A 72,089-nucleotide genomic window follows, 5' to 3' on the forward strand; every position below is an offset into this window, starting at 1 on the left:
CTACAAAACACTTATTGAATTCCAACCTTGTGACTTAAGAATAATAATAGTATTTTTAACAGAACGCTGAAGCTCATTAATTGCCCATTAATTAGTCCACACTCATAAATATAAAAAGATCTAAACAACCATACTAACGATATTTATGCAACGGTAACAGCCATCAAGTCATCATGAAACAATTCACGCACATCCTTACTGCTCCGATACAGATTCGGTAAATGGTAACCGGAAACCCAAACCGGTAAAAAGTCCTAATTGATGGGGATGCGACGTGTCGTTTCGTCAGCTGTCGGCGCGCGATGACACCCGAGATGACGTTTAAACTACTGCGCGTTCTTTTTTTAAACGTCTAAAACAGCGTTCCTACAAAAAAAGTACGAGTATATTTTAATGTTGGTCTTTAGAACCAGTCTTATTTCATTAAAATGCTTTGGGGTAACTTCGAAAGCGGAATAATTTTGAAAATTGCTAATATATTTATACTAAATTGCTAATATATATATATTGCTACAGTTCGTGTAATCCACAATGACATGCAGATTTGTCAAAGCTAAACCTAACCTTTAATATCATGACCAATACGAGTCAAGGCGCGCGTCGTCTTGAATAACACGATCTATCTAGAATAACTTTTAATTGTTGCAACAGTTTAATCAGGACCCGGGTACGTTCTTAAACTACGTCCAAAAGAGAGGTATGGGCATTGTGAATGTCATCACGCTTTGTGTAGTAGGGCACAGGACAGCGGATGTCATTCCAGATCTAGAGCAGAGCTCAACTGGGGAAGTACCTCCACCTTACAGAAAACCGCAGCCAAAAACACTAGACCCTACTCATAGTGTTGTGTTCCTGTTGGTAAGTTAGGTTTCCAGAGCTCAACGGGGGGGGGGGGGGGGGGGCAACGCGCATGTAACTCCTCTGTAGGCGTACATAGGCTACGGAGACTGCTAACCATCAGGCGGGCCGTATGCTTGTTTGCCACCGACGTAGAATATTAAAAAAAAACAGGTCGTTAAATAGGGTGAGGTTTGAAGTCAGTATATAAGTATTTTTGCAAACATCATTATTATTATTATTTTATACCACGTCGGTTGCAAACAAGCATATTATAGCTAATTAACATAAAAAACCCATAAGGTTTTTTTTAAATAGTTTATTTACATGTTTATTCTTAAGATAGGTAATTAAGTAATTGGTGTCACATCATTGTCGCTCTCATCTTTAATAAATATATATTAAATAGGAACTAAACAAAGGCGTATACCTAATTGATTGTTTGTATGATAAAAACATTATAAAAATCTCTCAAAAAAAATTAATAACCATAATTTCTACTCATATTTTCCTTATTATCCAATTTATAATAAATACTCATAATAGGCCAATTACAGTACATATTCATTTTCAACCATATTATAAGCGCAAGTATAACCTATTATAAAAGCAATTAGAAATAAATTAGGTAGGTAAGTACTAGAAGTCATTCAAACTACAGTTAATTGCAAATTGTGTGACCTACAGAGAAATCCTATTATATGAAGGAAATTGCTCAAAAACGCAAATATTGGCCGCTTATAACGTTCTTTTCTATCAATGTCTTTACTAACACACCACCTTAACTACCTTATTCGTAAAAAGCATAAACAGCTTTGAGGGTATCATGTTAAAGTTCATAATAATTTATCAATTATGATCATAATTCTCCTTTTAATATCAGTGTGAAGTAATGACAGTAATAAATCATACGGATCGTTAAGCACGTCCCCTCGGCGGTATTTGGTTCGATTCCCGGCCGAAATGGCATCATCTGTCAATGGGCAGTGACTTGACATGATTCTGTAATGGAGTAGCCGTGTTGCATTGTTACTATTGACAGAAATGATGCTTTCAGGCGTTTATTGATGGTGGTCTGATTTGCTTTTAATGTTGCCGCTGGATTTGTGACATTGTGCCGGTAATTAATAGTGAATAGTTGCATAGTTCACACTTGTTACAGAAAAATTTCACTTGCAACAAATTGTGTCATTTTATATTATATACCGTGGACTGGTAACACCCGAGAGATTTTAAAGATGTATTATGTAAGATATATGTTTGACCGCATTTTGAGACTAAAATGAAGCAAAGTTTTCTGAAATTGGTCTTATTATAAAGTAAAAATAAAATTAGTTTCTGTAATACTTAGTGAAAAACGCCTCATTGGCTGCCACGCTGCCACTATGTGACTTGGTTTAGGCATAGGCAAACTTTTTGTTTTTTTATTTATTTAAACTTTATTGCACAATAAAAATAAGTACAAATGGTGGACTTAATGCCTTTAGGCATTCTCTACCAGTCAACCATAGGGCAAAACAGAAATTCTCGAATGTGGGTGCAGTGAGAAAAAGAATTCAATATTATTTATTTATTAACATATAATATCAATATACAACATATAATATATAATAATAATATATTATAAAAACTAAACTAAACTTTTTATCAGTAAATAAAAAAAAACTGTACTTACTCGTTTGTAATGTTTCTTTTTTTCGCTAAGATGTCAAATGATTGAACGTGTCATGTGCAAGAAACGCAAAAACTTTTTAATAATAAATTTCTTGAACAGAAAAACATTATTGATTCTTATTGGTCAATTAGTGGGGAAATTAAACGATCTTGAACATATAAATTTCGTAAAAAGGACTACTGGTGCCTTTACCCTACTACTATTCAATTCCGGTACCATAAAAAAGCTATCCATATAAATATCAAACTGAAATGTAAACCGCTAATTACGTCAGTAACTCAATACACAATACATCCCTACAATTCATATTATTCAACTTTTCATACAAATCAAAGAGTTATATATTGTAAAAGAGAGATGAAGTCTAAGATAAAAACATGCCCCGTAATGTTTTGTTGTCACTGAATTGTCAAACATCAACTTTTGACAGTCAGAGAGCATAAAGTATGGAGCTGTACAGCGCCATCTTGTTTATCAATTAAATTCAAAGCACGAAATTGTCTTACACATCTTACTCAGTCATGTATCTTTGAAACAAACTATCCATACTATCGGCTTACAAGCCGAGAAGTTACAACTTATATACCACAATAGATAAGGATTGGATTATGAAACGCGAACTATTCGAAGATTGCCGGGGTTGTCGAAGTTTTGCGATTCCACTGTAGCTATGTTAGAATTCCACTGATACTGATTCCATATTTGAAGTTTGAAAGATTGTTTTGAAAGTTCGAATAATTCAAAACCCAAAATATCTATTACAGTCCGTCTAAGCTCACCTAGCTTCGATTTAAACAGAACAAAGTAAGAAAGTTTCATGTCATTACAAACGTCATATTGTCATAGAAATTTGTCATTAATAAAATAAAATAAAAACTATATAAGACTAAACTAAGAATAGCAACTCATAACTTTATGTAATGTAATTATGTGTAAATGTATAATGTATATGGAAATAATTTTCTGGATTAAATTTCATTCATTCATTCATATAACATATTACAAAATACAATTAAAATATAAAAATAAAATGACTAAAAATACATGAAATAACAAACAGCTACTAACATCATTATTATAAAAATTAATTAAATAATTATAAGCGCACTAGGTAGAAATCATTACTTTTTTTGGCCAGTGATGATTAATTCAAACCAGTGTTTTGTCATGGGGCAGTTCAAGCGCTCCGTGATGATGACATTGTGGCAATTGCAAGTTAGCTTGGTTCGATTCTACCGTTTAGGCGCATGGCACACTGCATCCGATTTGCACGTCGCTCCGACGTGTGGGTGGGATGTCGCTATTATACGCGCATAGCGTTGTCTCGCTCAATCAACGGAGTGACTTGCGAATCGGATGCAGAGTGCCATGCGCTTTAGGGGTGCGTGGTCCTGGCCACCCTTGTAGAAAATATAAGTGCGCAAGCCTATCCGTATTTAGCTTGTACTTAAATTCTGCATCTTAAAATAGACATATGATTATAATAATTGTAATAGGCAAGTAGTATGGATATTCTTAAGCCATGTTTATGCATGATTTGCTTATTTCACTATCTCCAATGATTATCATTAAACTATGCAAAATCATGGAAAACGTTTTATTACTGATAAACTATAGAAATCCTGCTTGACGGATAAAAACGTCATAAGGTATTTTAAGTTACATTTTATGGTGAAAGAAAAAATAAATTATAATGTACCTGTACCATCATGTCCGAATGTGCACGGAATTATGATTAGGAGGGTATGCTTTGGTAATAACTTAAAGCTCTTAAAATCTCTGCTCCCTTAAGTATCCCACTTTTCCCTTAATAAATTAATAAAACCAGTCTTATGACTTAGTAGCTAAAAATGCAAAAATATTCCCGCTGCCGAGTTTATTTCTCAACTCTCTCCGGTGTAATTACTCGAAAAATATCGTGGAAATGAACTAACTAACGGCCCCTAATTTAGTCAACTAATTAACTAAAATACTGTAGAATATTCCAAGAATTCCCGCAGAAAAAGTAGTTAAACTAGAGAAGGAAGTACACATGCGTATTCCCTTGGCGTAAATGGAATGCCACGAGAAAAAATGGTCGAATCCCTTATTTCATAGTTTCATAGGAAGAATGTTGTTTGTGGTGAGTACTGAGATAAGCGATTTTTCAATTTCTACCAAAAATAATTACATATTAAACTGATAAAGATATTATTACATACTAAAGAAAAGTGACAAATCCCACCAGCCTTCTCTGAATCGACGTCTAAGCCACCTCGGCGGTATCGGTACCAGTCCCAATTTCTCGAGTATATGCAATCATTCAAATGCAAGGACAATATCTTTGGAAATTTTTAATAAAATAATTAGACATGTTGACATGACATAGTTGTACAGTCGAGGTATTAAATATCCACACGGACAAAGTGCCAAAAACATGTACACACTACTTTAATGCATTGGCAATAAGGTCGTGTATACATATTTTTGGAACTTTGTCCGTGTCGATGTTTAATACCTTGACTGTACCTAAATTAGTTGGCTGTGGCGAATTTTATGTCACGCTTACTACAGAACAGGCCCGTAAGTCCACATGCAAAGTATCGTCACTATACTTACTCAAACTCGTATCTGATATACGTCTCTAATATATATAGATACGAGGTTGAGTAAGTATAGCGACGGTATGCTCAGCAAGCACGTTATAACATAATGAACTGGTGCACTTTGTAACTAGTCCAATAATATCTCTCTCACATTTTGGCGTTCATCCTGGTTGCATCCTTATTTACTGCTTTAGTCAGCTTTGGTCCTCAAGGCCCTATTTACCAAAACTTAACTTTCAAATTAGCTCATTTTAATGTTAGTATACGGAATTTAACGATCTAAACTCCTTTACAAAACGACCTATAAGACTCAGTCGTGTAAAATTAGGTATTAACCCGTTCCACTTGGCACTACGTGACCCTTAGTGCCTCCGCTGTCTTGTACGGGTGCACGGAGCGGATGGGATGCATCGCAGGTAAAATTACTCTCACGCGTCGGCGCCACTTAGCGTTGCTCATACACATTTTCAATTAGGCATTCACCCGCTCCGTGCACCCGCTCAAGACAGCGGAGGCAATTACAATAACGTTGACAGTATAAAGAACCTCACATGGTTGTAAACGTTTTGTATAGTGTCGTGACCTAAAAGTAATTTTATTCGCTGCCCGCTCCACTTATGACTATCACAGCTGCCTTAATAGTAATGTTGACAGTATGAAGAATGTCGGAGGGGCGGTAGGCGTAAGTTATGTTGCCGCTACCTATAAGGCGTTTAGTCAACACGTTGGTAGTGATAAATTATATTTCGCACCACATTTTAGTTTCAAAACGCCTCATTATGGTACATACTGAAAATAGGTTGAAATTCCTTTGCATGTTAAGGTAGTAGAGTTAAAATACTTGTTGCTATTCTTTTATATCAGCCAGATGACAGTAGTATTACAATAAGGATGATAACACATGTTGAATTTTATAACGAAATCTAGTAAAATAGATAGCAAATAAGCAATATATCACATTAATGTGGATATAAAAATAATAATATATGAAAATGATAAAAAAATCCAGGACCTGCAAGTTTCCAAATTTAAGATTTTCTTAATATCTGTTTTGTAGAGGCACCATGTCTCTGCTACATACAAAAGGACAGGAATAATTAGCGCCCTGTAGACGCTAATTTATGGGACCTCTAGACGCGACCTGTGAGTTGTCCGATATTAGCGATTCGGCCTGGCCAGCCACATTAACTTCATATTATATGTTAAGAGGGAAGAGCGAAATAACGGTACTTTTTCTATAAGATTCCATTTCGGAAGAAAACGTTTTCCACATCTTAAAAAATCACTTTAATTTTGAAGTCGATCGCTTCAGCATAATATATTATATTCTAGGTTTATAGGTTTCGCTTTAACCCTTTACCAGGCTGACAGTTCAAAAATGACAATCGAATGTCAGACTGTCAGTCTTACTCATCGAAAATAGAACACATGTTTGAAGAGCCGCATGTGGGAAATATATATCCCTTAGCCTGCTAAAGGGTTAAAAAAACACGTATTTCAAATTTTGAGAAAAACGTACATACCTACCTACTAAAAATCATGAACAATGGAAAATATTTAGAAGTGGAGAAACGTTTTCTCTCTTTTTATCGACGATCACGTGTATGAATTATGCAAATTAGTACACACTACTCGCGTTATTTTTATTTAAAACTCATTAATTAGTTTCATTAAAATAGAATGAAGTAATAATTTACGTATGTGTAGATTGACTAATAATTCTAGGCCCTTGATAAACTAAACAGCTTTTCTAGACGTTGTATTCTGCATAATACATGGATGCATAGTCAATATTTCACCACAAAATTTGCCTTTGGTACAAAAGAAATGACGCCAAAGGCCCATCAATTATGAAAAATTATTCTATAAACAAATCATAACACATTTTGAAAATCCGGTCCATAAAATCCTTTTGATCGGTAATTATAACAAATAAGCATCCGTTTTACCAAAATAACTCCTCCAAACCACTATCACGTTTTAAAGGTACCGATAAACGACTTTTAACACCAGTTTATGCCTTTCATAATGGTTGGCGACGTCTACGATGTATTAAAAAGTTAATTTTAATCTACCAGTGTATCCTGATCTTTGGATCCTACTAGTTTTGGTTTAACAGCGAGTTCTTGTAAAGCATCAATGACCATTTTATAAAAGGACCCTTGTTTTCTGCAGTTTATTTTGGGATCGAGGTCAGACGTGGCTGGTGGGTTATTAGTCTGGTCACCCTTTTTCTGCTCATTAACGACTACTGAATGATTGATGCTGTGATGGGCTTCGTTGAGAAATTTAGGCGTTTGGTTTTAGAACATACATAATATATATCCCTATAATATGTATAAGTATATTAGGTACTAACTACCATAATATAAGATGTCAATTATTTTAGCTCAAACATTCCAGGCCAAAATTATGAAAATAACTTTTTTTCTTTTATATCTCATGTTTCTATTATTATTGCAGCCTACTATTTTGTTTAACCTGTTAAAGTTACTTGTCGTCCTTTTTATTTGCCTAATAAAAAAAAATCGTAAATATAATAATTTATTTATGAAATATTTAAATATTCTATTAGGTATCATTTTTACTAAAAAAAATCTAAGCATCAATGAGTGTTATAAAAATCCATTGAATTAAAATCACAGTTTTTTATTGTCACATGAGCTTGTTTCCATATTTTTGGCATGAGGTGTATACATATGTTACGGGTAATGTTAGAAGGTTAAATAAACACAAGTTTACCCTGGTATAAATAGTACGAGTATTACAAAAGCCTTTTTGGACCCGGGTACATCCTTAAATTACGTCTAAGAGGTATGGGCATTGTGAATGCCATCTCGCTTTGTATGGTAGGGCACTGCCAGCGGATGTCATTCCAGATCTAGAGCAGAGCCCAACTAGGGAAGTACCTCCACCTTACAGAAAACTGCAGCCAAATAACACTAGACCCTACTCATAGTGTTGTGTTCCTGCCGGATGAGTAAGGTTGCCAGACAATGCCGGATTTAGAGGTCTGGAGGCCTCGGGCAATAAAGGAGTGGAGGCCCCCTAGGCCCAAATTATTTTCCAAGTAAAATGGTAAATTTTCCGAAGTCTCTATTGTGGGGGCCCCTCTTTTGTGGAGGCCCCGGGGCTGTAGCCCCAGTTGCCCTCCCCTAAATCAGGCCCTGTTGCTAGAGCTCAACGAGGGGAAGGATGATAGGGTCGGCAACGCGCATGTAACTCCTCTGGAGTTGCAGGCGTACATAGGCTACGGAGACTGCTTACCATCAGGCGGGCCGTATGCTTGTTTGCCACCGATGTAGTATTTAAAAAAAGCCTTTTGGATAAAATCAGAAAACTTATCGGAAGAAGTGAATCTTTAAAATTTCGTACTTTACCCAAAAGACTTGGGTAATACTAGTTATACCTGGGTAAACGTGAGTTTAGTTAACTTTCTAAAATTACCCGTAACATATATATACATATTACTTAGCTTTCAGAGGTTCTGTATACATTTTTACACACTTAAATTACTATATGATTGTATTTTTACCGAGAATATAAATAGATCTGTAATTGCCTTTTACAAAAGAGGCTTGCAAACCAATATTCAAGGGATAAATGTCAACAAGCCAAATCCTACGAAGGAGCTTAATTTTACGGAAGGTTAGGGGGGAAAACAATAAAAAGAGAGTCATTACAAAATATTATCATATAAATTGAAGAGATTTAGCCGACAGGGAAACACGTAAAGCTGACTCGACTTAAACATTTTTTACTTACCCTTTTTTATTGTTTAATTTTTTTTGTAATAAGATGTAATTAATTCATACCTATTTAGCTCCGACTTTTGCTGTTTTAAACCTTATATCAGTAATATCTTCATTAATTATGGCACTTTGAAAATTAACTCAATAATAGTAAAATAGTGTATCATTTACACAAACTTGTTATGTCTGTATTTTTTTGATCAGTATTATTCCTAAATCTACTCTCCTCATTATTTTAAGCACAAGCAGTTGATCAAGTTAATAGGTATAAATATAATCGTAATCATTATCTTTGTATTAATGATCATCAATCGTCTGATTATTTGGGATTATAAATTATGGTAAGCCCATCAATTAGGTATTCCAGATATTCTCGTCACGATCACGTGCCAATGAGAAGTCAAAGTCATTTCTGTCAATAAATAAATAATCAACACAGACATATACTTTTCTATGAGATATCTCGTCCCGTTGGCTCGTTGGGTGGACGACATTCGGAAGATTGCGGTTTACTTCTGGATGAGATTAGCTAAGGACCGGGACAAGTGGCGTACTGGAAGAGAGGCCTATGCTCAGCAGTAGGCTGATATGATGATGAGATTTGTACTCGAAAAACGTGCTCAATTCGTGTGTGCCACTTTTTGCCAGTTGGATACCCATGGCCTATGGGACCATATAAGTAAAAGTCTATTAAAAAAATACATTTGCATCTCCATTCCTTTCTATGTCCGCGGAGCAGCAAACAACACCACATTATGATTTGTGGCCTCGTTGTGACATCTGATTTCAGTCATGCGTCAGATTGTCAGGACAGTCATAATTTATTATTATTTACCTTTGAGAGTTGTGTCATCCGGCGAGGGGTTACTTATTTTTAGAAGTTAGGGGGTTTTATATGTATGTAGAAAGTGCATTGGTTATTATCTATAATACTTTTTAAGGTGTAGTTACCGTATCTGATTGTAAACTACACAGTGGAACTATTTTTTGAGTTTGTCAATTTATGAGTAAAAAATAACAAACCTTTATTTCTTTGAGTTTGATAATTTATAAGTAAAAACAAACAAACCGTTTTTCTTGTTTACGTAAACTGATTTTTTATTATTACACGTCGTTGGCAAACAAACATTTGGCCCGCCTTATCCGCAGTCACCGTAGCCTATGGACCATATTTTTTGATCAAATAATTGGCTTCCGACAGACTTATAAATTTAACTGCATGTCTTGCATTCAACAAGCTGATAATAATATAATAAATCAATTTATGGCATGTTGTAAGTAATGTTGCACTTATTGATTTAGTCACAAAATATTTAAACCATGATAAATTGTTATAGATCTTGTCTGACCTTCAAGGAAAAAAAAAACAAATGAAAACGGGTCATATACAAGTAGTTTAATGAAATAAAACATCATGTTGAGTGTAAACTCGCCTTTTCCTCACCTAAAATGCGTTGAAACTAAACCCGGACGAGAGCAAGCGAGAGCCGTCACGCCATAATTCTGTGTTCTTAACCTTTTTAACGCTAAGTTTTTTCTTATTTTTTAACGCAAAGTGCCAGACAGCGGTGATGCTTTAATTAATGTCTACGAGAGAACTTGATAAGTACATAGTGTTAGAGCTAATTACAACTATTTTTCGTTATTATTTCGGTATTTGCAAATCGGTTTATGTGTAATTATGTGTATTGAATTGGAGCTATATAAAATAACAATTTAGACACAATTTCATACATGCTCTTGATAATTTACCTGGAGGGATTCCGCATAGTCATATCATACCATACTTATCTTAATTATTTTACTTTATAAAGAGTGACTAAACTGAGGACTCTACATACTGACATCTGGCAATTAATATGTAAAACGGCTAATTGGTACTTTGGTATTAAGAAAGACGAATATATGGCTATTATTATAGAATCAATCTTTATTTATAAGGTACTTAGAAATGGTGAGAAGGAACAATTAGAGAATAATTTAGCAATTATATAGAAGATTCATATGCCTCCTAGTATAAGGATCATTTTTCCAATTACGGACCAAACACTATCAATTGACTTCTATTAAACTCACTCACCACGCAACTTCTTTGCCAGTCACTTGGGATCTATAATAATATTGTTTACCGTTCAATTCCAATTTTCATAATAAGTATTATTTTTCGTTCCGATGTTTGACATTTGAAAGAAATATCCTTTGTATTACAAATGTCTGGTAATTAGACACCTCACACAATCCTCAACTCATCTAAGTATTCTAATCCTAATCCTCAAATTCTTTCCCAAGTTAATGAAGAAAATTATCTCAAAACAAACTTTAAAACCGCACTGTACCTGCAAATAGCTATTGCGCGTTCGAGTCCCCGGGGAAGCACAGCATTCTCTTTGTTGTCTTTATGGCTTACACTAATTAGTTAACAAGTCAGGGAAACGAACTACTTGATTTATTACAACTTGTTGAAGACATTGATCGATTTTGTGGTTTTTGAGTTAGTAATTTTACTCGTAAAGCTTTCTTTGCAGCGAAAATTTTAATGGTTATACTAGAATAACGTATAATATATTTTGTGGGGTATACATTTTAATAAAAATGCAAGTTTGATCATAATAATAACCTTGACCTTTTATTAACGTTAGTAGCTCATATTTTTTTGTTCTAGCAGGTATGATGATGAAGATGTTATTAGAAAATGAAATATAACATAATAGATTTAGTAATTATATCTATTATGTTAGATTAATAATACAAGCCAATTTATGAGTTATTAAAAACATAAATTATATTATTAAAAATACAAATTTACGTAACTCAATCTAGAGGAGCAAGCATGCAATTTGTACATTGATTCCATCATATATATCGAGCGGCGAAAGTGTTGACAAATATGTATCTAAACAAAGTCTCTATAATTATCAGGGCATTTAAGTGCATGTTGATATATTATGGAGCACCAGCTTACCAGCTCCGATATATATATATATCGGATATACCTGCTTGCTCTTATAAATCAATATTTACTGAATTATATGTCAACGTATTGCTTGACTATATTATTGGAGCAGTACCAACATGCACGCAGAAATAACCAACGACACGACAGAACTGAAAACAATCCCTGCGCCAGAATAGTATCCCAACTGTCTGGTCACCCTATCCAGTTCTATAAGCGAGTCCATGATTTCCTCATTATTGGGGATAATGTCTTCTGGGGGCAATAGGAACCCGTATAGGCCGACGTCTCTTAATTCGAAGAGGTACACAATCGGCACGCCCACGACTCCCTTTACCCAGTCAAAACTTGAACCAGTCACAGCATCTGAAATAGGTTTAAGATATTATAGTAGACAAAAGGTTCAAAAGAAAAAATATTCACGGTTTGTGATCTTTAACGGCTTCCTAGGTTATGTCTCGGGTTCGAATCCTAATAAGGGCATTTATTTGGGCGTTTATCACACATATTTGTTCCTGAGTTGCTGATGGTTTCTCTGTGTTTAAGTATTTATCTATAGGTATATGTCGTCGTCTAGTACCCACACCACAAACCCTATTGAGCTTACTGTGGGACTAGGTCGATTTGTGTACGATTGTCTCAAATCTTGATACAAAACAGCTATCTGCATAATAAGACGTTCGCAAACTTTTTCGTATTGACCATAAAATATAAGTAAATTTTCAGGTACCTATATTATATGTATTAATTTAAATAAAGCAACTTACATAAAATTTCTTGGGATGTGCCGACTGTATAGCGCGTTCCATGCCTGGCCTCTAACTTCTCCGCAGCGCGGATAGCAACTTCAAACTGAAACATAATAGTAAGTACGTTGATATTTTTGTTGCAATGCAAAAATAGGATTTTCCATACTTGAACAATTTGGAAATATTCGGAAATATAAAACCGGTAAGGTGCGAGTTCGTCTTATTGGCGCACCGGGGGTTCCGTACAAACTTTAAATTATCTCGTGTAACTAAAAAATACTTTTGGCGACATGTAACTAAACTAACTTGTAACTAAAAAGGCGAAATACTTTTGAACAAAAGTACCTATACTAAGTATATTTGTGTACAACGCCATCTATCGGCGAATTGTCTAACTAATTAGCGCGATGTCATGCACGTATGTTGGACGGACAGAGTCGCACCATAAGTGTTCATTTTGTACCCTTTTGATACGGAACCCTAAAAATGAAACGCGGAACATCCCCCGACTTGTGCATAAATATATCCCCATAATACGTGTGACACTATTTACTTATTGCCTAAATCTTTGTAAAGGATTAGAAGGAAAGGGTTCAATTTAAGCTATTTTCCCAGTTGCAAACTCTCTTTCTTGTCTTAAACTTAAAAGATTTGCTCTCTTTTGAATCTCATATGACAATCGACCTTTAAATTAGATAAAAACCTACAAAAAATCTTATTTAAAATGTATCCGGTTAAAATAAATTACATTTTTAAGCCTACTCGCAAGCTAATATTCGACTGAAGTAGTACCTATAGAAAATCTTGTTTAATTACCATATCACCGTAGTTAGGTGCCTGCAGTACGTCGATGCCGCTCACGTGGCTGTACGGTACTAGGATCATTTGCGAGTATGAGTGGAAGTCCAGATAGTAGATGAGCTCGCCAGTCCGCTGCAGTGTGAGGACGTAGTTGGAGATTGCTTGGGTCTCGAGCTCGGAAGCCGCGGAGGGGCCGGCGTAAGTCTGATCACACGGGTTAGCTGAGGCTCCAGTGACTGCAACATGATATGAATGATGCACATAATGTGAGGCGGGAATGTGTAGCACATTGCATTAAGTAAAATAGTGTGAAAAAACCATTTCTTCTTCGTTTTCGATTTTTAATATAAATAATCGTGAAGAGCAGCCAGGTCAAGAGCAGCACCCTAAACCGACGAGCGTGTATGAGGAATATTATGTGTTAGAAATGTAAGATAATTTATATCATTATTATTTGTAAAACACCGTCTGTCATCAAACTATTTCTATTTTGATACTAGTTGTTAATATTTATATTGTCCGGGTTTGTAAGTAACGTGCCCTAACTGACAGCCCAGCTGTCATGGGCGCTGGCTGTCAGGAGAGCTTCCCGCGCCAACGTGAGCGTCGGTCGTCGGACTTAATATTAGCATGTACTTAATTCACAAATAAATCAATTACTCAAGACCTAGTGCGTTTTATATCTTTCATATGAAAGTGAAGGAAGCCAAAGAGGTATGTCAGGATCGTAGCAAGTGGAAATCCGTGGTCTCTGCCTACCCCTCCGGGAAATAGGCGTGATTATATGTATGTGTGTACATACCCACACACACATAAGGGTGTGTGTGTGTTGTGTGTAATGTAATATAAATTAACCATTGAATTCGTTTTTTTTTCTCCTCGACAAAATGGGACAGCAATTACTCACCCATCCATTGGAAGTTAAAGTTCCTGTTCAAGTCAATACCATTACCAGCATCGGCATTAGTTCCACACATGACGTGATTGGCGGTATTTCTGTTTTTCCTCCACATTCGATCCTGTAAATAAGTTTTACATTCCTTTCATTACAGGTATTTGAACTGTCTCGTTTACATTAATTTCTTTTGATGTTCCTGTAGGTATAAATATCATTAAGTTATTTAAAGTTCAGTATAGCAAATATGTGCACGTTGTTGCAGTATCTGCTAGACACTATAATTTATGATATCAAAGTAAACGAATCTGAGATTTATTAAGGAGACGACAGTTCGACCGCAGGCCTCACAGCGGCTACGCGGCAGGTCATAGATTTATCCAATATTTTATTACTTACATTTGTAAAAGTATAAGCATATCCATCAGGGTTAGCAACGGGAATAATATGCCACACGAATGTCTCCGCCATGCTCCTTATTGCAGGGTCATCACTTGTCAGAAATTCTTTGATGATCCATGTAGCGGTGGCGGGTGAGATCCATTCTCTGGCATGAATGCCTGCTTCAATCATCGCTATCAAAGGTCTTTCGTCCCTCTGACCGGGCTTTAAGTCAATCACTATGCCTCTAATCTGACGGCCTTCGAAAGTGTTCCCAATATTGATTGTAGTGACCACATTAGGGTAAAGAGTTTCTAGCTCATCTAACCAGTTGTAGATGTTTTCCAAGCCGTAATATCTATCCCAAGACATGCCACCCAGTGTACTGCTACGGGAATTAGCATTGGGAATTGCGGTCTTCAGTTGAGCGTCTATCAACCTAAAAAGACGAATGATGCTGAGGTTACATATGTTGTTTACTTGTTTCTTTATTAGAAATCAATAAAGACTGTTTTAAGTATCATTAAGATCTTAAAACAGTCGTTCGCTACATTGTTTTGAAGCGCTGGTAGCCTAGTGGTAAGAGCGTGCAACTTTCAATCCGGAGGACGCGGGTTCAAACCCGGCTCGTACCAATGAGTTTTGAGGCAGTTATGTATGAAATAGCATTTGACATTTACCAGTCGCTTTTCGGTGAAGGAAAACATCGTGAGGAAACCGGACTAATCCCAATAAGGCCTCGTTTACCCTCTGGGTTGGAAGGTCAGATGACAGTCGCTTTCGTAAAAACTAGTGTCTACCCCATTTCTGGGAACTAGTTGTCAAGCGGACCCCAGGCTCCCATGAGCTGTGGCAAAAATACAGGGACAACTCGAGGAAGAAGAGTTCGCTACATTGTTCTCTCTAGTTATGACACAAAACATGTCACCAAAACTTATTTTTGTCGTTTAACCGACCGACTAATATTATTATTTAAGTATTATAATTTGTCTTTCGTATTTTAACTCTATCCGCAAGCATTTTAAATCGCTTTGTTTGAGATATGAATAATGTGTACTTACTCTTGAACATTAGCAATGCTGACCTTCGCATCAAGATTTACACTTTTGACGTAATTCAAAAACTCCTCATCTTCAACAGGAGGCACCATAATTCTCACTTCGCTGCCAACTTCAAATATCTCCGTCCAGAATTCATAACCATCTTTCTTCAGATCATTAAGTATTTGCACTTCAGCTTCTGACTTCGGCACAATATTGTAAACTTTGTAGTTTTCATAGCTCACCATGGCATTTGCTACAGCTAAGAGCCCCAAAAGGGCTATTACTTTGAAAACCATTCTATAACTCCTTCAGAATACGTGTGATTTGTTTTAATCAAGCATAAATAAAAAGCATTTAGGTCGTGTTTCTTGATGCCGTTATCGGTTTTATCATTCATTTTATCATAATAGTAATCTAAGGATTAAGTACTATTTAATGTTGATATGATAGATATTGATATTTTATAATCCTTACCCCTACGTCAAAATTCTAATATATTATAATTATATGCAGGACATGTAATACCCACTGCACTCATGATACGATTGCTGCGAATGCGTAATGTTTTAAGTTGATAGAAAGAATAGGTAATATTGGAGCCTTTTAAAATTATACATATACTTAAGTAGGTACCTACTTTTTTTATTGAAAACGTAAATTTGAAGCCCTTATATATTTAAATATATTGAAATGAGTAACTCACGTATTTTAAGGCGAAAATTGCACGACATCTTACGCTCCATAACGAGGAGCTACAACAAGGGCGCGCGTGGGCGGACCGGAGCAAACTACGGGCTCTCTGTGTCAGTTGTTGTGTGCAACCCACCAATTTTCAATAATTCCAACGAGTAGGGACGTTTTCTGAACGTCTGTTTTTTATCTCTTTGTTAACTTAAACAACCTGTAGCTCGTATTGATCGTAGAGTAAAAAGAATTAGACCAATTTTATAGGAAATTTTACGTACAAACTATTTATCGAAATATACTGCTTTTCGTACAGATACTCGAGATACGAGCAAAAATCAGAAAATATAGGAGGTACCTTCAAATATCTCCCCCCCCCCCCCCCTCGCCTACACCCTCAGTACAACCTCCAGCCCCGAGGACTTTTAGTATATTCACCTGGACACCACAAGATATAACTGTACCAATTTACAAAACTACTCGTATTATTTCTCCTGATTTTATTAATTTTCCTGAGCTAAAATGAGTTTTAAAAAGACGGAGTCAAGTCATAGAGATGTAAACTGCAAAGAATCGATTCTTTACTAACAATAGGTAGATAACATTTCAAACGTAAAAAATGTTACAAGAGTCTATAGATAACAATTAAACGATTAAATACATTTTATTGATATCATGATAAGCAAATTGCCACTAAATCATGTTACCTATGCACAATGCCATGGATTTGGTGTCGATTTCACTGCTAACAGCTAAGAAAGGTAATGTATGGCGAACCCGTTAAGAAAAAAAAATACCAAGAAATAATACTATGCAAAATTCTGTTTTTTCTAACTATACGTAGATAACCAATCTAACGAACAAAATTATAGGCAGTTTATAAATTACATATTTAGTCTTACTTGGTTTTATTATAATTTTAGTGTTTGTAAGGTGTACATTTTATTAATTTCGCTAAATTTAAACGTGTCATTTGGTACGTATAAGTACAGATAATGCAATTAAAATGCTAGAATTAACATTGTTGACTAATAAATTGTTAGAGAAACGAAAGCGAAAAGTGGTAGTTACGAGTAGTTAGTTTGTTACATGTAGATAATATCTTTATTGTAAGACCTGGGTACCTTGCAGCTGTTTAATCGGTGAAGGTCAGAGTATCCGATTAGCCAAGAGGTTTCAAATCAATCAATCAAAAAAACGTGCAGCCTACGGTTTACATCAACTACAAAGAATAATTATACTAATTACTTTTGATTAGGGCGCGAAGTATGGTACTTAGTTCAGAAATCACAAATCATGTCTACTAGGTAAATGAAAAGCACTTCATACTTTGGCCTTTACAACCCTTAAGTAAGGCAGCTGGTAAATTTTTAGCAATTTTCAAAACTACCAATATTAAGGTGCCCACTGATTACCAGTTCGCTGGACGATATCAGCCTGTCAGTTATTCGCAAAAGCTGACAGGCCGATATCGTCCGGTGAACTAGTAATCAGTGGGCACCTTTAGAAACTACAAAAAAACACCAAATATCTTTATAATGGTTGAAAAGTAAATAAAAATAAATAAAAAGCATGAAATGATGTTTATTATAAAAGTAACAAGTTTAATATTGAGCATTTTCATAAAAAAATATTATTTTACAAAACAGATTCATATTTCGATATCCTTATTTACAATCGTGCTAATTACGAAGAAAAAATTGTTGTAGGTAATTAGTGCACAAACATAAAGTGGTTATTACAATTACTTTTCACTCTTAAAACATTTTGTACTGGTTGCGGCTATAGGACCACAGACATATTTACACCATGTCTTTCTGTCGCCTAAATAGTGTACAGTTTTAATTTTATAAAATTTATTGTTACGTCTATTTATACTGCATTAATTTATTTACATATACGGGCTTATTAAAAAGGTCAATAAGAAAAGGTCTGAAAGAATGCTCTATTATTAATTTAATAAAGTCATACATTATTACGAATATTAAATATTAACTTTATAGTTTAACTACTCAATCTTAAAATAAACAGACTAGTTACTTTTATGTCATGGAATCACCAACGTATAAACGTAGTGCACCATTTCTGACCTTTGGTTATAAGTATACAGACCAATTTTATACTATTTTGTGTAAAATTCTTATGTGTGAGTACAGCATAGCGGCTATAAATAAATAAAGGTTTTCAATAAGCCACAGTTATGAGTACACCAAATGCTACCAAAAGCATTGACGTCACAACATTCCCCGCAGACGATTCCCGTGTGTAAATATTTAGATCTCTTGTCGCTCTGTCCATCTCAACCAAAGCATCCATAATTTCTAGATTGTTCGGGATGATTTGTTCTGCCGGTAACAGGAAACCATATTCGCCCACGTCTCGAAGTTCGATTAGGTAAGATACTGGAACGCCGGTGCTCTTAACCCAGTCGAAACTCGTACCGCTCATCAAGTCTATGGAGAAAATAAAAGCAGTTATATACAATTAAATGGTTCTAAAGCAATCGGATTTTACGGCACTACTCGTCGTTTTATTACACGAAACGGTAAACAGGAGGTCAACAAATTATTTATATTATCTTTATCAGCTATCCACTCAGCATCATCTTCCTCGCCTTGCCCCGGCATTATGCCACGGCTCACGGGAGCCTGGGGTCCGCATGGCAACTAACCCCAATAATTGGTGTAGACACTATTTTTTACGAAAGCGATTGCCGTCTGACCTTCCAACCCAGAGGGTAAACTAGGGCTTATAAGCTATCTCTTCTTCTTTAGCTGTTACAGACTGATACTTTTGACGCATAGACTGATTATAATGAATAAACTCATACTCCTGAAGAAATACTAAGTACATTTATATATTATACACATGCAATTATATAAAGTCAAGATAGTCAATAGAAAAAGAGTATACCAGTATAGGTCATATTGAAGTTTAAAGCAAACCCTATTGCATTTCCAAACACCACGTTTGCTTAGCTAAAATTTGAACGGGACCAAGTATGAACTTATAGATAGCAAATTTGAACTTTCTTCAACTAAAACAACAGTTTATTGCGGAATTTGATAAAGTTTCAAAAGATAACTTACACATAACGTCCGCTGAAAGACCAACTCTGTATGTAGTGCCGTTCCTGCTTGCTAATGCGTCACCCGCTCTCACAGCTATTTCGAACTAAAATAAAACAAACCTTTAGTAAATATATGTTTGTATTTTTTTAGGGCCCAGACAGATTGGAGATATTATAAATAAATGTTGAAGGAATAAGCACAAGGCAATATTGCCCAAAGTTAGTTTCTTAATCTTTCGCACGCTTTATGTCAGAAACACAAACATCGCTCAAACGCCAAGCTCCAATCACTCAAGGCGCAAGGGAGCTAATGTACACCTTAATTGAAAGTCTGAAAATTACTTTGACAGCATCCGCCAGAATACCTATAGTTGTCCTTGGCGCTGCGGGCACGACGAGCTACGACGCCTTTAGGTATTCTTGGCGTTCAAAAGGTTAAGTAAATATTTTGGAGTAAATAAATATTCAAAATTAAAATTATTTAGCGATTGCGATAAAATCTGAAGATCTACTATAAGCTCAAACTAATAATGGTTAAAAAACAAGGAACATAATAAGAATAGCTTTAAAAGTATACGCCAAAAAAATTGTAAACACGCATACATGGTGTAACAAAAATAGTGGGGATCTGTTTAAGGGCATATTCAATATCGTGTTTAGATTAGGAAAAAGTAGAAGAACATTTTTTTGGTCATTGTATGGCGGCGGTGGTCTTGAACGACCTGCCTCATAGAACAAAAATTTTCGCGTCAAAATCAAATCCTATTTACTTATCTTTATCTACTTTTCCTTATCAGAATACGATACCGTATATGCTGTTAAACTGATCCCCACTATTTTTGATACACTGTGACATTTACTTAACACTTGCATTATCTGGGCCGTCAAAATCGCTGCCAACTTATTTTGGTCTGACTCTAGCAACTCACCATGTCAGCAAAATCTGGAATCTGCAGCACCAAGTTTGAATTCAGATGACTGTACGGAACGATGATCAACTGAGTGTAGGAATGGAATGCAATATAGTAAATTATCTCTCCTTGCTGCCTTAGATTCAGGACATATTGTTGTATGGCTTGAGTCTCAGGCTCTGATGCTGGTGATGGCCCTGGGAAAAGATTGGAACAGGGATCCTCTGATGTTCCCGCCGCTGAAATTAGGATTATAATATTAAAGATAGAGATACTTTAGTTTCCGTACAATAACTGTACTATCAAAGTAGAAGTTACTTGGGTTTATGATACTTATTATAATTCATGTTAAAAAAAGGATAAAGAAAAGATGAAAAATTAGCAAAGAAACTTGATAATCTATCGAATGCATCTATGAACGTTCTCGATCGACTCATAAAAATTCCAATCTAGCTTTCGATAATGTATAAGAAATATCAAAAAGTTGCGTCATTCAAATACCATAATGCTATGTTAAGTGAGTTATTGCAATAAGGACAGTCTTCCTTAGATATATTAAACTAACTGTTCCATTCAAAATCGAAGTTTCTATTGAGATCGACGCCATTGCTCAGGTCATCTTCAACACCGGACGCCACACACGACGTGAAATTAGCCTTACTGCGATTCTTTCTCCACATTCTTCGCTGAAAATAGAACAAATCTTAGCATGAATTACATACATACATTACATACATTTCATGTCACACTTGACTTCACTGATTTTAATTATTGCATCGCAACAAAATAATGCATTCAAACTACTTACGTCTGTGAAGGTATAAGAGTATCCATCAGGATTGACAACAGGGAAGATATGCCATTCAAAACTGGTAGCCAATGCTACAACTTCAGGATCATCGCTCGCCAAAAACTCTTTGATTATCCATGTAACAGTTGCTGGTGATATCCACTCCCTAGCATGAAGCCCACCCTCAAACATACCAATTTTCTTGTCCGTTCTCTCTGGGTGGTAGTCAATGATGATTCCTTTGATCTCTCTGCCTTCTACGCTTTGACCTGGCATGACTACAGTTTTAACAATATTTGGAAAAGCTTCTGCTAACTCATCAAGCCAGGAATATATTGTATCTAATGTGTGATATCTGTCCCATGTGAATGAGAATAAAATATCGGCATTACGTTGATACGTTCTTCTGTTACGACGACGACGACTTGCAGATGTATACGCGTAATAGGTTAAAAAGCCATTGCTGCCGGTGGTTCCTTTACCACTGCTGCTGCTACCGGTAGACCCTGGTCGACTACTTACACTACTACCACCGCTGGGTCTACCACCGCTGCTACCGCTTCCTTTACGCCTGGAGACAGGAGTTACCTGGTCATCGATGGCTCTGTAATTATGAACAAATAGAATTACTAAGAATATCTTTACGAATACTGCCTATCGCCCCATGTTGTTCAATATTCCCTTTATATTCTAGCCCAGCTATACACTTAGACTATCAGTTAAATGGTAGGTCTTAGCTTAGTAAAGATCAATTCATAACTGTCAAAGTGACTTCTTAACTTACAACGACTATAGTTTTATGCTACGTCGGTGGCAAACAAGCATATGGTGCGCCTGATAGTAAGCAGTCTCCGTAGGCTATGGACGCCGGCAACTCCAGAGGAGTAACATGTGCGTTGCCGACCCTAACACTCCGCACCCTGGTTGAGCTCTAGATCGTTGTTAGTTAATTCAATAGTAACTGTCATTATCCTTTTTTTTTATATCAAGTGTAAAAATAGTACAAGAAATCGGTTTGTTTTTCTCGAACTTCATTTTTGAGAAGACAACCCTGAAGTTGGCAGGTGCCTTTACTTTTATTCTGTATCTTTCATATTTACTTTAATTAGGGTGTCAAATAAAATAAATTGTCATTATCTTCTTAAGTCGAGCATAAAATGTATGCTATCTATAATTTATTACAAGCACAATAAACTACTAAAAAAATTGCACAGTTGTATTATTTATGATAACAAAAACTGGTTCAGATATATGTATCACCATTATTCATCTTTAACGTCAATCAAATGATGGTTTAAAACTACAGCGTCCTTAACATTGCTTCACTTACGTAAATGACTAGTAAGTTCAATACGACATATGTATAAAAACACTAAAACACATACCTTTGCACATCATCAATTACTAGCGTCGCTTCAATATTATTTCTTTCTAGAATTTCAATAAACTCCGCTTCATGTGCTGGCGATACCGTTATCTTCACATTTTGGTTTACATCAACACTCTCATCCCAAAACTCGGATACACCACTTATTTTCACTTTGAGCAGACTTTCCACTTCATCAGCTGTTTTGGGAATTACTTTGTAAACTTTATAGCCTTCATAGCTTTTTGGTTCAGCACATGCTGTTGCGGCAATAAGTAAAACAAAGAACAGTAGTTTAAACTCCATGTTTACAATGGAGACTGATCGGTATTGCGCCATGAATGCGCATATGAAGCTATCAGTGTCTGTGAATTATTTTATTTTATCACATCGAAGATAACTAATCATATCTAATCAACAGATTTAAGTCATTTCTGATTGTATCCGTATTTTTAATAAGTACATTAATTAAAATATTTCTGAGATATTATTTGTAATACCTAACTAGTAATTAGATTTTATTTATCAATAATAACTGAGTTGTTATAAACCTATAGATAATGAGATGTTCACTTCATGATTTTAGATTTTAATGAAAAATCAAGAGTATAGAGGTGGTAGTTAGTACCAGAAACAATAAAACACTGGTACTAGTTATTTTTATTGTATTGTATATATTCTATTCATATTAAATAAACATTAACACAAACGTTTTCTAATTTTTTCATAGTTCCTAAATGTTGGGGACAATTTTACTCGAAAATCTTGAAATCGAAGTTTTCGTATGTATGACGATAGATTTCCACTTAAGCGGCATTCTCACGTGCCTGTCGGTCGACATATCGGCCGCACGCTGAATCATGCCGCGTGCGACGCCGGTGCCGGCGATAAATATAATTGTGCTCTGACCCACCCAGGCGGCCGACAAGTGCATAAGGGTCTTTACACACCATGGTGCCAGATAGCTTTGAATTGTTGACTACAAATAGAAGCGAATCTGTTACCTACTTTTGAATAGCGGCAAATAAATAGGTTAGAGGCTTTGAACATTATTTTCAGAAATTACGGATTTTCTACAGTTGTACGTATGTCGGTAGAAATGTTAAAAACTATGTGTCGAAGTGTAAGTATTTACGTATTCGTTATTACTCGTAAGTAGACTTAGTAACTATTGTAAACATAGGGTACCTATAGTATTTTTTGGCATAGCCTACCGTTACGAACCCTTACATTTTAAATAATAAAAAATCGGCCATGTACGAGTCGGACTCGCGCACGAAAGGATTTATACCATTATCTATAAACGGCCAAAAAATCACGTTTGTTGTATGAGAGCCCCCTTAAATATTTATTTTATTCTGTTTTTTAGTATTTGTTATTATAGCGGCTACAGAAATACATCATCTGTGAAAACTTCATTTGTCTAACTATCACGGTCCTCGAGATACAGCCTGGTGACAGACGGACGGACAGCGGAGTCTTAGTAAAAGAGACCTGTTTTACCCTTTGGGTACGGAACCCTAAAAACTAAATAAATAAAAAACTAATGAATTTAGTCTAAACTCGTCCTTATAAGAACACAGTTGTACGAAGAACAGTCTAGGAAGAAGGCTACATCAACTGTACGCGTCCTCGGATATCGCAACATTATGCACAAATCTTTACTCGGCTAATTTATCTCTTAATTCAAAGCAACAAGGTCCTTAATAGATGAACTGATAAAATTGCGGCGCTCAGGCCTTGTTCGACAGCGTATACATATTCCCTGTTGCCATGTAATGGTTTCTTTTGAATTATTACCGCTGTGACAAACGGCTGAGTTATCGGATGTATTAAGTATGTAATTCTATTTATATAATTATAGATACATACTGATAATTTTAGCGATATACGACCGACAGGTTGTTGTGCCATAAAGCTGTCCTTGAGATACTAGTTAGTCGTAGTTTTATGGCAAAGTGAATAAGGCTATCAAACGAAAGTTGGTCAGGTTACAATGTGGCTATATATCAGGGGCTGGCTCGCCTACTGGGCCGTTTTTGGTATGTATGTCAGATGGCCCTTGGTTCATAGAGTCGAATACATAAACATCTTTACAAGCCGTTTTAAAAATATTGTTACTCGCCTCTAAAAACACTTACAATAAGGTCGTGGTTGCCCTGCAAACACACGTCTATTACGTAGAGTGGTCAGTAAACTGTACTTAAAAAATTGCAAAAGACTAATATCTCTCGACTTAAACTAAAGAAAAGATGACAAAGGCTCAGTTTAGATCAGTGCCCTCAGCATTTGCGGCTAAAGACAATGATCCCTAGCTAGGGAGCCTAGCTAGGCTACCTGACAAAAATAGTACTTAAAGTTTTTTTTTTATTATCAATTCACATCATTTTCCGTGTTTTTTCGTTAGCAACATAATATCTCAAAATATTGATTTATCGTCAGTTGTATTGTTTTAGTTTCATTTTAAATTTATTTAAGGTAAGGTGAGGTAAGACGAACATATTTTATTTTGCTAGGGGCAAAATAAACTGTATGAGGTTTCCATACAAGTATTTGTCTTGCCCTGGTGATAGTCTTACTCAACCTTACCTTAGTTATATTTTGGTTTTAGTTTAGAATGAGGTTTATTTTTAGATTCAATAATCATGAATAAATTATTGTACTTAAGGCACACGCCTACTCTGAACATGCAAATGAACAGGTATAATACTACTGTTTCTGGCCTATTTTACATTTTGAAGACGTCCCCCTTGTAAAGCTCATTGCCGCATGTAAGGGGAAAACGTACATGCGGCAATGAGCTTTACAAAAGATAATCTCAATTTTAATAAAATACTTCAACGTCTTCATTACCAAGTCCGCGGGTGCGTTACAAAAGCAGATCTCATTCTATAGTGGTGTGTAGGAACAAAATAATTTACGATCGGTAGGGAACCGCTTAATCAGCGTTCGGCTCATTGTTAACCCGCGCAGCTCGGATAATGGCGCTATTGTCTCTTAGTATCGCGATAAATGTTTGGTGCAAGCTACAAGACGCGGGGCGCAGAACTTGGTTACCACTGGTTTACCTCACCCTTACAAGTTAACTTACAACTGAGTAATACCTTGGCCAAGAGGGCGCAAAAACAAAAACGGGTCAATTAGGCCCAGCGAGAAATGTTTGGTGCAAGTGACAGATGCGGGGTGTCCGTAGAACTTGGAGACCGCAGGGTTACTTCATAGAGATGTCTGAGGACTTTAGAAGGTGCAGAGAAAAAGCAGGACAATTAGGTCTGGCTTGCTTAACGCTCTTAACGGCTATGTTAGATGCTTTGCCACTACAGTTATTTGGGAGATTTCTTGCAAGAGTGCCAAAGCTCGTCCTGCCTACTAGGAGGCGGAATTTTTCATATAGCTTTTAAAAACTATAATTTATTAAAATATGATTTTTTCTACAAAATTACTGAGTTTTTAGTGTTTTTACAAACGTTTTGTGTATTGAAAACACAGTTGACTTCACGACATATGTTGATTAACATGATTGAATATAGATCTAATAATATATTAAACATTTATTATTACACTAATATAACCTTATAAACAATTAATAATGTAAACTAAAACTAAAATATGACTAAATTAAATCTAAAATAAAACTAAAATAAATCTAAAAATGGCCCCTGCGGCATAGTACCGAAGACGCTGGCAGCATTTCCTCGCTGGATCGTTAGACTGATGCGTTGAGCGAGGAAGCTGCCAGCTCTTTGATCTCCTGTGGCGTCTCTGAGTCTCTTCGACAGATCTTTGAAGAGACTCAGAGCGCCAGGGCCCCACGGACCAAGGGTCTCGACACCGAATGGAATAAAATTGTACTCGGCGCCGATACCCCTGTACTTTCCTACCTTGGCGTTCTCCGCCGCCTCTGCCGCTGTCGCTGCCCTCACGGAAGTTCGGTGGAGATGTGACGGGGCTAGTGTGTCTACACACGTTGCATCCCACACCAGCACCCGTCCCATACTCCACGGAATCAGGAACATCCCGTCCGGTCTCTTGCCGTCAGTTCTGGATATGCCGGTCGGCTCTAAAAGAGCCGGCACATTAACTGAGGCTAGAGACCGGCGGATGATGTCATTGAGGGCAGCATGTCTTGAAAAGCGGCCAGCGCTTCGTTGGCAGGAAAGTCCGTGGTGCCCTAGTTGGTCAACTTCACTTCCACAGGGGCAGCGATGGGGGGCGCAGACCGGGACCCCGAGACGAAGGCAAACTGCAATACGAAGTGTGTCGGGATTTAGAAACGTGCGTAAATTTGGGGAGGGGTGCGCATGGAGCCAGTATGCAGCTTCCCGTGTTCCTGCAGCTAGGAGTCTGGCTCGTCCCTCGGTGTCGGAATCATTTAGTTGAATTGTAACGCAAAAGTAGTACTGACCACATTAAAATACCAATTTGCTCATATTCGCAAGAATTTTTTTTTACCTATAACAGACCTTACCAACGTGTCCATACTCCAGGAGCTCGGCATCATCGTTTCCATCGTTTATCGACCGTAGTACAGTCGCGCATATTGCAGTACTTTGGACATGTCTCTGGGCGAGATGACGATTCCATAGAGCGGCTGAACGTACAAGGAAGAATGGAGGGAATCAGATCGCACGGCAGGTCACCTATGCGCTAGACTAACCAAATAAAATCCGCAGTTGGAAACCGCGTATCTGACTGCACCAGTCTGCCAACAGGGAGAGATGGCGGCAGATCGTTCGAAGAGCTGTGTCCGCCTCTATTGCCGATGCTGGCGCCTCAAGATGACCACGACCGCTCTACCAAGAGCGAAACGACAGAGAAGAAGAGCATACCTTAGGCACTCAACTGTTCTTATATAGAGTTTGTTAATTAATAAACATTAGTAAAAGTTAACTTTTGCTATGTAAGCGTTAAAACAGAAAACTCCAAATCCTCCTTCCAACCGACAATGTTTGAAACTTGCATGTATCCAGTAAAGTACGCCCTTGCGCATTGTGTGTGCCACAATGCGCAAGGCCTCCAATCGCGATAACTCCGACATCGCTCTCGCCCCACACCCGCTTGTATTCCCCAATTGATAAGTTGTTGATAACGCCGCGGACTTATAATAAATCCTGCTGCAAGCGGCCTTCTGAGCCTAGTATGAAGCCTAGTTTCTCCTTCGGTTTGTAATGTTAGATAGCAGTCGCGTTTGTAAAAACAAGTACCTTAGGTATTTCATTAGATTAAGCCTGAACTTTATCAGAATACCTATCTATTGAGACCGAAAATTTAGAGATTGCGGTCCTATAATCATTTCACATAAGTATGAAATAAAAGGCAACATATAAAACCACGCTGTTTATGACAAAATAGACAACAACTCATCTGCCTTTATAGGTAAATTGGTTGTAAATGGCTTGAAAATTAAAGTTCGTAACTCTACGTCCCGCATAGCTCTCCTAGCAGAAGAAAAACCCTGCGCAAAGTGTTTCCACGCTGACCCATTACTAGTCGGAAACTTCACGTATGGCGTATACCTACGTATGAAAAAAACTTCTACTAATTAACATACTTCTTCCGGAATATCCACAACGACTGCGTGCACTGAGAATGAGAATGAAAAATCTTTTATTATCAATTAGCAGTTACATCTTTTTATTCCCGTAGGATTGTGTCAGCTAACTTATGTCTAAAAGATCTGTGTTATGTCACGAGTGTTGAGTTAAAGATGTTAGTAAATCGTAGATGTGTATGTATGTATGTAGTATGCACTGCTCTTATCCAACGGTAAAAATAGAAAGAGGTACTAAAATTAATAGTTTGGCAACTAAAACAAACAAATTATATCCAGCTTGGAACGAATCTACTATGATACCTTTGGGTATTGTGTTTTACGCACACTAGCGTCCACTCCATTCCCCCTGACGCAAGCCCCTTTTAGCATAAAATATTTCCCGGTTGACGGTTTATTTTCATTATTGAGAAAAGTATTAGAGTTGGAAAAAAATTAATGTAAGAAAATCATCCCTAATAAATGCTTAACAAATAAGGTTATATTCATTTTTTTGATATGATGCACCATTTTCATGTTATAGTTGATAGTAGAAGTTCATCTAGAACTTCGACAAAATGTAGCCGTTGAACAAGCTGGTGCTCCTTATACGATTTCTTTCTGAACTATGTTATATTCTAGTTCATGTAGCTGAAACATGAAAATGCTGCATCATATTTAAAAAAAAATTACTTTTTTTACTAGGATTATTTCTTTCATTCACACTTATTTCCTAAAATGTATGCTAGCGTGCGTAAAGCACCTTACCCAAAGGTATCATACTCCATTAGTTAAAATTTCGATATAGTTTTTCAAAATACATAATTTCACTGAATCATTACTTCGCCTAATTCCGTAATTAGCTGGTTAGTTTTTTCTGGTCCAAGCAAAAGAAATGTGACACGAATGTTTGGGTAAATAGGGGAAAAGGAATTGCGGCATAACTTTAAGGGAGTGAGTCGTGAGTCCCTTAGGGGGTACGTTGTTGCAATATTTTATTTAACTTGCCCTGTTAGTAATGAATGTCAGCGTGGGTCAAATCTTGGAAGCTAAATTTGACCCACTTCCCGCTTTCCATTTGAGCTGAAATTTTGCATGTATATGTAAATCGGATGACAGCGCAATATTATGATGATATGGAGCTGATTTTATGATGGAGACAATAAGTGGCCATGGGAATTCTGTGATGAAACAACGCAAACTAATTGTATTTGGGGTTGATAGAATTGTCTCGATGAGTATATGCAATCAGTGATACATGAAAATTTGCACAAAAATGTCATTTTTGCCAAAAACTTATTTTTACTTACTTTGTTTCCATCACGTATAATCTTTATACCTTATTTTGCACCATACATCCTCTATCGAGATAACTTTCCATACCGCAGCCACTTGTTTCTCCATTGATAAGTTCGTATCCTTATTAAACTTCGACGCTGCAGCTGACACTGTTGATCAGCTACGCTAATATTGAAGCAACACGGTAACTATATACTCTGAAACATACACTTGGAAAGCTTTTACAGTTGCCCGCATGTTCAACTTGTTGAATTGTTTAAAGCATTCTACGATGGTTGCACATGTTGCGCAATGACAAGTCCCATGCTGTCGAACGTTGTCAAAACTGTCAAAATGGAAGTTTACTGTCAACTTCACGACACATGAAGACATTTTTAATTAATAAAAAAACGTTGTTTTTATAAACCGATTTAGTCATCCATCAGTGACTGTCATCTCGGTCGAACTGAAGTTGCCAATCGAGTAGTTTGTAATCCCCGCCCACCTTAGGGTAGTTTACGTTGGGTTATAATTCAGCGGAGAGAATGCATCCATGTATTATTTCCGTTCACTGATTCATGGACAATCAGCCCGCACTGCACACGCGTGATCATGACTGAACGCCTTTTATTATCGAACGTTGTCAAAAGTTTTCTGAGCCCCTAGTGTAAATTTATTCGATAGTGTAACTTGACGTACGCGTCTGCGTTAAGTCTCATTTTGTATGGGATTTAGAAACAGAGCGCCAAGCGGGAAGTTTTGGAAACTCAAAATTCCATACAAAATGAGACTTGTACGTCACGTTTCGCTATCGAACAAATGTGCACTAGGGGTACTGGAACTTGTCATTATGATGTACCTAGTTAATCCCGACGTAGTAAAAAAAATCGAGGTGCAAAAATCGTATGCAGTTTGCATTTGTACTACGTTTATGGGTTTTTACTGGATAATCTGTACCTATATTCATGAAATCCTAATCGTCTGTAAGTAAAATTGTATCATCATAATACGCAAAAAATAATTTACGTAAACCCAAATGTACAACAGACTCCTTTTCAGCAGTCATTCGCATAAAAAAGTAACTGCTTATTTATTCATTACACTTCTTTATCCTCGTGACTTTTATGTTATTATCCCAAGTCTGAATTTTTAATATCCAGGTTCATAATTAAGGGCCTTATTTGCGAAATAAGCCCGTCCCCAACCATCAAAGTTTATTTAGACATTTATTTATTTTGACCTTACAGATAAATATAGGAGAGTACCTATTAATAATTTTATTTGAATGTATATATATTTTCTAACAGCTTGAAGGCTTTTTTAAAGTGATTGAGGAATCATTGCTAGTTTTGTCTAAGTTGTGGTACATATGGATGTTTTATTTTTTATAAACGAAATGTAGTTTATATTGTCTTCGTCAATAAAATTGCATCAGATTTTAAATTGTATAATGTTATAAATTGATTAAATAATAAAATGATATCTTTTAACATGTTGTTAACGCCATTTGGAATATTTACTTTTCATCATGATTGGTTTATCATTTACAATCACATGTCATTCAAAGTTAAAAGTTTATTATTTGCTAGAATTATGGTCAGGTACAATATGATTGACTTAAAATAACATGGATCAACACAATTCACCATTTTAGTGACATGAAAATTAAAATAAACAATTTAAAATAAACTAATTCATTGTTTTTTTATGCTCCTTATACGCTGCTTTAACCAAATTCCATCAAAATAGCGCCGATAATGCAAAACTCCATTACCTATCAATATCACGTAACCGTAGTGCCAGCGCAGGTGTGACGCGGCCTTTAAAGCTATTACAGACTTGGCTTCGTTTACGGCGTCATTATAGCCGTAAACGTCATTACTGTTCTCATATTCCCATAACTAGCAAGCGCATTGCTAAAGGCAAACCAGTCTAATTAAAACAAAAAATATAACTTTGCGAATCCGCGAAAAGTTAACGTGCTAGTCAATTTGTGCTAACTCTTTATACTCACTTGCGTATTTTTATATACAATTCATTGTTATTTTTGTTTTAATTAGTATGGATTTCTGCAAAGGAACGCCTGAATCTAGTCATTATTTGCAAACCAGTCTTCTTATTTCGTGTCGAAATTCCCTCAACAATGGATGATGAGAAAACAGCGGTGTTGGCATCCCTGACCGATGCGTCTCTTAGTTCAGACTTTTAAATTCATCACAATTTTATTTCTTATTTATTATTTTTATTTTTTATTTCTCATTCTCTGAAAGTGGCCCTATGTTGTTTTACAAGGTGCGCATAAAGTAATACGTTTCTGCACTAGAGCATTTTAAATTCCAAGTACGTTTTAACTTTTTTTGCGATAAGCAATTCAAATTTGGTTTTAATAGATTTGTTGGACAGTTTCCATTCTGATATTTAAACTCACCATTCAATAAATAACGATACTTTTACCTAAATTGTAAATTCAAAGTACCCTTAGAAGTACTATTTAAGTTTATACTTAGTTATGATTTTTTTATACACAAAGTAGGGCCTTTTGGCAAGTTTTAACGTGTGCGGCAAGAGGATTGTTCTGATATAAGTATTAGGTACTTTCGTAGTGCCTGCATTATTCTGCATCGTTTTTAATGTTTTACTGTATTTCTGTGCAAAGATTGCATTATTTTTTAACTAATGAAGTTAAAGATTACCGGGATAATAAAACATCAGTACCAGCGTACCTACTTGGTTAATTTTACCATGGACATAAGTTTTACTAGTTCTAAGTTTATGCGCTCGATATGCGATGACAACAATTTTCTCACCTGACGTGCCCAGGGATCCATTCGGCGTCGATCCCTACGCCAAATTGGGTTCCTGGGCATCCAGTGTCAGTAAGGAAGCGGCAAATTTAGAGGGCGAAAATGAGTCATTAATTTAAGTAAATAGAACGCGGCCGCCATTCAGTGGGAATGTTTTTATACCTAGTTAGTGGCAATGGTATATTCACCACACCAACTGGTCTTCTTGATTGTTCAAAAACTAATAAGAAAGTTGCATTTAACCCACATGTGGGGCAAAGTATCATATATAAATTTAGAGCTATTTCCTTATGTTGGCTGGTAGAATTGACTTTTAAATGATGATTCATTTATTTGACGACCGGTTTGGCCTAGTGAGTAGTGACCCTGCCAACGAAGCTGATGGTCCCGGGTTCAAATCCTGGTAAGGGCATTTATTCGTGTGATGAGCATGGATATTTGTTCCTGAGTCATGGGTGTTTTCTATGTATTTAAGTATTTATAAATATTTATATATTATATATATCGTTGTCTAAGTACCCTCAACACAAGCCTTATTGAGCTTACTGTGGACTAAGTACCACAATTTGTGTAATAATGTCCTATAATATTTATTTATTTATTTTTATTACGTTCGTTTGGATTTGATTTGGTTTGATTTTTGTTGGTATTCCATAGTTAGTATTTTCCTCGCGTGGGTGAGGTGAAAATTTTTGCTTTTCACTCGGAGGCAAAGTTTATTTAACTCTCTTAGGGTCGGCAACGCGCATGTAATTCCTCAGGAGTTGCAGGCGTACATAGGCTACGGAGAATGCTTACCACCAGGCTGGCCGTATGCTTGTTTGCCACCGACGTAGTATAAAAAAAAAACAAAAACAAATAACTATTGTGTGTGTGTTGGGTTCTTTCAGAAGAAAATAAGAAAAACAGTTCATTAAGATTTCGTTGTCAGTTTTACTATCAATTGTAAGGATGTTAACTAGAGTTATACCAAGCTAACGTTTTGCACAGATTTTTTTATGACAAAATATAAAATCTCGATAAAAGCGTCAAATCTCTATGAAAATGCTCTAGTCTCTAGTCGGTGCAGAGTTAGCCTGGACGGACATTAGTAGTGTAGTTATAGTCTATGTATACAGCGCAAATAGCGCCTTGGATTGGATCTGTGGAATAAAATCTTATTCCAATTTTGTATTTAGGTAGGTAGTAGCCTTACCACGCCAGCCTTAGCAGTGTCAAACTGACATAATCGCTAACGTCAGCGTACATTTCTATATATCTCACTCGCACTAATATGCGAGTACGAGCGAGATGCATAGAAAGTAAGTACACACGCGAGCATATATTTTAGTGTCAAACAGGGCCCACGGTTGGAACCAAACCAGCGTCCTCTGTTTAAGCGACAGATGCCTGAACCGCTCGGCCACCTGGGCTCAGTGGCATGGGTCGCCCCCTGGCCACCCCTAAGGTAGAACAGTATCTCCGTCACAGCGGGCGAGGGCTGCTCAGCTCTCCCTCCGCGCCTCCGATTTCGCAATTGCACTCTAGGGGTAGTACAGACAAGACCATGGTCACCAAGCCATGGTCACCCTTAGACAACCATCACGTTTAAGTTGATACTGTTGAGCGCAAGACAAATTGCGTAACGTTTCACATTTGTAAAATGACGATGCCGTTTCTAAAAGGACACATCTTATAACTTGACTGCGACACAGGTATGTATGTATGTATGTTAGTTGCCGGATAATAAATGATATTTAATTTAATGGAAGATCCCGGAAGTATAACAAACTACCGGTCAATCAGACCAAGAGAAGTGGTTTAAATGCACTTAACAGTATTTCAATTAATCCAGAGAAATACGTATAACCCATAAAATCACTACAGGGATAGACTAAGTGAGGCTAAGTACGAATGAAAATATCGCTTTATTTCACGGCACTGACTGTCCTCTTACAAGACAGGTAGGTGTTAAATTTATTGCATATTTTCAAATCTCTGAAAACATCTATTCGAAATATTTAACTTTATGTCTGACCACTCTAACCTCAACTGACCCTAACGGCCTTTGGCCATCCGCTCTAGCAAAAGATATAGCTCTGCGATAAAACAAATGTCACAAGTGACTAGGCGAGGTGTAGGTAATGCAGGTGCACAAAACATGGTTATACTAAGTTCCACAGGTTTACAGACTATATACTGAAGTAGAGGTAGTAAATGGTCGTAATTTGAGTGACATTTATAGAGATGCAATGTTCTTCGAACATCGCATAAGGCTAGTTCGGACTACGTTAGTAATTTAGTTGAGTGGCGAGTATTTGTGATTTTACATGCCTAAAGGGTCCTTATGCTCCATGTGCAGCATAGACCCTTTAGGCATGCAAAGTCGCAAATACTCGCCACTCGAATAAATTACTAATGTAGTCCGAACTAGCCTTTAGTCACGCTCCCGAATCTTACGGTTTAACTGTCACATGATTGTCCCTAAGATTGAAAATTACTCTTGCCTGTTACCTAGTTATACAGAATTTTCTTTTTATTTCTTAGTAATTTTACACGTGAAATGTACATAATGTTCTTGGTGCAATAATGAACATTTACTTACTTACTCATTGTGCCATCATTAATTGGAAAATTCAACTAGTTCAAATATATAAATAATAGTTGTTCAAATAATAGTTCTTTTTGCTCTCGTGATGTCATATTAAGTAGGTATGCAAATACCGCCACGCTTAGTTGTCATATTATCGAGGCAGGGTGATAAAGAAAAAAAAAATTTTTTTCACCTCACAAAGGATCACTATTAAATAGAGTAAAAGCAAATTAGATTTATACTCTTTGTGAGATTGCTGCATCTAGTTTAGTTTATGATCTGTGGTAACACCATATAGTACTAATATTTGAATAGATATTTTGTTGGGCCATGGCAACAACAGTGTAAAGTTGCTGGCGATAAATTTTATTTAAAATATCGATGACAGTTTCCGGGTTTTGCGCAGCAGGGTCGGGTTATCTTTTGAAATATGATAAATACATTAAACGTATTTCGTAAGTTTTTTTTTTCAAATGTGGAATGTGGCAAATAGTGACAGACAATATATTTTACGAAATTTACCGAGCGGTGTTTCTTCTCTTGAAGATTGTTGATTTAAATCTAGGCACATTGTAAAGAAAGTTTATATCTATCCAAATAACTTTTCTCGCTTTTATTTCAACAAAATAGCGAGTATCCCATCTCTCCGCGATAAGACGCGGCGAAACAAAAGCGGTATCGCGGATTCGGCCCGAGCGGAGCGTAAATCACCGGCCATATTGTTCCCAGTGTTCGACTGCTATCGAAAAAATGATGGCTATCGATAAACGCAAGTGTTGATGACACTATAGAATGGTTTGTTGTGTAACTTTGTGAAAGGCTTGATTGAGTAGTTAGTTAAGATATAAATTGTGAGACCATTATTTAAGATATTTTTTTAAAGTCTACACCCGTTTACGGTACATACATATTATTATGTTATTCGCTTTAATGTTTCTTCTTTGTTCTTAGGCCTTAAAAACGAGTGATGTGCTCATTTTGCTTTTTTGGATGGTCGTTCGATGGTCGCTTAAACAAAGAAAAATGTTTGCATAACAATAACAAAATACGATGACCGGTGTGACCTAGTCGGTAGTGACTGCCTATGAGCCGATAGTCCTGGGTTCGAATCCCGGTAAGGGCATTTATTTGTGTGATGAACAGATATTTGTTCGTGAGCCATGGGTGTTTTCTATGTATTTATCTATATGCGTATGTATATCGTCGCCTAGTACCCATAGTTCAAGCCCTGCTTAGTTTGGCGCTAGGTCGATCTGTGTAAGAATGCACTGATTTAAACTTTCACGATTTTTACACATTATTAACTAACACAAACGGGACTTAATCGCGTATTAAGTTTTAAATTTACCTCCGACGTTTCGAGGATGGCGTTGTCCCCGTGGTCTCGGAGATGACTGGCTAAAGTTGACATCAACATCTTCTAGCCGCGCGAGTTTTTCGAACTACCCGCACTTGATCTTGTTTATTGACTTGAACATTCTGCTCGCTAGGGATGTTACTCTGTCGACACACAACACTAACGATATTCGATTTTTCGACTGTCGATATTCGTTCTCGCTTACATATACTAATGACTGGATTCCATGTGGATGAGATCCCCAAATCCTCGTCCCGATTGAAAGTGCAATGTTTTTTTATTTCAATGGCTTCCCGCACTTTTCTGCTGTAGAAATGGCGATCCGTGGAAAGGATTTTAGGGTTATGCAGCTCGATCCAGTGGTTTGGTCCTGACTCCAGTAAATGCTCAGCCACAGCAGACTAAACTTGTTCACCCGACGATTTTTTGACAGCTGTGATATGTTCCTTAACTATTTCTGCTATGGTGCGGTTTGTTTCCCCGATAATAATATAGGAATAATAATAACTACCACAACTGCAATCAATTTTATAAACGCCAGGTGACTGAAAAGGAATAACGTCCTATAGCGATCTTAGGCTTCCTGCGACTTTGGATAAATTGAGGTCGGAGGTAAATTTAAAACTTAATACGCGATTAAGTCCCGTTTCTGTTAGTTAATAATGTGTAAGAATGTCCCCAAATATTTATTTATTACTACTAACACAAAAATTTGAACCTGAGAACTGTGTGTAACATCGGTCTACAGGTCAGTCTGTAAGAATAAAATTAGTGTTAGGATATTGACCAAAAGTTATTTCTTTATAACTTAAGTTCAGTTTTTTTTTTAAATAAATAGCTTCATAATAGTTATTATGAATAATTGAACAGTTTGTTATGTTTTTGTTATACGATTTTTGTATAAAATCTACTACAGAATGGAGTATCGAGACAAACCTGACTAGTTTAACGGTTTATTCGCATAAAGCGGTAGAAATTTTACACGTGTCGGTGAAAGTTGAAGGTCCTATTCGTCCTTTATGTTTTCAATGTATTTAATGAAAGCTACTGCAATTGGTTTCAATGTTATTAACAAATTTTTTTTGCTCCAGTCATGGGATGTATGGCGCCATTAATTTTCAAAGTAACAAATATCAATGAAAAATTAAACTTAAGCAGCTCTTTGGCTCTTGTTTATGGTAAAATGTTGCCAGCATTTAGAAACTGATGGTAATAAATACTTGTTGTACAGGATTTGTGTACACCGTCCCATTACTGGTGTCAGTCCCATCATAGGGGCGTTTACTATAAAAAAAGTTTAGATATAGTTTCTGTAATTGTCTGAATAAATATTTTTTTTAGTACTGAATGAGTTCGGCGGATTATTTTTTTCAGTGTACACATTAATTAGTCACTGTACAATCACAGAAATTTATCAATCAATTACTTAAAAGCAGTCGCTTATTTGATGACAATTTATTAACATATTAAAACGTGTCTGCATCAGTGAGTCATAAATTAATTTCATAGTTACCTGAAAAATATTATCACCGGCTTTCAGACGCAATCATTCCTCATTACGAACCGATGGTAAATTACCGCAAACCCATTAAAACATTAACCGTGTCACATACATTATCCCATACAAACTGTCCAGTTTCGATTTTATGCCGTGTTGTTTGGGTACCTATTTTATTTGCTCATTTATTGAAGCTTATTTTTTGAACGCCCGGTCTGGCCTAGTGGGTAGTGATCCTGCTTATGAAGCTGATGATTCAAATCCTGGCAAGAGCATATATTTGTGTGATGGACACAGTGTTGGTACCTACAACACAAGCCTTAATGAGCTTACTGTGGGACTTAGTCAATTTGTGTAATAATGTCTTATAATATTATTTATTTATTATTATATTCGTGGATATATCGAATTTGTTTCGCACAATTATGAAAAATTCAATGACTTTATTTTGGTATTAGCGACCCACCTTCTTCGCACGGGTTAACAAATTATACATCTAAACCTTCCACAAGAATGATGTAATTGATAAATCTAAATCATATGATAATCCGTTCAGTAGTTTTTGAGTTTATCACGAACATACAGACAGACATAGGCGCCGGGGGACTTAGTTTTATATGGTGTAGTGGTATTCTGTAAATGAAAGTTTCGTTCTGTTCCATTTTACTTACTTAAGAGGCAAGTATAGCATGTACTTGTCCATACTCCATACAAAAATAGAAAATGTTTTTCTACTTCTAAATATTTTTTATTCACAATGATTATTAGTATGTTATTGACAAAATGAAAAACTAGGTTTATAGGTTTCCCTTTTTCAAAATTTGAAAACAAAAAAGTTATTGTTTTTTTTTTTTTCAAAAAATGTTTACCTATAAACCTAGAATAACCTAAAGCGATCGACATCAAAATCAAAGTGATTTGTTAAGATTTAGTTAGTGGAAACCGTTGTCTCCAGAAATGGAATTTAATGGAAAAAGTATTTTATTTCATCAGGATCGCAAAGCTATTCTTCCCGCTTAGTTATTAATTCAAATATAATAAAATGTATTTCAAGAATAAATTTAGCTTTCACTTTTTGGTCATAGAGTCATTACAAGTTTTAAATAAAATTATAATTAGAAAGGTATGGTATGCTGCATACTGTTTTGGCCGATTTAGTCTAATTTCTTTCTCAAGTAAGTGAGTATTATTTTAATAATGCGATATAATTGCGTGTTTATAAAATGATCTGAAAAACAGGAATGTTCAAATTTAATTTATATTTATTTGTAATATAACGAACGAACATTAGGTACGTATTTCAAAACGTTCGTAAGTAGGTATAAACAAATAACAAGACTCTCAATACGCCCCAGTAACCTGTTTACGTGTCAAAATCGCAATTTCCTCAAGTTATAAATACTTCGAATTGAGCAAAACAATGTGCTCATTATTTTGTTCAGTCGAGGATTTCTTTAATAATTTGGTATATGTGTCGTGTGCAAATTAGCTTGCATCAATTATCGAGTCGTAAATATTTACAAACATCAGAGTAATTTATTTTGACATTGGACATGGAGAAGACAGTAAAAGTTGTTATACATATATATGTATTATATATATGGACTGAGGGAGGAATCTTCAGTATAATTTTCAGTATAGTTTTTCTTGCTCCGTCTTCACATTCGAACGCTTTGATATGTCGTCTCGTGCCTCTGACTCATATTGAAACAGCTCTTATTAAGAGGAAAAGGACGGCCGATTTCCATACAAATTTAGTCCCCATTTTTCTCTCTGGGTATTGACGTTATAGAAGATATTTTTAAATATTTTAAGGTAATATTATAACCATAGCTATGCTTCGTTTGACTTTTTTAGATTTTTTTATTATTGTAAAAATTAGGAGCGAACAACGTACAAATTTTTAAATGTTCCTACATTTTATAATAATAAATAATCCAACGTAGGGGCATAGCTGTCGTAGATATACAACAAATTGTGTAAACATATTATCAATAATGTTAATATCCTGAGAGGAAAATGTGGACTACGTTTGTATGAAAAGGCGCTTTCACACGGGTCCTCCACTTTCGTCTTACAAGGAAAGGTACCCAACTGTCCGATTTCGATTTGATTTATATATGTTATAGAGTAGTCTAAAATAACGAACACCTATTTTTTTTTAGCTGCCGAAACTCAACCTATTGGGAGAAATTGTCCTCCAAAGTACTAAAAAGTTACTAAATCTTCTAACTCCTATAGAAAGTGATGCTCGAGCAACTTGCTAGTTAATGACTTGTTTGAGTATATGTTTGAGATCAGGAAAAAATAATGTACACGTGTTTTGTAATATCTGCTTAAACTCAAGTTTTCCTAAAAACCCGTCTTTATGTGTAACTTTAGCGATAAGATATTATAAAACTTCGAATATTGATTTTTTTAAGGAAAAAATGAGTTTAAGCAGATATAACAAAACACGTGCTCATTATTTTTTGCTGCTTTCAAACATATACTCAAACCAGCCATTAACTAGCAAGTTGCTGGAGCATCACTTTCTATAGGAGTTAGAAGATTTAGTAACTTTTTAGTACTTTAGAAGACAATTTCCCCCAATAGGTTGAGTTTGGGCAGCTAAAAAAAAATACGTGTCCGTTATTTTAGACTACTCTATAACATATATAAATATGAATGAAATCGGAACCGGACAGTTGGGTACCTTTCCTTGTTAGTACATCTTGCTTACCTATTTTGAAGAATTAAACAGATTCTAAAGTACAGTCGTCAGCAAATATATTGGAGCGGACGAAGTGTTCAAAAATATCTGAACTAAGCCTCCAGTATAGACGTTACACTTCTGATATATATTTATTTATTTTATTTATTTTTTTCCGGCCACTTTTGATCCGCAATACCTATGTAAGGGCGCCCGCAAGCTGGCGCGGGTGCACGGAGCGGGTGAGCGGGCTAACGAAAAATATCTGAACTGGGACGTCGCGATAATGGTATCAAGACGTTACAGTTAAGATATTTTTGAGCGCCACTGTGATATGTGATGGCGACTGTACCTATATTGAAACGTAAACCGGTAAAGTATTGCAAGCTACACAAACAAGAACAACCATTCGTGTACAGAAAAGAAATCGTCAATAGCATTTTAAAGGACTATGCGTCAAAATGGTTTAAAAATAACGAGTTCAGAGTTACCTTATTTAATGGGTATTTTTGTCTACTATATTTCATTATATTGACACCAAGTTGAATTCCATTGCAGGACTGAAATAATCAAGCATTAATCGAGAAGTGCGCCTGTATGGTTCCTTCGATCGGTCAAATCATTCGCCGCGCGCGCCGTGCGTAACCATCCGCCCTGCAGCAATTCATTTTTACTTGGACTCTAATGCGTAGGTAATAAGAGTGACGACATTTTGACTAAAATATCAATATCTTAGTTATGTTATGAAAATTCCGCTTTGTGTCCATAGAACTAAATGAAGTACATAGAAATATCTGTCTAATGATCTAACTCTCATTTCTATTGGTTTTTGGACCAGACTCCATACAAAACTTGGAATTCATAAATGTTATTTTATTTCATAAGTTGCATTCATCTCTTTAAAAATTCCTAGACTTATAAACTGTGAACAAATTTAATTTGCAATAGGTAAGTTACGAATTAAATAATTCCAAGATACTTACCTGCAATGAAATAAGCAAGGCTCCCTACAGAATTATTGTCAATAATAGGAAAGGCCGGTAGAATGGACAGTAGTTGTATTAAATTTCCTCCCGAAGTCACAATGATGGCGGCAAGGTTGTAATGGGGAACGAAAATGGAAGCTTTGCTTTTGTTTTTTTTTTTAGATTTATTTCGCACTTCAGCTTAGCAAGTTTTTAATAGTAAGTACCTGGTTGATTGTGAGATAACCGTTCTTTACGTACTAACAGATGATTTTTTCAAGTCTTGAGTGAAGCTTAAGCCACAATACTGTTTGAGAAGGCTACCTAATTCAAAATCCAGATTATTAAAAATATCTCGATTTGCATGTATACATTACATATTGTCGTTTTAATCAGAAAAAACATTTCTTTGGACATACAGTATTTTTATTTTCGTATATGTTACTTTATCGTAGGATTTGAATAAGCGCTGGAGGCCTAGAGGTACGAGCGTGCGACTTTCAATCCAAAGATCGCGGATTCAAACCCCGGCTACAAGTATGTGATTTAATATTTACCAGTCGCTTTTTGGTGAAGGAAAACATCGTGAGGAAACCAGACAAATCCCAATAAGGCCTAGTTTACCCTCTGGGTTGAAAGGTCAGATGGGTGTCGCTTTCGTAAAAACTAGGGCATACGCCTATTCTGGGGATTTATTGTCAAGCGGACCCTAGACTCCCATGAGCCGTGGAAAAATGCCAGGACAGCGCGAGGAAGAAGATGTTACTTGAATTTTCATGTCAAATTTCATGTTATTTCAGAATGTTTAAAATGAAAGCGTAACTTCTATTGTATGGTGGCGGCTAGGTTCGTGTAACCCTTAAATTTGAATGCCGATCTTACTATCCACCCTTTTGCCGGCCACTTTTTATCCACAATAACTGTATAAATTCCGTTCCTCCATTATTGTACCGTGTAACCTAAAGTGCACGTCCCCCATGTGAAAGCTTAGCAGACGGTCTCTAATCTAATTTCTTATAAGCTTTGATGCACTTAACGGGGCTACTGTAGGCTTTTTCTCCACTATATGTAGGTAGTTGGTTACGTATGTAGTGGGAGTGCTGTAATTTTATTTCCTGTAGGAAATTTACTTGTTCTTTCCGGTTTGTGTGTAAAGTTTAGGCTTGGCCCTATGAATATCCGTCATAACCTTTATTTTAATTTATTTTTATCATATTTTGTCACATTTATTTGTATCATTCATGTGCATTATTATAAATTCCTTACGTAATTGCAAAGTTTCTATTTAAATGAATTTAAGTTAATTGATGTTATTTTTGTCTTTTGTCTCGTTTTAATGTAATTTAGTTTTAGTAAGTATCTTTGTGGTAATTATATACATATTTTATATATAGGTATATATTCAGATTCCTCAGATCCATCATTCCTATACCTATACCTTTTTTAATTTTTTCATATCACATATTTGACATTGTTCTATAAAAGCAAAATAAATATATACATAGAATAGACTTACCTATTTCGGCATCTTTCCTATTAGGTTCAATCACCATTAAATATTTCGAAGCGACCAAGATGTTCAAAAGTATGTAAACATGCACTTGATAATAGAGTATTTTTTTCAGACAGTATTGGTACTTTCAACATCTTATAAAAAAGGGAAGTAAAATCAATGCGAAACTTTTGTTCACTTGTTACAACACCCTCGAAATTAACTTTCAAATTTGTTTTTGTTTATTTGTTATTAGTCGTTGTTTAATAAATTTTATTAGTCTAAAGCTAAATTTTAGCTTTTGGTTCCATCTGTGTAAAAGTCGCTAAACAAACGCTAAAAAACGGCAGTATCTTAAATAGGCTGTGAACTGTGACAGACGGACATACAGACAGGCGCACGAGTAATCCTATAAGGCTTCAATTTTTTTCCTTTTGAAGTTCTGAACCCTAGAAACCATTATGCATATACTATTAGAAGTATTAGAACAAATTAAATATGCCATTTTTTCTGGAGGCCTTGGTCACTTTTTCTTAGTATACAAAACTGCTTTCGTAAATCCGGATATTCTCTTCTACAGGTCACAATTCAAACGGAAATTTTTATGACTAGTTTCGATGATTAAATAGTTCTTTTGTAAGTTCAGTTTTTTTTTTTATTTCTAAATGGAGCAGTTTTATTTATATAGCATATATGCCATCTGATTTTGAACTTTATCTCAGAGTGATAGGGTTCAATTTTGTATAATTTCTGACACCCTGTCTGCGTGTAGGTCTACATGTAGCTCACATAGCCACTAGTTATATTTTTTATTTACACATATATCATAAACCCTCATTGTGAAACGTCACAACTGATATCATGATATGAAACGAGTCAAATGGGGAGTTTCATAAATTTCATAAATTCATAATAGCAATTTATGAAACTCTCCAGTTGACTAGTTTCATAAACCCACCCATTATGTAACACATAATCTACTATGCAATATTACAGTCACATAAACTACTATTATTGAATGCTTTTCTCGCAACGTATAGCTCAAACTTTTTCCGAATATACCCTAACGCAAAATCAAACAACAAACGCTCTTATCTAATACGGACTAACCAAGACAGTTCACCACATAAACCGACGTACAGTCGGCCACATAAATATGTTCAGCAAAGATTTAACACCCGCTGTTACAGAGATACGTATCGGGGAATCTATTGCCAACCGAAGCATATGTACGGCGAGCCGTGTTTGCCGTTTTGTGTAATTTATCGCTGTTGACTGTACTTTTGCGTGGAATTTTTTAGTGTTAAGCCCATGGGGTTATAATTTTATTCTATTTTGAGTAACTATGTTTTTAGTTTTTATAAGTTAATAGTTACCTATTCATAATCTGGACACGGGTACGTCCTTAAACTACGTCCAACAGAGGGGTATGGGATTTGTGAATGTCATCTCGCTTTGTGTGGTTGGGCACAGGGGAAGTACCTCCACCTTACCGAAAACCGCAGCCAAATAACACTAGACCCTACTCATAGTGTTGTGTTCCTGCCGGTGAGTAAGGTAGCCAGAGTTTGCTACCGACGTATTATTAAAAAAATCATGAGCAATGATTAATCAGCATTCGGCACTTAAATAAACCTTGTTTAATTATTTTAATGTTCTATTACTTAAGACCAGAATTAAACCTTTACAAGATATTTCTACTTCCGTATCGTAACTGTCGAGAAATAAAGCAATGTGTTGTGTATGAATAGTATTTTATACAATCGAGATCGAAATCGAAGCTTGCTGAGTTGCCTAAGTACGAGATTGTAATGCTTGATTATATCACTATTGTATACAATACTTTTTCTACGAGTCGTCTAAAGTAATACTTTTTTTGCTATAAAACCGAAATAATTAATGAAAATTGGTAAGTTTCCCAACAATAACAATGTAGTACAAAAGACATAAATTGTAGCCCATGAAAAGAACGCAATTATAGTTTTTTAGACGAAATCCTAATTCAACCATTACAGTCGACGAGTATTTTTTTTTTCATCCAAGTCTCAAGCAAGTAAGGACAAAATTAAACAATCCTGTGTTAGGCGAAATTCAAAAGCTATCATTCGGTACCAACTAAAAATAATACCTCAACCGACTGGAAAATCTACCATCAAAACTAGTAACACCTATAAAATAAAAGTACAACCACTAGTTATTAAAAAGAAAACTATTTCAAAAATCGAACCTAAACGGGCAGTCGGTGAAAAGCGCGTTCGATCTACTTTCAAATCGAGGAATCTGGGCAATGCTGATATTCTCTTTTCTAGCTAGGCACTACCCAAATATGGACCAGTATAAGCCATTACACATTTATAACGTACCCTGGGATCACGATATACTGAAATTGTTTATGGCCGAGTGAAAGAAGGTCTGTGAATCGAATAGCAGTACCTACTGCCCGATTTGAAATTGGAACCTATAAAGGCGCGAACTGGCCGGAAGTCGGACGCGGGCTCCATCAGATCTGTATCAGGACAGACGCCGCGAGCGGATTCATTTCCGGTCTACACGGTTGCATTTTGAATTTTAGAATTCCATTCGTTTGAATTGGGTTAGATGTGACTTTTTGATGTTAATGGAATTTGTTTTGTTAGTTTTTCAGTTGAAGAGGAAACTGAATATAACAATAGCTAGCTGGAGAAAAAAAAACTTCAAAAAATGTGACAAAAAGAACCTATTGTAGTGCAAGTTAAGGTACCTACCTACTTATTCTACATCATTCACCTGCGATAAAACATTGCAAAACGAGAATCTTGTCAAATATTTAACACAACCTTATAGCGTGTCATATATTATTGAGCGTGTTTCATTGGTAAAATCTTTTGAGGTTAAAACCTAGCCTATTCGCTAGTCCTATGGTGATTACCATTAAAGAAGGACAGGTGAATTGTTATTAGAGTTACAAGCGTCCATTGGTATGAGTCTTGTTTGCACCTAAAGTAAATATTATTATAGGACATTATTACACAAATTGAATAAGTCCCACAGTAAGCTCAATAAGGCTTGTATTGAGGGTACTTAGACAACGATATATATAATATATAAATATTTATATATACTTAAATACATAGAAAACACCCATGACTCAGGAACAAATATCCATGCTCATCACACGAAAAAATGCCCTTACCAGGATTTGAACCCGGAACCATCAGCTTCGTAGGCAGGGTCACTACCCACTAGGCCAAACCGGTCGTCAAAAGTAATATACAAAAGACTGTTTCTTTTTAACAAGGACCACTTTTCTAACATCTTTAGGCTTCTCATGTTTAGACATCAATGGTGTGCTAAGTATGGCAATGAGTAGGAACAAATTTGTTAGGACTTGAGTTTTCGTCAAAATTAGAAGGTAGCCTGCTGGCTCTCTTCGGTCTATTTGCAAGCAAACTGTTATCTAGTACTGTAGTTGGCGTTTTAAATGGCGATTTTTCTTTCAACGTGCTTTTAACAGGGGTTTTGTTAAGTGATTTGTTGGGAGAAATTGCATCGTTTTAGTGAAGCGGAAAATCATTACTAACAATAAGTAAAATACCTTATACACGAGGAAGAAATATAACGAATAATAAGCAAGGAATAATAATCTTAGACCCCTCCCGAACACTAGCAACGGTTTCTCGAAACCTTTCGCACATTTTAAATGACATTACAAATTTTCAGCATCAGAAAACTTAATAATATTTCCACATCCGCACCCTTCATTCGAACCCTTTAAAGCCATATAACAAAAATAAAAGCCCTTTCACGCGTCCTAAACAAAAATACAATTTCCACAAACGACTCCACTTGGAGGACCGTAAACGTAAGCCGTTCGACGGGCTTGATTTTTACGCCGCATTTACGCTTGGTTTATGAGCGTAAACGTATTTACGCCTCAGTATCGATGGGTACGTGTACGATTTTGATAACGTTGGCTTCAGGTACGTTACGTGGGAGAGGGAGATAGGCTTTTATTTTAAATATACACGGTGTTTTTATTGAAATTCGTTAACTTTGGTGTATGGGTAAGTACGTTTAAGGATACTAAATGGCATACCTAGTTAATTATTAAACAATTGTATTTTTTTAAAGTAGGTAATTAAATGTTACATATAGCGTTATTGTAATACGAGCTTTATATTACATTAATTTTTATTTTTTACTTTGTATGTTACTAACACACATGGGTTGTAGCCTGAAATAAATGATTATTTAATTGAATTTAATCTATATTTAACTCAACAAAACAATTGAAAACTGTGACATATCAATGACATTTCGAACATCGATCGTCCGAGAGAGTTCTTACACTAACTCGTACTATACCGAGCCGGCCTTATTAGATAAAAATAAATTATTGATTTTATCCGATGAAGTTAATTAATATATTTTTGAGAAAGGAACTTAATTTAAGCTCAGGAATGCACCCTTGAAATTAACGGACATATAAGAAAACACGGTGCGGTGCAGGCATTCGATTCCGTCTTAGTATTATAACGCATATATTTTTGATACGATCACTTTTCTAAGGGTAGTTAGTATAGGCATATTTTACTGCAAACATAATTCAGGTTATATTTATTAGGGGTATTTTGTACCGAGTACTAATATATAATTACTATTATATATATTACGCAAGGTTTAAGTAATAAATCCCACGTAACTTACGCAGTAACACTTGAGCAAAACAGCATGAAATATACAAAAACTTACATCTCGGGCAGCAGACTTAAAGAGTAAATACAAGAAACAGAGGCAGCTTTAGAAATTTATTTATCATGAAATTACAAATGGCGGACTTAAAGCCAGAAGACATTCTATACCAGTTAATCATGGACTAAACCACTAAGATTGAATTAGTGCACAGTAGCTCTGAGATAACAGGAATTGCCACTCCGCCATTAATATTGCATAACAGGTAAAAATAGCATTAGGTAACAGGTAAAAGCCTATTGTCAAGTTTTCTACACGTGCAGTAGCGCGCCTTTGGACTGGTTTTACGCATCAAACCATCAGTCAGTGGTTTCAGGATGTGTTGGGGCTGCCCCTTTTCTGCAGCGCATCAGGCATGTTTCCACAAGCTCGCACGGATGACTATTAAGCCATAATACTCTGCAGAATACGGGCCAGCTCCAACCCCATCTTGGCTACTGTAGCAAGGTGATACGACTCGCCCATTGTGCGACATTTTGAGTGTATTATAACCGCTTCCAAGTGTTTGGTTTTTGCCGTAATGTTTGCTTTTTATTTTTGTTCTACTATCAATCAATCAATCAAAATTTATTGTTGGTCATGAGTTAACACTTAGTTTTAAATCTTAAATGTTACTACTATGGACCATTACTGTCCGATGAATAAATAAATTGAATTGAAAATATTGCCACCTAGTGTAAAAATTGGGGAAAATTGCATTGACACAATAAAAGTGGCATGTATATGACAAACATACGTAGTCTTCTTCCTCGCGTTGTCCCGGCATTTTGCCACGGCTCATGGGAGCCTGGGGTCCGCTTGACAACTAATCCCAAGATGTGGCGTAGGCACTAGTTTTTACGAAAGCGACTGCCATCTGACCTTCCAACCCAGAGGATAAACTAGGCCTTGTTGGGATTAGTCCGGTTTCCTCACGATGTTTTCCTTCACCGAAAAGCGACTGGTAAATATCAAATGATATTTCGTACATAAATTCCGAAAAACTCATTGGTACGAGCCGAGGTTTGAACCCGCGACCTCCGGATTGCAAGTCGCACGCTCTTACCGCTAGGCCACCAGCGCTTCATGACAAACATACGTAGTACTTTTAGAAATTCATATCAGCTTAACTTATCAGCTTAGGCTAGTGGAGTAAAAAAAGTTCACCTGTTATGAGCTCAACTAAACTCATGCGTGTAGTACCATCGCCCACAATGTAAACTGTCCATCGGTTAACCTTATTACAAAAGGCATAAGGTCCACCGATGGACAGTTAAGAGTGTTGCGGTTTGTACACCATGCAGGACGTATAAAGTTGTTACTCTGGCCAGTTTCTTTACTCCTGTGACTTGAGCAAGGAAAATCGCAAATCTATGTTTGGAAGCGTGCCGAGAAGATTGTCGGGGCGGCTATTATTTTTTATTGCACGTCGAGACCACAGATTCGGATCTTATAGTAAATCATATTTAGTTAGCTCTATTTTTAAACGATTTCAAGTAAAGACATTTTTGTTACGACTTAGACCGGCAAGAGAAACCTAAGGTCCTTCTTCCTTTTATGAAAGGAGTCCGAGGAGGTCAGTTTACTTTGAATTAAGTTGAAATCAAAAGTTTTACATAATTTATCAGATTAAAATTGTGTTGGTTAGTTTCTACTGGCACAATGTGGAGCCCAAAAAAATATAGTCGACCGAAACTTGAAAGAGCCACACGCCATTATAACACTATCAGGAAGACATTACATTTTATATCGAATTTCTAAAACCCAAGTACCTAACTTACTTGTTTTCATTAAATGTGAAAACAGCCGTTAACCTCAGCATAATCGCCGCGTTTTATTATAGTTCGTTCGTCTTAGCGTTGTCTGGATTCTATACGTTTAGTGTACTACGAGTAGTTCGAAGCTCATCCAGGTACAAAATGCGATTAGGGGCCCTCCCTAATGCGCCTCTGAGAGCTCGAATATAGATCAAGCATTTAGTTAGAAAAGTTACTTAGGTATAATATGTACCAATATTTGCCCGCGACTTTGTCTGAGTGGGATGATGATGATAATGATTGACAGTACTGCCGGGCCATTTTTTTAGAATTATTTTAGATTTATTTAGTCATTAGTTTGATTATATCATTCGTTTCAATCATAATGTTATTTCATATTTATTTTTCTTAAAATGAATAAAGCCAGTTATACCCTATTTAGTGATTCGAATTTGACAACTAAACGAGATGATATTGTACGGCTCCGCACATTATGCGGTAACTTAGGTTGTTAAAATATGACGTTTGATAATTCAGTGACCAGTACCCGTACGAAGTCACTGACAGTGTCAAAACTGACATATACGCTATCGAGAACGTAATTCTTTCTATACATCTCGCTCGCACCTATGCGAGTACGAGCGAGATGCATAGAAAGTAAGTTACGTTCTTGATAGCGTTTATGTCAATGCCCAACTGGTGATAGCCACACAGAATACATACTCGTATAGTAAATTTTTATCTTAGACATTACCCCCTTATCACAATCAATAACTCGTTGCTTGCAGGTAGGTTACTGTCACTGTTTCTATATAATTTTCGCTTACCATCAGGTGATCCGTCTGCTCGTTTGCCTCCTCTACCATAAAAAAAAATTACATTCTTAGTGTAAGTCATTATCCAACATTTAGTAAAGAAGAGCGGGAAAATGCTGCAGTATTATGGGGACCTTTGAGTCAGGTCAGGTACGATGCAGGGTCGATTATTTTAGGCTTAGTTTAGATTTAGTTTTATTAGGCTTCATTGTAGAGTTTTTTTTTAAATGTTGTTTAAGTTTTGTTTTGTTATGTGCAATTGTGGCATTGTTTTTAATCATTATGTACTGACCTTTTTATATCATATTTATTTAATTTGTCCTTTAAAAATGTAAAGATGATTTTTAATGCCTACTGAACGTTTTCCACTACGTTTAACACTGAAACTTCATTTACTATAAAGTTTACAGTCTAGCGAACTTAATTCTTTGCGCAGTATAAGGTAAAGTGCAAAGCAGTCTTCTGTTAAGGACGGATTTATACATATTATATTGTATTATAAGTAATCCCTTGTGATAAATACATACTTATCATAACTAATTGTTTTGAAACCGTGATAATTGATTAATTAATAATGATTTATACCATTATTGAAAAAAATATTAATAAAGTAGTTAGCTCATCTCGGAAGCATCAAAGTTAGAAGATTTATAGTATGCAATAAACTAAGGAATTATGAAAAATCATGAATGAGAAAATATTGGAATTCAAATTTCTTTCATCATAAAGAATATGCATTATACCTACACTTCGACCTCAATAAATTTGCAACGACTTGGCAGATACAGTGTATGGCCATACTTCACGCAGGTAAATACTTGGCGGGGGACTTAGCATGTACTGACTTATATTTAAATATTTGCATTAATGGAAAAGTACACGTACAAATAAAAATAAAAATAAGACCAAAAAAAAAAGATACATAATATATGCTAGAATACACCGCGCTTTTATTTCTTTTTTTGTTAGCCATGGATGCGTTACAGAAACGTCAGTTGTAACGTACTTGACGAGCGCATTCCAAATTCAAACGGACGTGATCACGTGATGGTATCTCGCGCGTGCGCGGGGCGTACATCATTTTTTGTGTGTCGATTGGGTTTTATTTGTTTTTGAGGTGTGGCTGTGAAACCAGAAAATTTGTTATAATATTAAATAAACTTTTTTGTAAAAATTATTTTAATGCACCTCAATAAGAACTGAACTTCGCTCACAAAGGTATATAATTATAATATTGCAATAGCATGACTAGAGCCCAAGGAGCTAACAACTTTCAGTCCAACCTTCGTACTTGTCTCAACTCTACAGAAAATACTAACATTTTTAAATGATACTGCGAAATACAGGGCATACAGTCTATCTTAATTAACATTTATTTTTTGACTTTACGTTCGTTTTTACGTTTAAGTACAAAGTGAGGAAAGGTATAAGTCGATATGTTCTTGGTATAGTCATTTGGTACAAATTCGGGCTGATTGGGTGCTATCAAAGTAATTATCTCACCCATCATTATCATCCTAAATTTGCCTGTGAAATTTCAACCTATTGTGTCTGAAACAGAGTTGATTTCGTCTTGTTTGAAAATTAAACGTTACAAAATAAATGCAAGTCGGTTCCAATCAGCGATTGATAATAAACATAGATAACGCTGGTTCCAATATAAAATTATTTAAATTTCATCGAACTGAATAAATACTATATAGGTATATCTAGGAACGTTTACGAGGTAAAGTCAATAGTCAATATAAATACAAAAACATAGCTTTTGATGTAGACGATCGCTAATGCTTGTTCTCTAATAACCGCGACTGAAATCGCTCACTGTCTAGCCCCACGCCATAAAAGCGTTAAGCTACACCTCATACTGTGTAAGATTAACGCGACCCGTTACCGCCGGTTAAACTAACGCGGTAACATTTACCGAGTCTAACTTGACAGTGATAAGGAAATTAAATAACTTTGGAGATTGCTGGCGCGTTAGGAAAAAAAACACTTATAGTTTTACCTTTAATAACTATATAGTGAACAAAACTAACTTGGAGGGTCTCACATATATACAGAGTTTAGTTCCGTTCTATGATATTGTATTAAGCTGGGGCCTGTTTCTCGAACGGTATTAGACTAATATTATTAGTCCACAGACTGTCAAATCGTATGAGTTTCCATGACAACACACTATTAATATTAGACTAATATGGCTCGAGAAATGGGCCCTTGTACGTTTACCGTCCAACCAGATAACTTTGCCTCCTGGGGTATCTATGCCCAAAAATACATTTAGCGTTGTTGTAACACGGGTATTACATTTATATTCAATTCACCAAACAATTGAAAACTATGACATATCAATGATATTTCGAATATCGATCATCCATCATCTGAGATAGTACTTGCTTCATCATCATCGTCTGCTAGCCATTTTCGGCCACAGCAACAGCTTTCTAGCGCTGAGAGTGTTGCTGGTGCGCTCTCAGGTGACTGACGTAGCCAATCTAAGCAGCGAATGTGCGGCCACACTCGCTGCAGGTCAGCACCCCTCCGACGTAATTATATGTTATGGCCATAGGTGGTCTGGCCTTTAGCTCGTCACGCTTAGCGTCGAGTTCTGTGAGTCGCCTGGCTTCGAATTCACGCACCTGCGTCTGCACAATATGCCTCCACTGTGGACGGTCACCAGCTAGAGTGTGCTTGTAGTAGTAAAGTAAACTCATACTAAGCACTAATCATTATGTTAACAGACCTTAAGGCAAGTGTACACGCTCGTAGGGGCGTTGTCAGATAAATACGAATTGATTATCTCCAAAGTGGAGTTAATTAGAATACCGGTTTGAGAAAGTCACTTAAATTAAGCTCAGGAATGCTCCCTTGAAATTAGCGGACTAAAAAAAAACATCGTGTATATCTATGATGGTTTTTTTAAATATGTATGGATGAAATGTCTAGTCGTTTACGTTTTCTCATAATATGTAATATATCTGTGCCATTCGAAATGTGCGCGCTGTGCCAAACGTTTGATTAAATCCTGAGTTACGGGTACTTGCGTGCAACGTTTTGGCACTTTGCTGAGTTATCTTAGAAACGGTGCGCTCTGCTATGGTCTTCTTTAATCGAATGAGCGAGCAAAGCGAAGCGAAGTTCTTACATTCAACTTGGAACACGTCTGTTTGATGTAGATTGATAGACAATTTAACTTAAGTAAATCGGTTCTAATTTAAATAAAATTGGGTTGACGTGAAGTTGAGGGCATTTTATTTTAGTCATTAAATTATGAGCAGGTTCGATCAAGGGGTTATGGAGCTAGAAGAGCCTAGAAGGTCAAAAAGCTATTTGCGAGGGGTCTTGCTATTTTGGTCATGTTACTTGCAAGAAAGTATGGTCGAATTTGGTATCAAATGAAAGTGCTCGGTTTAAACATTTATAACATTGTTGTTTAATTTGCAATTCTTGAATAATTAGCAGATCTATCTTTTTAGCGAACCGCGAGTTCTCAGTTCGAGGTGAACTACTAGTTTAACTATTTTCTACTAAAATAGTGAATATTTTTATGGTGTTGCGTTTACTAATTTCATTGTGGAACAAACGAACGCCAGTGATGAGGGGTGAATCCGACACAAGACCAGACGATTCAACGGTGTCTCCGTTTTGTCGCTTAAATAGTGTTTAGTTTTAAGTTTATAAAATGCAAATACTCCTATATGTTAGTCTGTAAGTTATTTGTAATATAAGCCTTGTTGCCTGATTTAATTTTAAATAAATAAATACGAGCTATCAATTTGACTGCCCCCGTATTTTCAGCGAAAATGATTTTGTATTCTTTGTAAATCGTGCTACCTTTTGTAGCTTAATTATTTCAAAAAAATATGAATCTAGTCAATTATAATATGTCCTTGCAATATAATAGTCATGAGATCAGAATATACTACATATGTGGCGTTGCATGCCTAAAGGGTCCTAATGCTTAATGTGCAATAAGGACCTTTTTATTAGAATTTCGGATGGAAAGCACCTTATTGCGCTAAGCATAAGGACGCTTTAGGCATAGATAGCCACAATATTAACCGGCTTTGATTAAATGATGGTTACCAGTGTATGTTCACATTTTTTCCGAAACTATTGATTCTGTCATTCTTAACTCTGATGAGACTACCAGCAAAAAAAACAGTGCAATTCGCTAGAGTCCGAATAAACTAACTTTGCACAGACTTGAACAGAAGAATACGCAGTGTCATTACAAACGTCATATTTTCATAGAAAAATGACATAAATGAGGACATTGCCACACTTTGTCATTGCAAATGCTATACGGAGCTTTGCCTGACTCTAAAATTTTCATATTCACAAGGCACAAGTAGAACACGCCTGACTAACCACATACAACAACACGTCCACACGTCGCAAGACGCAGCCTGCACTGCTAAGGATGCACCATTGTCGATAAATTATATCGATTCGTAACATGTGACATTTACGGTTCTGTAGTTGTATATTTTTCTGACTTATTTACTTACGTATTTTACAAAATGTCATTAAAATTTTTAACTATTAATTTTACTGTAAAAAACGTTATATCTTCAAAATATTATCCTTTGGCTTTGATATACAAACCAAAATGTTTGTTAAAATAATCAACAATAATTATATGCAATAAAAAAAATTGACACTGTATTTTATGGCCACTCTATTTTTGTGGAAAGAATGAAGAAGAAAAGTAGAAGAGGGAGCTGGAAGGGAGAGATCTCGGCAGACATTTTCTGATAAATCGGGGAAATTCTGAAGAAAGGCCAGGTCAAGAGCACCATAAACCGGCGAGCATATATGAGGAATCTTATGAAAGTGAAGGAAGCCAAGGAGGCATGTCAGGATCTTAGCAAACGGAAATCCGTGGTCTCTGCCTACTCTTCCGGGAAATAGGCGTGATTATACGTATGTATGTATTTTTGTCAAAATAGAACTACCTAAGAGTGTAGTAAGTACAATGTTATTGTTATTACAGCCCTTTTGCTCGGAAACTTTAACATTACAATAATTTAAAGAAAATAACTTAAAAGACAGAACCATATTAAAAAAAGGTCGCAGACTCTCGCCTTTCAATTCAAACAGTTTTTCATTGTTCAATGGGCAATTCTACCGTCCAGCTCGACTACTTTATAAAAAGGTTTCGCAATAGCAAGTAAATCACAAACAAGTCCTTATCACAATTATGTTATGGACTTGAGCATTGCTTTTTATGCGGTTTCTTTCGACGCGGCAATAGTAGTTTCAGCATGAAATATTTATTCTGAGTTTTACTAAATGAGCCCAGAAAATTTTCTTTTATATTTATTTCAGTGCAGTGTAAATTTACATATTTGTCATAATATACCTCCGTTTTTATGTTTTATAACTGAATACTCTCAAAAATTTCTAGAAGTAACTAACTTACTTGATTTTTATAGTAAAACTCATTATAAAACACCGTTTTTGCGGTCTTCATCTAAAAGTTACTTGTTACTAGATCCTCCTTAGTTAGTATTCTTACTGGTGGTGCAACGTTACGAGCGCTTTTACAAAGTTGTTTTACTAACAATGTTGCTTTATAAAAATAAGGTAGTAAATTTATTTTTTGTCGATTTCAAGTTTGATAAGGTGTAATTTATTACTTTTTTATTCATAAATAATCAGTAATTAATGTGGTACTACTATGAGATTTATCTTTCGTACTTTTTGCAATAAATGAAGCAAAATAATTATACCAGATTGACCTTTCATATTATCAGTCTTGAGACGAGGTCGAAGCCAGGAAATTAGAAGGGAACCCAAGATATGTCGCACTGCGCGAAACTTGCGTCGGAAGATATAATGAAACTATACTTCCGTTTTTTTTTTTTTACTGCCTTCTCTTTTTTAAACTATGTCGGTGGCAAACAAGCATACGGCCCGCCTAATGGTAAGCAGTCTCCGTAGCCTATGTACGCCTACAACTCCAGAGGACACAACACTATGATTAGGGTCTAGTGTTATTTGGCTGCGGTTTTCTGTAAGGTGGAGGTACTGTATCCCCAGTTGGTATCTGCTCTAGATCTGGAATGACATCCGTTGTGCTGTGCCCTACCACACAAAGCGAAATGATAATCACAATGCCCATACCTCTCTTTTGGACGTAGTTTAAGGACGTACCCGGGTAATATTGCTCCTCTTTAATACTGTTTTCGTTTCTCAATTTATTTCCCGCCTTTTTCTGATTCAATACGAATAAAAATCGTAGAAATGGCTACCTACAATTTGTTTAGCGTATGTTGAGTTCAGTAAATAGTTAAAAAATTGAGGAATTATCAGCAAATACTAAAACAGTCATCCTTACGCCGCCGCCTCACGCGATATTGCCGTGCCATTAAAACTTATTTCTCTCAGAAATTGTTTTCCACCCAGGTGACAAACCGCTTTAAATATTCATTACTTCACAAACTAATACAGATTTAACTTCAAAATTCTATCGCACACGTATGAGCGCGATTAAATCCCAAACTAACGATTCTAAGTTGTAACGAGTGGTTGTAAACTCCGACTAATTTCCCCCGAGCTAACATGCTGATGTGTTATGACGTCATAAAACGAACGCTCCGGTTTATGAATGTGACGTCACTTTGAATTTTGAACGGTTCTCCATTAGTTTGTCGCCGGATTTGGCGTTGATGTGACACTGAAGTTATCGATGTTTAGGTGGTCTTTACATAATACACAACTATAAATAATACATCTATAAATATTTACTAACACAACTATGGATTCGATTCCTTACATTTTATTGAAACATAAATTGTATGAAAATTATATACATAAACGCAATATTTCAGGGTCAAAGTAGCTATTTTCTTGATCTTTCATACATATAGGACAGACTAATGTAATGTGACGTCAACGTCACATTACAAAATCATTTTGTTAGAGGTGTTTCAATCATCGAGTGCCAGCGTCAGACTTTAACTCTCATTTCTGACCTTTGTGTTGCTTAAATGCCATGAGTCCTATATAGACATTTGATCCTCAGGAAAATCGAGATCGATTGTCATTATTTACTTCAAACACTGTCATGTTACCAATTACGAGCGCCTTTAGGACACGCATTTCTTTATCATTATCAATAATGTCAACTCTTCTTCATTTCAATATGACGCGTTATATATATTATTTATACCTATACCTATCCCATAAATACCTACATCGTTCCTGATTCTAGATATTCCATTTAACTTAGATACGCCACCATAAAAAAAAAACAATAAAATATGTTCCAAAAATATAGGAATTAGTTTCTAACAGATTAAAATATCGAATACGTCATGTCACATCACTAAAACAGATTCACGGCCCATTCCAAGAACGCAGCACATGTGCGGAATAAATTGTCCGTAAAACACGGCTTATTTTGCATAAAATCATATCTGTCTTTACGAGAATTTCTGTAGCCTTGTCTTTAGACGTTCGTAGACTTAGTTGGGTCAAAATTCTTTTCTTTGTCTTGTTTTTTGTTCCCAAAATATGTGACGGAGTGGAGCTTTTTACATATATGAAGTTAAATAGTTTTTATTTTTTTCCCAAGAGAATTATAGTCTAAATCTGGAAAGACATGCAACAGCATTTCACTTTATTTATTTATTTTATAAATTACAAAAATATAATCGTGACAGAGTGGTCAGAAACAAGACAGCGAAATTTTTTTTTACCCATTTGATAAAAAAGTCACAATTTCAAATACAAAGGAAATTAACGACCCTTATTCCGAAGCCTAAGTGAAGTGTTCTGTGTTAACTATTTAAATTTCAAAAATAAATTCTGAAATATTATGCGGTAGAAAGCGGAAAGTACGTTCAACTTAATAGAAAAACACTAGTTGATATTCGACAGAGTTTTGAGGCAACAATAGCGAAAGCGATGTAAATTATATACCTAAGTTTTTGAAAGTAGATGAAAAATTGCAATGTACTGTTAAATCAGGCTAGATGGTTATGAACAGGCTAGATCGTTTTAAATTCATACCTAAAGCGCCGCCAGAAATACTCGATTGAAACAACAAAGGGTAAATACTGACAATATTCAATTTATTTAACGATATAACAACGTACCGAGTGTTCCAAATTGAATTTAAATGAAGTTTCGCCTGATAACCGTGGTATTTATTGCATTCGGTTACGTTTCGGGATTTCGAATGTTCTTTTTTGAACTAGCGTTTTATTTTTCATGATACATATTCGAATGTTTTTTGATAACGTTTTGCAAGCTGCGATTTTATCGCTAGTTTTATGAAATAGTTGCGCGTCTATTAACATTTTAGCGGAATGTAGGATTGGAAAAAAAAATATTTTCTCCTAGGTATATAATAAATAAATGCTACAAGTATGTTAGGTACATACTTAATGATATTTATTTCGTGTTACAAAAAAGCACCATGTTTAATTGTACAAGGTCAAAGACCGTGTATATTGGAACATAATATACACTGTGTGTAAAATCAATACTTAAACGGTGGAATACCATAGAACCTAAAAGTATATTGAGATACATTTTGCTTAGAAATTCAATGAAAATATTAGCCATACAAAATAATTCGGCCCGCAATGTAAAGCAACACACACGTTTCGGGATATGGCCTTTTTGTAGTAACTGCCAACGCTTGTTGACAGTTACTGTAAAAAACTCGTATCTTGTAGTGACTAACATGACATGTTATGTCTCGTAATGTTTGCAGTACATTGCTGCTTGGTACATTTTCAAAAATCAATTATCCCACCAATATATCAGTGCGAGCGACTCGAGATCTCCAATCCAGTTTACGCAATCGCTAACTTAAACGTCTAGTGCCAACTCGTGGTACGGCTACTTGCTACTAATTAAGCGTTTTACGACAAAAATGGATTTAGCCATACCATACTTGTCACATTGTTAACTTAAATAGGCCTCTTAAGTTTAAAAAAACCGGCCAAGTGCGAGTCGGACTCGCCCACGGAGGGTTCCGTACAAACCTGTAGGTATATAAGTAAAAGTTCACCCATCACGAGAATCGAGTCATATCAATTATTAAAAATAGTTTTATTATATAATGTAACTAAAAATTTACGGTAATTTTTCCGTTATATGTGCTATAAAACGTTGCTTCGTACCAAATTTCAAGATTTTGAGTTCACAGAAAGTACCCTGTAGGATTTAATTCCCTTGCGAGTGTCGAAATTTTGCGACATAAACGGCTGTATCTTTTGTTTGCGTTGGCTTAGAAGTTGATTTTTTCACAGCTTTGGAGCTGTGGCAGTAGACTTGAGTATTTGATATAAATTCCTTGATACCTCCTGAGAAAAAGGGTCTTAACAGACAGACAGACGGACGGACGGACAATAAAGTGATCTTAATATAAGGGTTCCGTTTTTTCCTTTCGAGGTCCGGAACCCTAAAAAGATGTAGAACCTACCTATTTCTATATTATATCTGTTGTTACATTGATCATCTACCCAGAAACAGAAATGAGGCTAGACGCTCTAAAATAGACACGACACATGGGAAACTCCTCATTTATGAACACATTCGCCGTGTCAGCAAAATGCACTGTCAATCCGTTTGTCAATATAGTCAACCCTGTGAGTGCTTGGGAGGAATGCAGAGTGCAGACGAGCGTTCCTTTGGCGTTACCTTCTCGATATCTTAATAATAATTTTAACTATTTAAAGGGGTAAAATATAATTTATGTAAAGTTGGTAATTTCATTGAAGTTCTATTCATTAAAAATGTACAGTAAGCATACGGTGGTCTCCAATCTCCAAAAAATGTAGATGGGATTGTAATTTTACCCGTTGATACTTCATTTGTCACATAAATGGCAAATAAGCGTGCAAGCAAGCCCTATGATGACAAACAGTAACAGTAAAGTGATGTACTTCGACAAATCGCACCCAATTTGTGTAGGATTTGTGTTTCTAAATGACGTTATTCAACCACTGGCTATTTTCTTAAATCATTAAACAAAGAAATATACAGTTGTCAATGGCACCACTCATTCACAGTATCAATGAGCGTTTTTAAAACGCCCGTCTACTACAACATTCATACTTAAGTGAGCGCCCACGACATGTAAGAGCTTGGTAAAATATGCATAAAGGCAAAAATGGAAAAATCTTGTCAATGGTGCGAAACGTGAAATTTGTAAGTTATGTCATGCGGAACAATAGTTTCGCCAAAACCCCCGGGAGACGTTATTTCGTTCTTACATTTATGACGTTCTCAATTTAAAGGTACCACATTGTCGCTTACCATACGGACGATATTTGCTCGTATATTTATACGAATAACCTGTCAGCGCGTCCTTATGGCAAGCGACAATGTGGTATCTTTTAAGATCATGCATTTATTAAAATGCCAGATTCTTGTTGCTACCTAAATAATGATACTATTATCATTGGGGTTTCAGTTTAGGCTATCCTCTATTTGGTATACAAATTCTGTTCGCACCTGGCTGTTGTAAATCCGCACCTAAACACTGCACTTTAAAGTCCACTTTACTACTATATTACACTTTACTGTATCACTATCACCTTATTTTTGGTTACTGATATAAATTGACCCTGGAAACTGTTTGATTGTTTAAGGAAAACACACCGTCATCTAGTTTGTATTTTAAAAAGTGACATCTAGCGATCAATTCATTAACTAATTTACAGTACAGTACAGTACTTATGCGGCAATTTTAAATCTCAACAAATTCAGAGAGGTTAGCAGGATATTTCATGTATAAAATTTAAAATTATCGTTAATTAACTATCGTTATAATCAATTTTTATTTTAGTTTAGTAACAAATAAAATAGGACTAATCATTTCATGGGTTATCTAATACTATAATGCGGTTAAAAACAATTAAAACGGGGAACCTATGTCCAAAATTGTATTGTGTGGCAAAATGTCCGTATTTTAACGAACTGTAAAGAGGGACGGCCTATTGGAGAGCGCACTGTTTCAATCAACAACCATGAATAAAAATATTTATTTACAATAACAATATACATAATGGATATATACAGATGATTACTATAACTAGCTTATATCTAAAATAGATAAACCATGAATCAGTTATGATTCGTATATTTTTTTATTATCTTATATTAACCGGTTTTTATATAAAATCTAGGCAACCATGGACTGGACCAACTTTTTAATAAGGCAGCCTATTACAATAAGATTATATATAAAATAAGCTTTCATTTGATTTTCAAATAAAAACAAAAAGAAAAGAAAAAAAACTGTCAGTACGCAATTTTAATAGGCAACCTATTTGCAATGTGTCATTGTGAATATTATCCATTATTTATTTCTAATCACAAACAGATAACAGATGAGGGTAGATATTCCTTATAAGGTGCCTTAACGTGTCTTAGACCATTCTATCAATAAATTTTTCGTGTTATGGCTCCATCAAGGTGTTGATGATTCTGCCAATGTCGAGGTTGGATAAGACACGGCTAGTATATGAATCTTATCATATTACGATCATAGACAGGTCTTAGACCATTATGGAATACCGGCTCGCACATCCTTTCCATCTGACAGAAATTTCAATAAATCTACTGCCAGTCACCGTCCATCGAAAAAGATGCTAAAGAAGTACCTAAATCATTTTCATAATTATATTAAGCAGGTTTCATCTTTTGACTTGCCTATTGTATAAACTTTGACATGAAATTTAAGTTATAGAATCTAATAAAACCTTTATCGAGAAACTACACCACTGCTTTGTGTTTCGCTGCTCTTGAAAAAGCGAAATTAATGGAAATACCGCGAGTTATCCTCGTTGTTATATACAATGGACAAGTTGATGTCAAGCCAGCTAACTATTGCGAGCGGGGTTCAGTGAATTTTTCAACAAATTTATTCTAAACTTTCACAGTCATCTTCTTACTTTTTATTATATTACCCTCTATTAGGGTTCGAACTTATTCGTCCACAAACACTGACTTTGGTGATGAGCAGTTTGGTTCACCTCCTCTCTCCCTTTCCCGATACACCCATCTCACTTCAACTTTTACAATATATTATATATTGGTTTAAACTTTCATGATCATTGCATATTCAAACTAATACCACACCTGCTAATGCTAATGATACACCTGCTACAGAACGGATTTAGGGATTCTGCCCCTAGAAGGAGTGAGGTACGATATAGCTATTTATTAGATACGTACCCGTAAGTACCGTACCCAGGTGGAGCGACATAGTGGAGGCGGATCTGTGCGAACTTCGAGTTAACAATTGGCAAGAAGTCGCACAGGATCGAGAAAAGTGAAAATTTTGGGTCGCTGAGCCAACAGAGTAGGAGAGGAATACCCGTCAGTACTGCTTCCTGACGGTGACGGAGCCTCCTAGCTCCGTACCTCGTGTCTGCTGCTCTCAGCGCCTACCGCGAACTTTATCTACCTCTTTGTCACTCGAATCTATGCAAGGGTTCGCGGTAGGCCCTCTGATAGGTTGCCACATTTTTAGCGTGATTATGGCAATTTCAATTCTGATCCTTTGGGGTCACAACAAAACTGGTAGCCACTGGCAGTCAGCGAGACTTTCGTAAAGAAGCCTACTGATTACCAGTTCGCCGAATGATATCGGCCTATCAGTTATTCGCAAAAGCTGACAATCGCGAAGAATAATATAAAATAAATAAAACAAGTCATTCGCATGCAAATTAATATGACCTTTGTAATATAATTGTGTTTCGTTGTAATTCTGTCCACTTTTACATATTTTTGTTGTTCTTTTCAAAACATGCTCGTTACAATTTTCCATTCCACTAAGGGGCCCTAAAAATCTCTTCGCTAAACTTAAAGGCTAAGCCAATCTTTTGTAGTCAAAGGAAATATTTTCATAGTAAGATATAATCGCGGGGATTCTCGTTGGAGATAGCTTTTTGCATGAAGCCATCAAAAGATTACGCTGAGTATGGGTAAGTGGTATTTAGACACGCTGTTTTTGGTCCCGTCTAGATTTTAGAGGAAAAATTTCTCAGTTCTTTGCAAAATTTTTATCTTGAAAGCTGTAATTATTTCGGTTATTATACTGGAAAAATAATTATGTTTTAACGTTAAAGTTAAAATTCCACCAAAAATAACCACTGCGTTTTGCTATTACAGTTAGACCAAGATAAGTCTACAACGATTTTGATAGCACACGCAGTACACGTGTTATTTATACGTCATATTTTCATAGAAGTTTCACAATCGGTGCAGATTTATATTGATCTAACTCTAGTAACAATTTTAACAGTGTTTAATAAAGAAAAAAAATATTTTATGCAAGTTTCTGTAGGACGTAATTACGTATAACATACGTATCTTAATAATTCCTTTTAATACATTAATTACAATACATCGATTAATTTCGAACAGACCTAAATCAGCCAGAATTACTAATAAATGATATACGAGTACGTAACGTTTAGAAAGTGGAAAAACTCACTCTCTTGGGGGGTTATAAGAAGAGTGTGGCGATATTTTTGCCAAAATCTTTTTTTCTGATAGTAATCTTTCCATTCGCAAAATTTACCAATGGTTTTTTTTTTCTGTAGCTTATTTCCTCGGTTTGCTTTTTTCCCCAGTAGTAGCAATCCCATTCTCATAATTTTTCAATCGTTATGTATCCGAATTTAAAATTTCCCATTCTCTTTTGTTCATAAAAGCACCGTTTCTGTTCGCATTGTTTCCCAATATATTTACAAGGTGAAAACAACATGAAGAAGGCCATTAATCTATTATCATATTTAAAATATTAATTTATTTAAGGGCGGACGTACCTATTGTGTGTCAAGTTAGATGCTTTACGTCTATGGCGAAGGATTGAATTTAAGAGTTAATTATTAGTTTTGTTTTAAGTTATGAATACACAATTTATTTAAGTTAATAATAGAATATTTGTTTTTTTTTTATAATTACCTATTAATACACATGCTTTTCCCAATTTTTGTTTTAATTTTGTATTTACTCAAATATTTGTGTACACTCTGTGTACTGAAATTAAAAAGTAACGATATCAGAATTAAGACAACCCCCAAGTAACTATTGGAATTGCAACTGTGACAAAAAATATAGATTCCATTATTACTATTATTAGGCACAGTATAGATTACCGGTTAGGTACTTATAGATTTCACCAAATTGATAAAAAACTGCTCTAAGGAAAAATAAAAAATAAAATTTGGAAAAAAAAGAAGAGAAGCTAAGCTATTGTCAACAAAAAATATCTGTAAAATATGCGAATGGAATTATCGCATTCGGTAAAAAAAGATACCAAGAAAATAAACTTTGGCAAGACAAGCGAAAGGATACAAAACCATTGGTAAATTATGCGAATGGAAAGATTACTATCAGAAAAAAAAGATTTTGGCAAAAATATCGCCACACTCTATAAGAATAATATCGAAAAGAACATAGTATCCAAATACAAACTCTGCAAACCACGTACGAAAGAATAATGAGATCTAAGGTAAAGCTAACGGGAAATATGAAATCCTAACGTCCATTTGCAAACTTAGTAAGTATATTTACACGTCGAAATGCTGCGTATAAAGCCTTCGAAACTAGAAACGAATTCACTTCTAATATATTGAATTTACCTCGACACCACAGTTTCTTGGCTTCCCTAATCATTCAAATTTTCACCCTACACACGAGACATTACGGTTGATTTTTATTGAATAAAAATGAACCGCCTTACCGCAGGATCTCACAATTTCCGATATTGGGTTTTGAGATTTGTTCTAAGATTTTAAAGTTCATTTTGCATTGAAGTAGTTTTGAAAAGGAAGAAAATACGTTCCAGGGTGTGTCTGAATCCGGACAAAAATCTCCTTCCGTCTCAGGTAGTCGGAATTTCTGAAATAAATCCGGACAGTTTGTGAATGGAATTTTTAAATTAGCTGATTTGAATAAAGCTAGTGTTACAAGTTGGGTTCAGATGTCCACGATTTATGGGGAGCCTAGTAATAAGTATTATAATAAAAAGGTTAGTAGTATAGGTAATATAGGCCATACAGGTCTCCCTTATCTCTGGTTGTATATCTTTTACTTGGAATTTATTTTCGTTGTACTTAATATTATGTATTAATATTTGCTCAGCGAAATAATTAAGTAAAAAAAAATAAGAGCCATTATTGCAGGCATAGGTAACAACTTCAAATAAATTTAATGAAGGTCCTCGACTTTTCAAACAAACATTAAGATAGTTAGTGCCCTGTCATATAAAATACTGAACTTTAATCAAATAGTTCTATTAAAGTAGACAATCGCTTCTTCACAAAGACAGCCAATCTTGGTGCAGTTTTCGCATCGGCGGACGAGTATTTTGTCATTTACTGCCATCTAGAAGTGAATTACTAGGAGACACCCAAGTACCTATTACATTTTCTATTTTTTTTTTGCCCTGTATTTTAGTAAACTACCTACTCATGCCAAATTAGAACTTTATAGTAGTAACAGACTCAAGACAAACAAAGCAAGAAAATATTAAAGGTATCTTATTAATTTATTGATATATACCAAATCAAAAAAAAAATTGTACCTTTGTATTTTGCGTAATTATTCTGAAAAAAATGCAGTGCTCCATTAAACTATAAAAAAGTCACAAACGCCTAAAAATGTGAATAGTGTTACATTTACATCACACTACTGTCGAGAAAGATATCACAATAGACAAGACGGTGATTGGAAATAGTTTTAGTATTATAAAGACATTTAAAATTGCTTTTAATAATATCAAGCATCACATAAAATAAAAAATGAATAGTTATACAATGCGTTTAGCGTTAGATTGCGATTGATATATGACACTTCGTATTGGATGGCAAGTTTTAAATTTAATTTTGCCTTAATTTTGTTTGTGTTTTGATCGAATATCAAATGTAGGAAAACCATTTGTCCACCACTAATGACTTAGAATAGAATAGAATAGAATAATTTTTATTCGTAAACACAAACAAGACACATAAAATTACATGATATAACAAAAACAAAGGAAGTATAAAGTGCCACGAAATGGCCTCATCTCAGCATGTTGCTCGTAGCTTCCAGCGCTGATCTTCCGATGAGACCATCAAGTGAGAAAAATCACGAAAGGTAACAGACAAGAAGTAAAAAGACAAAATAATATAGAGTGAACAAATTGAAAAATAGATAAAAGATAACGACTAAATTAAGTAAATCAGAGATCAAAAAAGTTTTATATCAAGCATCGTAAACATAACACTGTATCAATCCGATCCAACCATACCTTGGCTGAACATTACAGCTGCATACGCAACAAGCGCCAACGGGAGCTACACGAACTAAAAGGCAATGACAGACCAGACCAACATCGAGCGTCCATTATATCAATTTACATGATTTTTATATTATGAAAACAGCATCAGAGGAAGACGAATACTAACATAATAACACTCAAACAAGTATGGCATAACAGGAGTGGTGAACTATTGCTATGCAGAAGGAACAAAAATTTGTGGTAAGCGTAAGTAAAAGCGTACAAACTACAGGCAGCTAGTATCAAGTCGGTAGGCTTCCTGGTTAAGTTAGTGATTAAGTAAATACTGTTTCAGCTTTGACTTAAAACTATGAATACTTTGCAGGTTTCTCAAGGGGGGAGGGATGTTATTCCAGACCTTCGACGCGGCGTAGCGAAACTTCCCCGAAAAGCAGCTGAGGCATGGCGCGGCGTTAACACTTGAATCCCACAGTTACGGCGTTCGCGAAGCTTAATACAACATAGTTTATTAAAGAGATATGGGGGGTTTTATACTTCATTACACCAAAGAGCAGACAAGCCAAGTGAAGTTTACTTAGCTTATACATTTGATACAGTAAGATTTTTTTTTGGACAAACCCTCTTACAAATTTCTTCACCTTTTCTAAGAGAAAATGTGAATTTGTAAACCTTAATTATTAAAATGCTTTTTCGGGCGGAATTTTGCCTTCAATGATTTTGTCATCATCTCTCGTTTATCACATCACCGTGGTCGAACACTGTCCGAGAAGGTTTCCCCGTCGTTCTAACATGAACGCACGGCGGCGGACTCTTTAGAAGACTTTTAACGCCACACTGCTGATATAAATTGGATAAAAAGGAGCCAAGATTCCTGGATTTCCACTTTGACACCTCCTGTCAAAAAAGGGCTAATATCTCAAAAGTTTCACAATTAATTTTTACCTTTACTTTTAATGTATGTTACGGTTAATGTTATGAGTCATGGGTATTTTCTGTGTATTTATACATTTATATATTGTCTGAGTACCCACAACAGAAGCCTTCTTGAGCTTACTGTGGCGCTTAGTCGATTTGTGTATGAATGGCCAATATTTATTATTTATTTATTTCATGTTAGAAGATTAATTAAACTCATGTTTAATATTACCCAAGCCTTTTGGGTAATGTCCGAAAATTTAAACAACATTCATCTCTATTTGGCGTTTACCCGTACACATTTAGGTCTACCCAACACTGCTGGGTAATGGTGTCAAAGTTGTTTAATTTTCGGGCTTTACCCAAAAGGCTTGGGTAATACTAAGGTAAACTTAAGTTTACATAAATTATACTATAATGCTAGAATACTAAGTAAACTTAGTTTTACCTGGAGCTTCTTATACGAGTAGTATTACCCAAGCTTTTTGGGTAAAATCCGAATACGAAATAAAAAATAATGTGTTCGGCGTTTATCCGTAAACAACCCGGCTTATACCCGGGTAAACTTGAGCTTAATTAACCTTCTAATATTACCCGTAAGCCCGTAACATATATGTATATATATGGCAGTACATCAATTTTATTAAACTATGAATCCTTGTACGAGTAAGCTACACCATTAGGGCCTCCACTAGCTGGCGCGGGCGCACGGAGCGGATGAGCGGGTTAACGAAAAATAGTATGAGCAACGCTAGCTGAAGCGGACGCGTGCGGCGGATTTCACCTACAAATAGCACCCGCGTGCGTGCGCACGCGGCGGGCGTCGTCCGCGTCAGCTAGGGGAGGCCCTTAGGGATGCAAGTGCCCGTAGGCTCCGGTGGCTGCTTAACATCAGGCGGGCCGCACACCAGTTTGCCACTATCGTGTTACTAAAAAAATCATGCCCAGACTCTAGGCAGAGTTTATTTAATTAATTGTACATATCTTGACAAAATGTGGCTTTAATCAAAATTAAATCATGTCTTCAAGTGGCTAGACGTGGGCTGAGACTAATTCTAATAAAGAACGTACTCAAAGGTTTATTAAATGTTGAAGCATTCTCCATAATTTCATAACATTTATTATGCCTTATAGAGTAACTTAATTATTCATAAAAAAACAATATTTGGAAAAGCAATATCAAATTGGCTAAATATTGTGTTAAGTTTTAACAAAAAACTCTCGTTTGGATACGTGTTTGGGCCGCCATTTTTCCAACATTCTTTTCTAATTGGAATTCTTTGGAAGGTCCCAAAAAAGACGGTATTCTTTATTTCATTTTATAATTATAATTAACTTTTCTTGCAACTATTTTGGCTTGGGCTTAAGTTAGGGCGTATTTGCACAAACACGGCAGTACAGATGTAGTGAATAATCCTTTCCCATCGTATTTTCACGGAAACGCACGAACGTGTCTTGCTATTTCAGACAGTCTCGATACAAAAAGTACTGCGGTTGATTGAAGTAACATGACAAATACGAACGATTCCGGAAAAATACGATGGGAAAGGTTTATTCACTTCATCTATTCTGTACCTACTTATTTTAAACAATACCTCTCGAAAAACTTTTCACACAAGTGCTGCGTCGATAACGGAACTTGCAAAGTCTAGCGACAGTGGCGACTCGTCCCATGTCGTGTGCAACTCTGACCCGTCACGCATAAAAGCCAATGATATGCCTGTTTGAATTTAGAACTTGTTGCGCATGAATACGACACATAATCGAATGAGTTTTCAAATGCCTGTTATGGCTTTTATTAATTTGTATGATGGCGGATGGGCACTCGGGAGTACAAGTTTCGAACAACCGATGTCGGACATTTATGTCAAAATGAACTTCGAGTGTCGCGAACCTTTTCAATCTTACCTATTACATTGTTATGTTCATAATATTTCTAACTATTCATATCGTATAAAATTATGCTGAATAATTTTCTAATAAATTTTAAGACCTATTCTAGTAAAAACTAATTTTGCAGAAAACTATTTATTTATCCATGAAATATTTATTATGTACATATATAAAAAGTATTCTATAAAATAATAATCAAATAATATATTGTAGTCATTGGACCGGTTCTCATATTTGAACATTTGTATATTAAATATCTCAGTTCATAGAAAGACGATCTTCTTTCTGTGATCTGAATTAAATATGTACCCAACTCTTCACTCAGGTATTGTCTAGCCGTATTATTTTATTGAAACAATACTCTTTCAATGTCAATATTGAAACAGTATCCAATTATAAAGTACAAATGGGTTAAATTTTAGGTTTTTTTCTTTGATATTCAATTTTAGGTAGGCAAAAATGTAGTTTGTAGAAAGTAATTTCGTGAATTTGAAGAAAACGAGGCTTTGATCGTTTGTTAACTTTGACTTCATTAACATTCTAAACTTAAATAATGTCTTTATTAACAATCGTGCAATTAGAAATACCGTTTTAACGTGAATTATTGTCACGCCTCGAATACACTTCGTTCCTCAGTAATTGATAATATTTGTATTAAAACAAGCTTTCGTTCGAGGGATTCTAACAGGCCAATTGGAGTTTTAGTTATTCTGTTTCCTTTCCGATATGATACTGATGTGTCTGTGTTAAAAGTGGGATTTCTTCAACCAAAAACGTTATTTTTCAAACAAAAACAACCATATGTCGGCGTATAAGCAGGGATTGTACAACCGGTTTTATTTAATACCTGTAAATAAATTGTCAAACTATTATCGCTATAAAAAGAATACATATATTCCTATTAGAGGTATTGTTTTCATTTCGCTTTTGTTTTTACCGCTATACATAGTATTTACAATATTAAATACCTTTATTCAATACCGCTATTGTGCACTCGAAACGTAAGATGTCAATCAGACACTACTACTAAATCACAACAAATAGGTTTATTACTATTGTAACGTCACGCGATAACATTCTGCTTAGCTCGCTGAACGGCATTGACTGTAGTCTGTAGTGCTATAAATAGAGAAATACAACTATAACCGGTTATACCTAATTTAAAACCGGTAGTCAGAATACCGGTAACGATGCCTATAAGTATATTTTGTCTAACAACTAGTAGTAGTAAACTCTTTATTGTACAAAAATACAATATATTTAAAGTAACATACAGTCAGTAAGAAGTACAAAGGCGAAGTCATGCCTTTTAAACAACAACTAATGGATAGTTTATCCATATAACTACCATAAATGACTAATGAAATGAGTTATTTTATCATAATTATATGAAGTAATCGATTAAAGCGTTAGGTATAGTTATGTTTCGTGTGTTGGTGTATGATTAATTTCGCTAATAGTGATTACTTCAAAATAACGGCTCCATCCCACTATAAAAATTAAGGTGTCAACATTTTATTAATAGTCTTATATAATTAAGCTGTCTCAAATAAAGACGTTAGTTTCGTTATTGTCGGGCTATAAATGTTACGTAGGAGTGATTTGTGGAGCAAAATGATGGGTTGCGTGTGCGCACGAAAAAAACATGGCTACCGTTTGTATCACAGATCACTTACACATTGATGTAGCACATATGGCGGCTCGTATTAAATTCACGCTTATTTTATACTAACATAATCATGTCCAGTTAGGTCGTAAAGACAGCGCGTATAACACTGAAATATAACATCCATTAATATGTAGTATCTAAGCTTCAGCCTATATTATAAACTGAAATTGATATCAAATACATATAAAAAGTGGCGAAGCCCTCTAGCCGCTCGGCCATCCAGCGTCAGTCACTGGGCGGCATGGTCACTCTTTCTTTAGTTTCTGACATCTATTTTAGTTTATAATTTACATTTCTCAGTGTGACTATTAAAAACACTAATCATTAGTTTAATACCTACAGAGATGTAAACCAAGGGATGAAAGGCACTCATGTATGTATGTATTTTGGACACTTACTAATCCTGTTGTTTATAAGTTTGTATTTTATTTTATTTTATTTATAAGTATTCTCTCATACAAAAAGTACTATTACTTATCGCTGTACGTTTCAATGAACGAAACTTATGACTATGGCATTGTTTGTACCTATTCAGTAAAATACTTGAGTTATAAATGTAACCAGTTGTCAATATCAAGTAAATACCAAATTAAAATATTAAATTTTCACTTGTAATAAAAATTTCTTTATTTTTTTCGTACTATAATTGTATACACTAGCTATCTCTGGTAATAAAACAAAAAATCCATTAATCCGCATGTCATATCAATGTGGTTCAGTGAAGGGGACGGACTGAAAATCAGCGCTGCGCAATCAATTTGTAATAAAATGGCTGACGCAGCGTACGCTGAGTCCGTTCCTTTTGCCGCGCATGCCTATTATTATTATTTTTAAGTGAAACATTGTATTTTGTGTGGCAATAAATGGTTTCTTATTCTTATTCTTTATGTATGTCACTTTATTGCACATAAACAGGTTAACATAAAACAGACAAAACAAAACAAACAAACAAAATTTTATGTACAAAGGCAAAATTATCCCTAAAAGGAATCTCTTCCAGCTAACTTTTGAGAAAACTCACAACTCAACTCAACTCATTTCCGCTGAGGTAGTTTCGTCAATAGCTCGAGACTGAAATGGTGCTTTTCACCCGAGTTAAACACTATACTTTTCATTTCGAATACGATGAAAGTTAAATATATATGTTTTTTTTAAAGATGACTGAGTAAAAATTTTTATAGCATTTCTTGAGGGTACTTTCAATTAACCATTTAGGTAAAAGTATTGTTTTTTATTTAATGGAGAGTTAAGTATCAGAATGAAAATTGTATGCCGAATTCATTTGAAACCAAATTTAAATTGCATATCGTAAAAAAACGTCTTATCAAGTCTCTCTTCTTCATTTGGGGTCAGCTTTCCTCGTCTTTAGGTGCCAAGATCACCTGTCCCGGG

General features: G+C 35.6%; 1 protein-coding gene across 1 annotated transcript; it reads right to left on the reverse strand.

The window, feature by feature from the left end:
• Window positions 1–11,415: 11,415 nt before the first annotated feature.
• Window positions 11,416–22,848, reverse strand: LOC133528503 (uncharacterized). Its single transcript, XM_061865892.1, has 12 exons — window positions 22,512–22,848; window positions 21,145–21,730; window positions 20,902–21,022; window positions 20,355–20,575; window positions 19,445–19,529; window positions 18,541–18,808; window positions 15,690–15,977; window positions 14,647–15,067; window positions 14,260–14,371; window positions 13,368–13,588; window positions 12,570–12,654; window positions 11,416–12,168 (listed from the first exon to the last, which is right to left on the reverse strand). The coding sequence occupies exons 1-12, from the start codon at window positions 22,829–22,831 to the stop codon at window positions 11,903–11,905; spliced, it is 2,994 nt and encodes a 997-aa protein (XP_061721876.1). The 5' UTR covers window positions 22,832–22,848; the 3' UTR covers window positions 11,416–11,902.
• Between the last annotated feature and the right edge of the window lie 49,241 nt (window positions 22,849–72,089).

Source organism: Cydia pomonella, chromosome 19, assembly GCF_033807575.1.
Source record: "Cydia pomonella isolate Wapato2018A chromosome 19, ilCydPomo1, whole genome shotgun sequence".
Classification (NCBI taxonomy): Eukaryota; Metazoa; Arthropoda; class Insecta; order Lepidoptera; family Tortricidae; genus Cydia; species Cydia pomonella.

What these genes read in the sequence shown, in the direction of transcription:
- LOC133528503 (XM_061865892.1), bottom strand. Translation starts at nt 22,831, where the DNA reads ATGGCGCAATACCGATCAGTCTCCATTGTAAACATGGAGTTTAAACTA. An exon ending in ACTCTTATACCTTCACAGAC is followed by an intron (nt 21,023 to 21,144) that starts GTAAGTAGTTTG and finishes TTCTATTTTCAG; the next exon opens with CGAAGAATGTGGAGAAAGAA. An exon ending in CACATCCCAAGAAATTTTAT is followed by an intron (nt 12,169 to 12,569) that starts GTAAGTTGCTTT and finishes AACCTATTTCAG; the next exon opens with ATGCTGTGACTGGTTCAAGT.